This window comes from Armigeres subalbatus, chromosome 1, assembly GCF_024139115.2.
Source record: "Armigeres subalbatus isolate Guangzhou_Male chromosome 1, GZ_Asu_2, whole genome shotgun sequence".
Classification (NCBI taxonomy): domain Eukaryota; kingdom Metazoa; phylum Arthropoda; class Insecta; order Diptera; family Culicidae; genus Armigeres; species Armigeres subalbatus.
Genome location: NC_085139.1, coordinates 257,415,140 through 257,487,228, shown reverse-complemented (window position 1 = coordinate 257,487,228; position 72,089 = coordinate 257,415,140). Strand labels below are relative to the sequence as shown.

The 72,089-nt window shown below is 40.7% G+C and overlaps 1 protein-coding gene and 1 long non-coding RNA gene across 2 annotated transcripts; one reads left to right on the top strand and one right to left on the bottom strand.

Annotated features, from left to right (window-relative positions):
* Nucleotides 1–34,863: 34,863 nt before the first annotated feature.
* Nucleotides 34,864–70,438, bottom strand: LOC134213112 (uncharacterized). Its single transcript, XR_009979406.1, has 3 exons — nucleotides 70,389–70,438; nucleotides 69,571–70,230; nucleotides 34,864–35,252 (listed from the first exon to the last, which is right to left on the bottom strand). It is a non-coding gene; the product is annotated as an uncharacterized LOC134213112 (long non-coding RNA).
* Nucleotides 41,759–43,758, top strand: LOC134218905 (uncharacterized). Its single transcript, XM_062697737.1, is given in 2 exon segments — nucleotides 41,759–42,403; nucleotides 42,904–43,758. Coding segments are annotated over 2 exon segments (1,407 nt in total). The 5' UTR covers nucleotides 41,759–41,851.
* Nucleotides 70,439–72,089: the final 1,651 nt, after the last annotated feature.

Genomic DNA, 72,089 nt, shown 5'->3' with positions numbered 1-72,089 from the left:
CAGCCATGTTCTAGTCTCATCCGTGTCAAGTTTCCCATGCACTTACAATTTTTAAAATTAGCACAAAAACTGAGTGATACCAAAGATAACTCAATTTACTTCGCTCATCCGTCTGCGTCATCATCTCCTGATGGGACGGGCTGTGCAAAACCGAAGAAATGTTTCGGAGAAGCCGACAAACGACAACCGGCGAGAACGGGGCCGGATGTATTTGGTAATGGCACCGACGACGACTGATGCTGTGAGCGAGCAGCAAATCAATCAGAAAACTCTTTCACGTCCATCCGCTTGGCGCTGCTGCTGCTGATGCTACACGTCGTCCTATTCGTGAATAGAAAGCCGACGGAAACTGGATGGCGCTTCACTTCACTTTTTGCCCCATCATCCTCATCATCATCATAAGTGGTCGGAGTTATGGATTTATTTTTTTCCTGAAACTAGGCGTTGCTGTCGTCGCAGTTGGAGAACGGATGATAACATTAGAAAAAGTGCTACCCCGTTTTAACAAAAGCTTCCGGCGTCGCTGTTGCGCTCATTACAATGCATCCATGCTGATAGGGTTGCGTTGCAGTGTGTACTTTTTAGTGACTGAAATAATGAACCTTTTCAAACATGGATACGCTCTTTTCTGATGTTACGCGAGGAATTTCAACTGTATCGAAGCTATGTCTGTTATAAATTACTTACAAGAGCCAAGAGATTCAAAATGTCAAAACATCTTGCTATCGCAAGTCGTCTTTTGCCTTGTTCGTGTCGAACTTTACCAAGATTTATTTTCACCGGGTTGTTTTCTATTCTGGCTACATTTTTGGCCGCCATAATTGCTCAACGTTTAATAAACGTCGTTTGGTGTTCCAACGCAAATAGTAGGATAAGTTATCCGAATACTAAACCAGTTAAGGGCAACAGGGTCTATGTCCATGACGATCCCTCCGCAGGAAGGCCCTGCGTGGGATGTGGCGGAGTATGGGAGTGTGGGCTCTGTTAAACTTCTACAAAAAAGCTACATGTAGGGGAAGGTGGGTAGACTAGATCCCCGGGGAGACTTGATCACCCCCTGTTTTATCGAGAACTAAAGTATTTTTGTTCTAGCGTATTTTTTAATATAGATCCTCTAAACAAATGACCTTTATGTGGTGTGTTATTTTTTGGATTGACAACCTTATTTATTCTGCAGGGCGATTTGTATGTTTTGACCTTCCCAAAGATTTTTTTATTGGCCACGCAAAATTTGAACTACTTTTCATAACAATGACCGAATGCTTTCGTTTTTTCACAGCACAAAGCCATAAATATGCTTAATGATCTGTACTGATGAAAATGTCAAAATTCCATCAAAGTTTTAGGATATTTGGATTTGAAGTTATTGCCTCAATATGGGGACACTTGATCCCCCATTAGTCACCCATACAAAAATTTGTCGAAAAAATTCAAAAAAAATTAAATCTGTATTCAGGCTTCTAATTTTTTGTAGATTTGACAGATGTGATGAAGTTTTGGCAGGAAAAAATATTTATTGCATAGATATCGTAAAAAGGGGATCAAGTCTCCCCAAATTTTAAAATTGCATGTGCTGCCGAATTCAATAAAAAAAATAGTTCATGTATACGCACAGCAATTCGAAAATTCTGTATATTTTGAAGGAAAAATATTTAAAAAATCTGAGGACACCTTTCTAATTTTATCAAAGCAAGTTCTTGAAGAGGGATCAATTTCCCCCGAAAATTCAAAAAGTCGATTTTTGACAGCACTCCAAAAAAACGATTGTGTATCAATAACAACAATAATTTAAGAACTGTCATACATCAGTAAAGTTAAATACTATATTTCTTAGAGAGTTTGTGTGGAAATCGCGAAAGTTTATTTATTTTTGGCTGTGGTATATCGGAAATCAGAAAAGCGGATCAAGTCTAGCCAGTCTCCCCTATGTATTCGCAAGCCGGCCTCGTCAAAGCGACCGTGCGCCGTTCATAGTGCACAAGCTGAAGTCCTGGTATAAGGTGGGGCACACTAAACCTGACCTGAAACGACGACCAAACCAACAAAGCCCCTGGGTTGCCCAACTACCAGGAGAGTTATTTAAATACGGTGGTGATGCACTGGCTAGAGCGCTGCACTGGGTAATTATCAAGATTTGCGGGGAGGTTTTTCCGCAGGAGTGGATGGAAGGTGTCGAATGTCCCATCTACAAAAAGGGCGATAAGCTGGATTGCAGAAACTACCGCGCAATCACATTGCAAAACGCCGCCTACAAGGTACTCTCCCATATTTTATGCCGTTGTCTAACACTAATTCCAAGAGAGTGATCGTGGGGCAGTACCAGGCGGGATTTATGGGTGAACGCTCTACCACAGACCAGGTGTTCGTTGTACGTCAGGTATTGCAGAAATGCCGCGAATACAACGTCTCCAAACATCATCTATTCATTGATTTCAAGGCCGCATATGATACAATCGATCGTAATCTGGTATGGCAACTAGTGCACGAACACGGATTTCCGGATAAACTGATACGGTTGATCATGGCAGCAATGGATCGAGGATGTGCGTTGTTCGAGTTTCAGGGGAATTCAAGAGTCCCTTTGAAAAAACTAGAGGATTATGGCAAGGTGATGTTCTGCAGACCATCTGCAGAGACCATCTGCAGACAGTACGAACAAAACTTGTAAATTTCCGTTCAAGTAGATGTAACAAATCTGCTCCGTGTTAAACAACAGAAAGTTATAGGTTGTTTTAATTTACGCGTGCTGAAATTTTACAGTTCTTATTTTCATTTGAAAACAAAAAAGGAGCAGAGCATGGAAATCGAACATTGGTCTGCAGAGTGAAAGCCGAACATGCTATCGTCTCGGATATTTCCGCTTCTTGATATCGAGTTGATCGAGGTGTAACAGGTTAAACGTTTTGGTGATTCGTTAATTCTTCATTAGGCTAAACGATAGCTTAAATTTACATGACACGGAAACTCCATCGAGACGGAATCATTTGAGACTCAGTTTGCTGAATGCATCAGAGATTTCTCGCCGAAAGAAGCATAAAACAAAGAGTTGCAGCGATGAAATGCAGCGCCATAAAGGCTGCTTTATTTTCATATGCGGAGATATCCGTTTAGGTTGATTCTTATATGAGTAAAATAGATGCCAGCTGCGGTTTGCATGAAATGCAGTGAAGTTTGTTTTGATTTGTTTTGACAGCCACGTGCTCGCTCATCAAGGTTTCCGGTAGAGTCATGTAAAATTAAGATATATTCAATTTAAATTTCAATGGTTTTATCATTTACATCACAGAAACTTAAAATTATGATCTGGTACACATTCTGTTTCCGAATTTTACATTCAATTAAGAATTCCGTCGTGGCTAATTTTCATAATATTTTACTGTATAATATTTTACTTCATAATATTCAACATCGCATTGGAGGGAGTAAGGGAGTAATATGGACTGTTAATGGCAGAATGGACAGTGCAAGATCTTTCGTCGGTGTTCTATCGAGTGCTAACGGAATTAAACCCAAACTACTACCAACTCGATCGAAAGAAGTGGTCCAGGCTTCGGAATTCCCTCCTCTGGAAGAATTATGACAGATGTTTGAATCGCGGCCAGAGAAGAGTCCGGTCAACCAGAATCATCCGCCATCATCCGTATCCGAGCTGTCGCACCAGGACCAAGTGAGATCCGATGAGGTGATTCCAGAAAACCAGCAGCATAACGTGGTAACCAACATTAGTGTAGATAAGAAAGGTAGGAGAGACTTCCACACATACTCTCTAAGAAATATAGTATTTAACTTTACTGATTTATGACAGTCCTTAAATTATTCTTGTTATTGATACACCATCGGTTTTTTGGAGTGCTGTCAAAAATAGACTTTTAAAATATTCGGGGGAAATTGATCGCTCTCCAAGAACTTGCTTTGATAAAATTAGAAAGGTGCCCTCAGATTTTTTAAATATTTTTTCTTCAAAATACGCGGAATTTTCGAATTGCTGTGCGTATACATGAACGATTTTTGTTATTGAATTCGACAACACATACAATTTTAAAATTTGTGGAGACTTGATCCCCTTTCTATGATATCTACGCAATAAATAATTCTTCATGCCAACCCTTCAATCAAATTTGTCAAATCTGCAAAAAATTAGATTTATATTTTTTTTTAATTTTTTAATTTAATTATGGGTGTCCCCATATTAAGGCAATAACTTCAAATCCAAATATCCAAAAACTTTGATGGAATGTTGACATTTTTATCAGTACAGATCATTAAGCATATTTATGTACTTGTTGAAGCATTTAAGCTTAAATATGTTGCTCAAGCTCTCAACTGTGATAAATTTACGTTTTAAAGAGGGGATTCTGCAAGTAGACTCGATCATTTGTATGGGCTACAAATATTTCTAAACAATATCCGTGAAGTGAAAACAGTAGCATTAGCATTTTCAGATCTACATGTTTTACTTGTAAAGTATGCAGTTAACCATAACGAAATAGTGCCTCGTGGAAGAAGTTATTGGAAAATTGATCCATTAATATAGCGGTTCTCAACCTTTTTCTTGATAGGTACCCCTTGGAGCTATTATTTATTTATTCAGACTAAGGCCGAAGTGGCCTGTGCGGTATATAAGAGTCTTCTCCATTCGGCTCGGTCCATGGCTACACGTCGCCAACCACGCAGTCTACAGAGGGTCCGCAAGTCATCTTCCACCTGATCGATCCACCTTGCCCGCTGCGCACCTCGCCTTCTTGTGCCCGTCGGATCGTTGTCGAGAACCATTTTCACCGGTTTACTGTCCGACATTCTGGCTACGTGCCCGGCCCATCGCAGTCGTCCGATTTTCGCGGTGTGAACGATGGATGGTTCTCCCAACAGCTGATGCAACTCGTGGTTCATTCGCCTTCTCCACGTACCGTCCGCCATCTGCACCCCACCATAGATGGTACGCAGCACTTTCCTTTCGAAAACTCCAAGTGCGCGTTGGTCCTCCACGAGCATCGTCCAGGTCTCGTGTCCGTAGAGAACTACCGGTCTTATAAGCGTTTTGTAGATTGTCAGTTTGGTACGGCGGCGAACTCTATTCGATCGGAGCGTCTTGCGGAGTCCAAAGTACGTACGATTTCCAGCCACTATGCGTCTCCGAATTTCTCTGCTGGTATCGTTATCGGCGGTCACCAGTGAGCCCAAGTACACAAATTCTTCTACCACCTCGATTTCGTCACCACCGATGCAAACTCGCGGTGGGTGGCTCACATTGTCTTCTCTTGAACCTCTTCCTATCATGTACTTCGTCTTCGACGTGTTGATGACTAGTCCGATCCGCTTAGCTTCCCTCTTCAGTCTGATGTAGGCTTCCTCCATCTTCTCAAAGTTACGTGCCATAATATCTATGTCGTCGGCGAAACCAAAGAGCTGGACGGACTTATTGAAAATTGTACCACACGTGTTAATCCCTGCTCTTCGTATTACCCCTTCCAAAGCGATGTTGAATAGCAAACACGAAAGACCATCACCTTGCCGTAACCCTCTGCGGGTTTCGAAGGGACTCGAGAATGCCCCTGAAACTCGAACTACGCACATCACCCGATCCATCGTCGTTTTGATCAACCGTGTCAGTTTATCCGGAAAACCGTGTTCGTGCATTAGCTGCCATAGCTGGTCCCGATCGATTGTATCATATGCGGCTTTGAAGTCGATGAATAGATGATTTTGTGGGCACGTTGTATTCGCGGAGTTTCTGCAGTACTTGGCGAATGGCGAACACCTGGTCCGTGGTGGAGCGTTCGCCCATAAAACCCGCCCGGTACTGCCCACGAACTCCCTTGCAGTTGGTGCTAGTCGACGGCATACAATTTGGGAGAGTACCTTGTAGGCAGCGTTCAGCAATGTGATTGCGCGGTAGTTGCTACAATCCAGCTCATCGCCCTTTTTGTAGATGGGACACACGACACCTTCCATCCACTCCTGCGGCAAAACTTCCTCCTCCCAAATCTTGGTAATGACCCAGTGCAGCGCTCTAGCCAGTGCCTCACCACCGTGTTTAAATAGCTCTCCTGGTAGTTGGTCAACCCCAGGGGCTTTGTTGTTCTTCAGCCGGCCAATCTCCTCCTGGATTTCCTGGAGATCCGGAGCCGGTAGAATTATGTCCTGCGCGCGTTCTCCCAGGTCCATCACCATACCGTCATCTTCGTCTGCCACATCACCATTCAGGTGTTCTTCGTAGTGCTGCCGCCACCTTTGGATCACCTCACGCTCGTTCGTAAGAAGGTTCCCGTTTATGTCCTTACACATATCAGGCTGTGGCACGTGGCCCTTACGTGAAAGGTTTAACTTCTCATAGAACTTTCGTGTGTTTTTAGCGCGGTACAGTTTTTCCGTTTCTTCACGGTCTCTATCTTCCTGCTGGCACTTTTTCCTCCGGAAAATCGAGTTTGTCTGTTCCGCGCCTGTTTATATCGTGCCTCGTTCGCCCTCGTGCGGTGTTGCAGCAATCTCGCCCATGCTGCATTCTTCTCTTCCACTAACTGCTCACATTCGCCGTCATACCAGTCGTTTCTCTGATCCGGGGGCACCGTGCCAAGTGCAGCGGTTGCGGTGCTACCAATGGCGGATCGAATATCTCTCCAGCCATCTTCAAGAGACGCTGCGCCTAGCTGCTCTTCCGTTGGAAGTGCCACTTCCAGCTGCTGCGCGTATTCTTGGGCTAGTCTACCGTCTTGTAGCCGCCCAATGTTAAGCCGCGGCGTCCGACTTCGACGCGTGTTGTACACCGTCGAGAGTTTTGAACGCAGGCATACTGCAACGAGGTAGTGGTCGGATTCAATATTCGCACTGCGGTAGGTGCGGACGTTCGTGATGTCGGAGAAGAATTTACCGTCGATTAGAACGTGGTCGATTTGGTTTTCCGTTTCTTGGTTAGGTGATCTCCATGTGGCCTTGTGGATATTTTTGCGGGGAAAGAAGGTGCTTCGGACTACCATTCCGCGGGATGCTGCGAAGTTTATGCATCGTTGGCCGTTGTCATTCAATACGGTGTGCAGACTATCCGGTCCGATGACCGGTCTATACATTTCCTCCCTTCCTACCTGTGCGTTCATATCACCGATGACGATTTTGACGTCCCGCAGTGGGCATCCATCGTATGTCTGCTCCAGCTGTGCGTAGATCGCTTCTTTCTCGTCGTCGGGTCCCCCTTCGTGTGGACAGTGCATGTTGATGATGCTATAGTTGAAGAAACGGCCTTTAATCCTGAGCTTGCACATCCTTGCGTTGATTGGCTGCCACCCAATCACGCGTTGGCGCATCTTACCCAGCACTATGAAGCCGGTTCCCAGCTCGTTGGTGATGCCACAGCTTTGGTAGAAGGTAGCCGCTCGATGCCCGCTTTTCCACACTTTCTGTCCTGTCCAGCAAATCTCCTGCAGCGCCACGACGTCGAAGTTGCGGGGATGTAATTCATCGTAGATCATCCTGTCGCAACCTGCGAAACCTAGCGACTTGCAATACCATGTTCCAAGCTTCCAATCGTGATCCTGTATTCGTCGCCTAGGTCTTTGCCGATTATATCGAGTAGTCTTTTCTCCTATATTGTTCGTAATTATTGGTTTTCCATGAGGCTTATTGGGCGTGCGTAAACCTCCTGTTTCGTCAGAGGGCCGTCGTGTCAGGGCTGTTTAGCGTCCCACCTAACACCAGGACTTGGGCTTGTGCGCTTTGAGCGGCACACGGTCGCTTTGGTGGGGCCTACTTGCAGATACATGCAGCTTTTTATAGAGGTTCAACAGGGCTCACTGTCAAACCCCACCACATCCTAGGCAAGCCCCACAACTCGCAGATGGCTTGGGGAGGGATCGTCAGGCCCTTGGAGCTATATGGATGAATATAAACATTGAAGTACCCCCTATTTTTTCACTGTAAATGAAAATAAGCATAACGCATAAGTATAAACACGGACCATAAAACTGATGACATTTCGAAAAACTATTTGAAACTTGCGCTGTTCCGCGAAGCTTTCCAATTCAAATTAAGTCATCACACACCTTGAGGATTTTTGGAAGCTCCTGTCGAGAGGCTCCGAAGTGTTTTTCAAGAGACTCGGAAGCCTACTTCCAAGCAGCTAGTAAGCTTTTTTCAAGAGGCACGGAATTCTCCTCTCAATAGGCTCGGAAGCCTCCTTCCAAGCAGCCCACAGATTTACTCTCAAGGGACTCAACTCAAGTTGATGTCTCCATTTGAGAGGATGGATGATTTCGAGCCTCTTGGAAGGAGGCTTCCGAGCCTATTGGAAGGAGGCTTCCGAGCCTATTGGAAGGAGGCTTCCGAGCCTCTTGAAAGGAGGCTTCCTAGCCTCTTGAAAGGAGGCTTCCTAGCCTCTTGAAAGGAGGCTTCCTAGCCTCTTGAAAGGAGGCTTCCTAGCCTCTTGAAAGGAGGCTTCCTAGCCTCTTGAAAGAAGGCTTCCTAGCCTCTTGAAAGGAGGCTTCCTAGCCTCTTGAAAGGAGGCTTCCTAGCCTCTTGAAAGAGGCTTCTAGCCTCTTGAAAGGAGGCTTCCTAGCCTCTTGAAAGGAGGCTTCCTAGCCTATTGAAAGGAGGCTTCCTAGCCTCTTGAAAGGAGGCTTCCTAGCCTCTTGAAAGGAGGCTTCCTAGCCTCTTGAAAGGAGGCTTCCTAGCCTCTTGAAAGGAGGCTTCCTAGCCTCTTGAAAGGAGGCTTCCTAGCCTCTTGAAAGGAGGCTTCCTGGCCTCTTGAAAGGAGGCTTCCTAGCCTCTTGAAAGGAGGCTTCCTAGCCTCTTGAAAGGAGGCTTCCTAGCCTCTTGAAAGGAGGCTTCCTAGCTACTTCCTTGCTAAACTACACAAACATCAAAACTGTATCAAAACGCGTATTTTGAAATTGTCATGTATCCGCCATTACGCAGTTGTGTTCAAGGTACCCCCTGAGGCCAGCGAAGGTACCCCCAGGGGTAAATTTACCCCAGGTTGAGAACCGCTGCTTTAATACTTTCATCACCAGAAACATGTGACCGCCTATTAGCTGAAAATGAAGATTTGAAGCACCGCTTGAGTTACATGGACCACAGCTCTTCAGGTCCTCTTCAGGTCAGGTCAAAACATTCGTAATCAAACAAGTTATCTGTATTGCAAATAAGAAAATCTATCCGCCCGGAAGGCTAGTGGGGAGGTATTGAGTAACGATATCGGTAAAGTGAAATGCGCACTCATGAAACTTGAAAACATACGCCTAGATGAGTGACAGTTCTTCCTGGAGGAACTTACGAAGGAATTCCTGGAGGAACTTCCGGAGGAATTCTTGGAGGAACTTTCGGAGGAATTCCTGGAGGTACTTCCGGAGGAATTCCTGGAGGAACTTCCGGAGGAATTCTTGGAGGAACTTCTGAAGGAATTCCTGGAGGTACTTCCGGAGGAATTCCTGGAGGTACTTCCGGAGGAATTCCTGGAGGAACTTCCGGAGGAATTCCTGGAGGAACTACGGGAGGAATTCTTGGAGGATCTCCGGAGGAATTCCTGGAGGAACTTCCGGAGGAATTCCTGGAGGAACTTCCGGAGGAATTCCTGGAGGAACTTCCGGAGGAATTCCTGGAGGAACTTCCGGAGGAATTCCTGGAGGAACTTCCGGAGGAATTCCTGGAGGAACTTCGGAGGAATTCCTGGAGGAACTTCCGGAGGAATTCCTGGAGGAACTTCCGGAGGAATTCCTGGAGGAACTTCGGAGGAATTCCTGGAGGAACTTCCGGAGGAATTCCTGGAGGAACTTCCGGAGGAATTCCTGGAGGAACTCCGGAGGAATTCCTGGAGGAACTTCCGGAGGAATTCCTGGAGGAACTTCCGGAGGAATTCCTGGAGGAACTTCCGGAGGAATTCCTGGAGGAACTTCCGGAGGAATTCCTGGAGGAACTTCCGGAGGAATTCCGGGAGGAACTTCCGGAGGAATTCCTGGAGGAACTTCCGGAGGAATTCCTGGAGGAACTTCCGGAGGAATTCCTGGAGGAACTTCCGGAGGAATTCCTGGAGGAACTTCCGGAGGAATTCCTGGAGGAACTTCCGGAGGAATTCCTGGAGGAACTTCCGAGGCAATTCCTGGAGGATCGTCCGGATTGATTCCCGGAGGAACTTCCTGGAGGAACTTCCGGAGGAATTCCTGGAAGAACTTCCGGAGGAATTCCTGGAGGAACTTCCGGAGGAATTCCTGGAGGAACTTCCGGAGGAATTCCTGGAGGAACTTCCGGAGGAATTCCTGGAGGAACTTCCGGAGGAATTCCTGTAGGAACTTCCAGAGGAATTCTTGTCGAAACTTTTGGAGGAATTCCTGTCGGAACTTTTTGAGGAATTCCTGACGGAACTTCCGGAGGAAAATCTTGCTGGACTTCCAGAGGAATACCTGGCGGAATTTCCGAAGGAACACCTGGCGGAACTTTCGGAGGAATTCCTGGCGGAACTTCCGGAGGAATTCCTGGAGGAACTTCCGGAAGCATTCCTGGAGGAGCTGCTGGAGGAATTCCCGAAGGAACTTCCGGAGAAATTCCTGGCGAAACTTCCGGAGGAATTGCTGGCGGAACGTCCGGAGGAATTTCTGGCAGAACTTTCGCAGGAAATACTGGCTGAACTTCCGGAGAAATTCCTGAACATCCGAAGGAATTCCTGGCGGAACTTCCGGAGAAATTCCTGGAGGAACTTCCGGAGAAATTAAATGATGGCAAGACACATAAGGTTGATGTGGTTTGCTTAATTTGTCCGGAAAGATTTGCTACATTGAAGGAATAAAATCTGAATCCAAGCATTCTATGAATTATGATATTTAGTCCCAGGTAGGAAACAAAAGTTGATAGAATTTCAAAGGTTTCAATTTGAATTTACATTTATTGATTCAAATTATTGGTACAATGGATTATAGAAGCAGAAAACTCTTTTCACTCGAGCTAATACGAAGTCAGAAAATGCAGTACGGACCAATTCCGCTGTTAGTAAGATTTTGACAAAACGGATGATGTTTTTCCAGGACGGAGAACTTGTTGAGGAATGCATTTCAGTTGTTGTTGACATCGTGTCCTAAGGAAGCAGCCTCCTTGTGTAGCGTAGTTTGTGCGGATGACGGTGAAGAGTAAACGTTTTCGCCGAAGGTTTGAAAGCTACGTAACGTGAAAAAGCCGTCAGCTTCATATTGTACTCTCTCGCAAGCGATGAAAATATCGTCGTGACAAACGTGGCAAAGGTGGCTGTCTTCATGGTCATTTTTGAATGGCAGAGAAAATGACAGCTTTATTCCCAATGCAGGGATTAACTAACGGGGTAAAACCTGAGGGCTCCTCTTAGGTGACCTTATGATTGATAGAGTACCAGGTGGTACCAGCAATGACAGGAAAGAACAATGGTGTTGTGACAATTCTAAGCTATCGCATAGGTATGGCGATATTTCCCTGTCATTCCATATTCACCAAAAGAGTCAATATTCCAATGACGATCGTTATTACCCACCTTCCTTGATACTTTTTAGGCATAAAAAATGACTTTAAAAAATCATAACTCCTTTGATTCTTAACCGATTTTGAAGATTCTCCTTACAAACGAACCAGTTAGGTCTCTAGTTTTCAAATCTGGGAAGAAAATAAGCATTGGCAACCTGGTGCCGGAATAATTCCTGAGCTCGAGTGGGGTACCTTTGTTTTCTCGAATCGATCTTGACCTTGCTAAAAGTCTTAAATCTTATTTTTTGGTGTGTCCTACTTCATGAAATCACGAGACATGTTCTTAGTGCCTACTTCAAGGTTCCTTGGGAGGTTAGGACAGTTTCTGTGGCATTCCGGAAACCTGGTTCCCCCGGGGAAGTGGCCTCTATTCGTTTTGATCCGAAACCCATCTTGCGACGTCTCAAACATCATGAATTCGAAACGAGCTCAGGTTCCGTGGCATTCTGGGAACTTGGTTCCCTGGGGAAGTGGTTACTTTTGATGTGATCTAAAACCCATATTGCGGTGTCTCAAACTTCCTGATTTCGCGAAACGAGCTCTAAAGAGTCTAATTTGAGGTACCTGAGTGCTGCTGGTCAGGTTCCGTGGCATTTCGGGACCCTGGTTCTCCAGGGAAGTGCCCACTTTTTGAAATGATCATAAAACCATCTTGCGACGTGTCAAACTTCATGATTTCGCAAAACGAACTCAATATAGTCTAATTTAAGGTACCTAAGTGGTGTTGGTCAGGTTGCGTGGTATTCTGGGTGGAAACCATATTTTGCCCGGGGAAGTGGCACATTGCGATGCCTCAAACTTCATGATTTCGCGAAACGAGCGCAATAGAGTCGAAGTTGAGGTACCCGAATGGTGTTCGTCAGGTTCCGTGGTGTTCCGGGAACCTGGTTTCTCGGGGAAGTGACCACTATTCGATGTGATCTGAAATCCGTCTTGCAACCTCTTAAACTTCATGATATATGAAATCCATCTTACGACGTCTCAAATTTCATGGTTCCGCGAAACGAGCTCAATATAGTGTATTTAGATTTACCTGAGTGGTGTTGGTCGTAATCCATGGCATTCCGGGAATCAGGTTATCCCCGAGGAACTGACCACTTTTCGATGTGATCTGAAACCCATGTCGCGACGTCTCAAACTTCATGATTCCGCGAAACGAGCTCAATAGAGTCTAATTTGAGGCACCTGAGTTGTGCTGGTTAGTTTCAGTGGTATTCCGGGAACCTGGTTCCCCCGGGGAAGTGGCCACTTTTTGATGAGATCTGAACGCCATCTTGCAACGTCTCAAACTTCGCGAAACGAGCTCAGTAGAATCAATTTTGAAGTACATTGAGGTCAGGTTTAGTTATATTCCGGAAACCTGGTTCATCTGGGAAAGTTATCACCTTTTGATTTGTGGGCTTTCATTGACTAAGCCTTGGCACCATCCTTGATGGATTTTAATCTTTTCGAAAAGAAAATGGCACTATTTCTAAAAGATGAAGGAAAACCACTGCCCGAGCTGAATGATCCTGAATAGATGATTGACTTGGCTTTCCTAGCAGATACCGCCAAACATCACAATGACATTTGATTTCTCTCATCCTGCTGGATACAGTTCATGTAAATCTATTCAATATGCTGGTGAAGTAACGAAATTTCCATTTTTTTAACATCCGGTAAACGGTGTGAATAGATTAATTCAATGTTTCAATTTAAAAAAATATTTCGAAAGTTATGTACACCATATTTTCTGACCCGCCAGCAAGTGTGAATTTTTTTGGCCCGTGGCTTGAAAACCCTTCAACCGGATTTATGACACATGTTCTCTGTTCTAAGGGAACGATTAGAGGGAGTAGGAGTGTTGTTACAGTGAACTCTCCCTTACTCGATATTGAAGGGACCATCGAGTTAGGGAGGTATCGAGATAGGGAACACATTTATATTTGGCCGAATGACGTTTAGCCGAACAGGTTAAATTTGTTTCCTTATTAAGTGAAGTAAGAAGAGAGACTTTCGAAGTGAATGTTGAACGGCGAGAACTGAGAAGTGAGAAATGAGATTTTCGAAATGAATACAGAGTAGTAAGAAGTGAGTTCTGAGAAACGGAAGTGAGTATTGAGTAGTGAGATGTGTGCGGTAACATGAGGGTAATGGAAAGTGAGAAATGAGAAGTGAGAAGAAAGTGGTGAGAAGTGAGTTGTGATAGTTGCAAAGTTAGAAGAATGATGTGAGTAGTGAGACAAACAGAAGCAAGGGGTGAGAAGGAGACAAGGGGTGTCTCACATAGAATAAATTGAATTTATCTGCCGAAAATTAACCAAGCAACCGAATCGACTCTAATTCGATTTAAATTGAAACTTATTGAAAACCCAATTGTTGATTTTAGCAACACAACGAATCATTTGACATATTTTTGCAAATCGAACAGTGAGTTGTAAACACGTTGCATTTCGTTGCAAGGTGTTCGTCGCAGATCAGGAATTACAAAATTAGTTTTTTTCAAATACCAGAATCTTGACCAGAATGCATCTCTTAGAAGCGCAAATAACAGCTTGCGTTCATCCCTTCCTTTCAAAGGAACATATTGATCACATTTTTTGAAACCCGGAAAACACTTCGTGCTGCTTAGAACATTTCCCTTCGGCGATCAGCCCTGACCCTTCTTTAATCCGACATATTTCGCCTGTTGGATAGATCATAAACCCCGCATATACCATCATCTAATACTAATCATTTTTAGTGAAAAATATCTGAAGAATAATTGCTATAATTCTGTTTAGATCGATTCTATATTTCCAGTTACTTGCTAGCAAAAGTTAAGGATTGCCAATCCGGAGATGGTGATATCTCGGCCTGGTCAAGGATGTTTTCGAATACCGTCGTTCGGGGTGACATTGGGCCTAGGGGGTAAGATTGGGCCAAAAACGAAAAATGTTTCAACTCCTAATATCTCAGAAACTGTTACGAATTTTGATCAAAACTTAAAACGGTTCGAAATTATAGTAAAATTCACGTCTAGGAAATCACAAAACAAATTCCAAGAACTAATTGTGCTCGTACCATAATGCTTGGGATTTAAATGTAAAACTATTGATCGAATAAACCCGTATTAAAATAGTGACAGTAATGCCCCACAAATCTATTACATAACTAGTTTTTAGATCGATTGATACCTGGTTATCATGTTACGATAATCTGTTGTTGTTTTATCGAATTTTATGAATAATTATTTAGCGGTTCTGGTTTTTCGTAGCAACGAGCAATGCACGCTGAAAAGGGGTGAGATTTTGCCAAGCCTTTGGTTGATTTGCCATACATAGTTGGTAAGAGCCGTAATGTAGGCAATTATTTTTAATGAACGATTGAATCGTTGCATCGTCACCGCTGAACTTTATTGTAGGGGAGATCGGTCCAAAATGCACCCCTGGGGCAAAATGGCCTCATCCATAAAATCAGTCATATAATCTGTTGGAGTACATTTATGAACGAATATTACCATTACAATTCATAATTAGTTATCCATCATTGAGCTCCATTGGATAAGATTAGCAAAATCCATTCATATTCACTAAAATCTAACGATTTGCTATTCTTCCACCATATCCGTAAGATTGTAGTTCAATCCAATAAGAAATAACAAACAACCATGCGTTCACCATCATTTTACATGCAATTGAGTCATTTTAAACCACCATTCGGGCGTTTTGCCCCAGGCCTATTTTTAAAACATTTTTTAAATGCGTTAGAAAGTCATGAAAACCTTATTGTTTTGAATAGGAGATCATTGTGAAATGTAGCTGGGTTTGTAAATTTTGCACCTATACGTTAAAATGGTTGAGTATTTTTGTTTATATGGGCGAAAACATCGAAAAAGCTTAGGGGGTGCATTTTGGACTGTTCTCCCCTACTTGGCCCAATGTCACCCCCTGTGAGGGGTGAGAATGGGCCAATTTTAAACAACATATAACTTTGAAGACAACGTCGGGTATATGGGTCGAAGTCGACGGAACGATTGGTTCGACGAAGAGTGCAGACAGATTCTGGAGGAGAAGGACGCAGCGCGGGCGGTTGCGCTGCAGCAAGGTACCCGGCAGAACGTGGAACGTTATAGACGGAAGCGGAGACAGCAGACCCGCCTTTTTCAGGAGAAGAAACGCCGCCTGGAAGAAGCGGAGTGCGAGGAGATGGAACAGCTGTGCTGTTCTCAAGATACACGCAAGTTCTATCAGAAGCTCAACGCATCCCGCAAAGGCTTCGTGCCGCGAGCCGAAATGTGCCGGGATAAGGATGGGAGCATCTTGACGGACGAACGTGTGGTGATCGAAAGGTGGAAGCAGCACTACGAGGAACATCTGAATGGCGCTGAGAGTACAGGCAGTGAAAGTCAAGGCAGCGGAGGAGATGACTACGTCAGTTCAGCGGACGATGGAAGCCAACCAGCCCCCACCTTGAGGGAAGTTAAGGATGCCATTCAACAGCTAAAGACCAATAAAGCAGCTGGTAAGGATGGTATCGGAGCTGAGCTCATCAAGATGGGCCCGGAAAAGCTGGCCACTTGCCTGCACAAACTGATAGTCAGAATCTGGGAAACCGAACAGCTACCGGAGGAGTGGAAGGAAGGGTTATATGCCCCATCTACAAGAAAGGCGACAAACTGGAGTGTGAGAACTTTCGAGCGATCACCATCCTTAATGCCGCCTACAAAGTGATATCCCAGATCATCTTCCGTCGTCTGTCACCATTAGTGAACGAATTCGTGGGAAGTTATCAAGCCGGCTTCGTTGACGGCCGCTCGACAACGGACCAGATCTTTATTGTACGGCAAATCCTTCAAAAATGCCGTGAATACCAGGTCCCAACGCACCATCTGTTCGTTGATTTCAAGGCGGCATACGACAGTATAGACCGCGTAGAGCTATGGAAAATTATGGACGAGAACAGCTTCCCTGGGAAGCTTACCAGACTGATCAAAGCAACGGTGGATGGTGTGCAAAACTGTGTGAAGATTTCGGGCGAACACTCCAGTTCGTTCGAATCGCGCCGGGGACTAAGACAAGGTGATGGACTTTCGTGCCTGTTGTTCAACATTGCGCTAGAAGGTGTCATGCGGAGAGCCGGGTGTAACAGGGTACGATTTTCAATAGATCCAGTCAATTTATTTGCTTCGCGGATGACATGGACATTGTCGGCCGAACATTTGCAAAGGTGGCAGAACTGTACACCCGCCTGAAACGTGAAGCAACAAAAGTTGGACTGGTGGTGAATGCGTCAAAGACAAAGTACATGCTTGTGGGCGGAACCGAGCGCGACAGGGCCCGCCTGGGAAGCAGTGTTACGATAGACGGGGATACCTTCGAGGTGGTCGAGGAATTCGTCTACCTCGGATCCTTGCTAACGGCTGACAACAACGTTAGTCGTGAAATACGAAGGCGCATCATCTGTGGAAGTCGGGCGTACTACGGGCTCCAGAAGGAACTGCGGGCGAAAAGATTCGCCACCGCACCAAATGTGTCATGTACAAGACGTTAATAAGACCGGTAGTCCTCTACGGACATGAAACATGGACAATGCTCGAGGAGGACTTGCAAGCACTCGGAGTATTCGAGAGACGGGTGCTTAGGACCATCTTTGGCGGTGTGCAAGAAGACGGTGTGGCGGCGAAGAATGAACCATGAGCTCGCCCAACTCTACGGCGAACCCAGTATCCAGAAGGTAGCTAAAGCCGGAAGGGTACGATGGGCAGGACATGTTGCAAGAATGCCGGACAGCAACCCTGCAAAGATGGTGTTCGCTTCCGATCCGGCAGGTACGAGACGGCGTGGAGCGCAGCGAGCGAGATGGGCAGACCAGGTGCAGAACGACTTGGCGAGCGTGGGACGTATCCGAGGATGGAGAGATGCGGCCTCGAACCGTGCATTGTGGCGTCAAATTGTTGATTCAGTGTTATCTGTTTAGATGTTAACTAAATAAATGAATGAACTTTGAAGAATTTCCCTCATTTATTATTTTTTCCCCACACAGTGATAAATTCGTTGTTCAAGCTTGTACCAAACTAATTAAAACTTGATTCCAATGTTAACTACTAAGGCTTTGTAACATTTATTTGTAGCATACCACATTTTGGCCCAATGACACCCCCGTTGGCGGTACTACGTTGTCCACCTCCTGGGAATGGTTCCGTTCCAATTTGCTTACCATACAAGCTACAAATTCATGCAATGGCAGGCATAGAAAAGGTGAAAGAGCTTTCAATTGTTAATAAATTGAAAATTGAGCCAAGTTCTAGTTGGAATCTAGAAATGAAGTTAAAGGAACGCCTAACAAAAAGTAATCGATAAGTTTAAAGCGATCGTTTCGTTCAGTTGGTCCTAAAGCGTCTGGTTACTAACAAAAATTGATTTGAGAAAAGCTCTAGCAAGACAAGACATTTTTCTAGTATTAAATATTAATAAAATTCTCGATGCAAAAGACAAAATTCAACGGACGTGTTTATCGATGTTTTTAGATTTAATTAGTGGACGATTCCAAATATACGTTTATTTTTAAACACAATGGAATTCCCGAAGCACTTAAATGCTGCTTTCTTCAAAAGTGCTTTGTACCGCAAATCCTTTCTATTTCAATTTGTTTGCCACCCTTGTATATACATTTCATTCAATTAGAGCATTCAAACACCTACAGCTACAGGCACAAACGCTGCATCCTGCAGTCCAGAATATGTAGCCTAAAATATGGAAACATTATATTAATAAATGAAGTTATAGATTGGAATCAAAGATCCTGAAATTTCGCAAAATTTTGTTTTGTTGGTGAAAAAACTTGAGTGGAGTCTTTGACACGTGAAAAATCCACGATTGCTTTGTCAAAAATTACAGTTCAATGGAAAGAAACTGTTCTGTCAAAACGAAAATGGTACGTTGCAATATTGATCAAACAGTATCGTATCAGGAATCAATGCCATTCGCTTTGAATCGACTTTATCTCGATTGATATTCGCTATGTTAAGTAGTGAGAAGTGAGTGGAGAGATATAAGGCAGGAGAAGGAAAACAAAAGAAGGAAGAGAAAAAAAGAAAGAAGAAAACGAAAGAATATCGTTTCTCACTTCTTGTTCCTCGGTCCTCACTTCTCACTTTTGACTACTCCCTTCTCTGAACTTACTTTTCACTCCTCATTTCTCACTTTTTACTCTTCACTACTTATTTCATACTTCTCTCTTCGCACATTTCGCTTCTCATCTCCATTTTCCCACTATTCACTTTTCACTATTAATTTCTCACCTCTCACTTCGCACATCTTATTTCTCACTTCTCACTTATAACTTCTTATACCTCACTTCTGACTTCTCATTTCTCACTCATCACTTTTCATTTCTAACTTTTCACTTCTTACATTTCGCTTCGATCTTTGTACTTTTAACTTCTCACTTCTCACCTCTCATTTCTCACTTCCCACTACTCACCTCTCACTTCTTACTTCTCATTTCTCACTCTACACTTCTCACTTTTCATTTCTCACTTTTCACTTCTCACATATAGCTTCCTATATCTCACTTCTGACTTCTCATTTCCACTCATTTCACTTCTAACTTCTTACTTTTAACTTCTCACTTCTCCTTTCATACTTTTCACTTCTCATAACTCTTCTAACACTCCGAATTTCTCACTTCTCACTTTGTATTCTTCACTTCCTATTACTTATTTCTCACTTCTTATTTCACAATACTCACTTCTCATTTTCCACTTCTCACTTTTCATTTCTCACTTCTTACTTTCCTCTCTCACTTCTCATATCTCACGTCTCATATATCACTTCTCATTCTTCACTTATAACTTTTTAAGTTTCATATCTCATTTCTCACTTCTCGCTTATCACTTTTCACTTCTAACTTCTAACTATGTCGTGCATGTACTGTTTCTGACAACATCTAGTTAGCGAGGTGAAAATGCTTTGGAAAATTACATCGACTTAGAGAATATTGAGTAAGGGAGATATCGACTTACGGAAGGAACGCAGTAGATTCAAGGGACTTTGAATTCCATCGAGTTAGAGAAAATATCGAGTTAGGGAGAGTTCACATTTAAATGAAATATTTTTCAGGAAACGAGTACATATTAGAAACGACACTTGTTTCCAATCCCGAGCAAATCCGGGTACAAAAAGCAAGTAATAAAATAAATGTCTCACCAAATTACCTGGATTTTTTTAAATGTCAAGGAATGTCAAGGCAAAATCCAAACGTTTTGCCAATTCTAAAAGTAAACAACTTTTTTGGAAGGAAAACAAAGCGAGCCGCAGAAACAAATATTCTCTGTAGTTTCCTATCTCTTCTATTGGTACCATAACTGTCCAACAGCATTTTAGTTCAACTAAAATGACGTAAATTTGACCCATCATCAATATTTAGCCATGGTTCGTATTTATTATCTTTTCCATTATGCGTCACATTTAATTTGCGCCATAATTTTCTACACGTTGTGACATTGATTGAACCAGATTGATTCAATTTCATACTGCTATCTTCTTATCCAAGGTCGGAATCCAATCCTCATGAGACTTAGTCCAATCTTCCACCAATGTCGCATCGTTACACGTTTATACGTCGGCCCGAGGAGCAACAGAATGCTCTTCCAATGTACTCGGTACTGTATACACTGACTGGTGTCACTTTTTACGCGGTTTGCTTTTGCTTGTTTCTAGATTTTGGATTAAACAAAACTCAATTATCCCACGAAAAAATCAACTTCACTCATCTGCCCAATGCAGTTTTATTGTAATTTTTAGAGCCAAGCAAACCATGGCTTCACAGCAAGCAATGAACATGAATTCGGCTGCTGCTGTTGATAAACGACTACATCATCTGGCAATGTCGATCTTTATGTGTTTCTGGCTTCGATTAGATCTCAGTATCGACAAAATTAACTCAATTTAATCCGGCTGACAGCTACATTATTGCGCCAAAGATCGTAATCGCATTCGACTGGTGGTGGTGGTGGCAGAGAATGCGGTTAAAAGCCAAATTTGTCTTCGCCACTGGTTCCAAAACTACGCGGGTCGCATCAGACAAGCAGATTCCCTTAGTAAGGATTAAAAAGTGCCGAAAAACGATTTATAATAACAGGCCGTTTCACTTGATTATCTGATGACGCTCCATTCTAATGCGCCATTGGTAACTGTCAATTCCAATCTCACATCGCACCAAACCAGCGTTTTGGAACCCCTGGTGGACGCGACCAGAAATCAGATGCGTGCGTTTCCAATTTGAGCATGAAAGAAGAAAGAGACCGACGCCACAATCTACCGGACCGGGCGGACTCGCAGACAGTGATCGATTTGAGCGGTCCGTTGTCGTTGCTTGGTTGGGCTGCTGTCATAATCGTGAACCTTCTAATTCGAGTCATGATTAAGGAACTGTGCCGGGGCTGCCACGCCACGCGCCTTGGTCCATAAATAGAGAAAAACGTGCGGTGGGGAATAGGTGGGACAGAAAGTGCGGCAGCAAACGTGTAAATTTGTTCACCGTGTTTACATTCCATTGCCCGAAAGGTCCATATTATCATGATGTATGCGCGCGGCGGATGATGACGACGAAGACGGTGTTTACCGGTTTGGTCTCGCCAGACTTGAGATCTGTGTTGACTAATGCTGGAAGCTTGTTAATAATTATGCTCACCCGAAGCCGAGTTCCTTTTATGGGAAACGCACAACATGACAGTCAGTGTGTACACGATTATATGGGGGAAACATGGGTTCAAATGTAGCAGGGTTTGGGTTGGATTCGGAATAGTGCGACATGGCAATTTATCTTAGCCAAGGAGCTGCCTTGCTTCGGCAAGGAACGACACAGTGCTTAATATTTTGATTGCAAAAAGGTCGCCATACTAGTTTGGAGACAGTTTCGACAGATTTTTTAGAGACAAAACAAATCCTCTTTGTGTCATCTATTTATTCCATTATCTATGCGGTGAACTAGCAAATGACATGTACCAAAAAAGCCCATTTCCATTTTCCATTTCACCGAATATTGGGATTGATACAGAATTCTTGAAATAATTATCTGGTATCCCTATTTTACTATGTCATTTGTGAACAGACTCATTCTGTGGGACAGTGCTGGCAGCAACACTAAGTTTCATAGCTAATCTGACAACACTGGTCGACAGTGAGATTGTATTCGTGATGCTCATGTGTTACAAATAGGCCAACCAGGGGAAACGATAAGTTTAGATATGGAAAACTTTTCAACAGCATAGAAGCATAAACGCATTAGTATGGAGACGCATGGTACATTTGTGCAATGATTGATCTGATGACTAAACTTTTTATGCACATTTCATCACATCCGATCAATTAAATAAATGAACAAGTGTGCAAACATTTGTATGCCAACTTATATTAAGGGAAACCTGAACCTGATTGCATGTTGGGAAGAACATGTTCTTGGTTAACATCTCGATCAAGAAACCTTTGGTTTTATTTAAAACAGCAAGTATACCCCGTTAGGCATAAAGACGTTAGGCATAAGTATGTTAGGCATATTGGACTTCAGGCATAAAATGACCCAAAAAGCAGCCTATGATATAAAGAAGGCAGAATTATGCCTAACGTCCGGTATGCCTAACGTCCATAATGCCTAACGTACTTATGCTTAACATCCTTATGCCTAACGTCCCGGGAATTTCCAGGGCGTCTACTAAGCGACATTCACAATTCATTCACGGTTGTCTTATTCATATCATCTAGTTTCCTGTAGTTTATTATGTATCTAATGATGTGAATTTTTCGTGCGAGATTCGCTGAAGAACGGATGCAGTCAATCAGAATGAAGAAAATTTCGATTTACCAACTTCAATATGAGTAAAATGTACAGATTAGAAATTCAGTATGAAAATAACCCCGCATGTCTTTCCATCACATAAAGTGCGTACGGAATATATGTAGTTTAAAATCAGTTTCATGCAGATGTTCTAGATTCTCCAAAATGCCCTAGAGCTCAGATCTATTGGTCTACTAGGTAAACTATGCCTGTCGCTAGAGCCCTTGCGTATCATGTGCAATAAAAATTAGTTTGATGCAGATATGCTAGGATATCAAAATTTCTCTGGAGTTCAGATTAATTAGTTTCTCCAAAAAAAAAAATACCAAAAGTTCCTTCAGGAATTCCCCCGGAAGACATGATGGGTTGATTTCGATTGAATACCAAGCGTAATTGACATTGGTAGACCATTCTATTCGAATTCCACGAGTTTGGAGAAGTAGACCAATTTGTCTGAACTCCAGTGCAATTTGGAGAACATCTGCACTAAACTGACTTTTAACTGCATATATTTCGCAAGGGGTTTAGGGGGTGAATGAACATTTTGGGTTGATTTCTGTTATGAAGCTCTTCCGAATCTGAAAATTTTACTCATATTGGAGTTGGTAAGTCAAAATTGTCTGTATTAGGAATGACAGCATACGTAATCCAGCCGATCCTGCAAAAAAAAAAATGAGCGTCACTAGAAACATAACAAACTAGCAAACTACATAAAATAATCGTGAAAGGATTATGAGAATCGTTCAGAAGATGCCTGGGAAACTGCTGTTTGAAATCATGGTTCCAATCTAATGATTTCTTGACCGACAACATCACGAACGAATTGGATGATTTTTGCAGTTGATAAGTTTATGGTCACTGGTGAAACGAAGTTGGATCACAGGGCAAGTGCACTGGCCAGGCTGGAAACCGCAATCTGAACTGATAAACAATGACAAGTAATGACGATATATCAAATTTTAGAATTTAGGATTTCACCTCGATCATTCTGAATTCTCCCACGAATGCGTTCTAAATTCCCCCAGGAATGCTCACTGAGTTCAACCAGAAATTCATTTGAATTCTCCCAGGAATTTATTCCTCGTTGAGTTAATTCAGGAATTCCTTGTTAGAGATTTTTCAGGAGTTCGTCCAAGATTTCTCCAAAAAATCTTCTTTAAACTCCACCAGAAATTTTTCCTGGAGGTCCGCCAGTATTTCCTCCTGAAGTTCCTCCAAGAATTCCGTTTACTGTCCCACAATAAATTTCTCTTAGAGTTTCATCGAGAACTTCTCCAGGAATTCCTCCTGGCGTATATTCGGTACTTCTACTTAGAGTTTCTTCGGTAGTTCATCCAGGAATTCCTTCTGGAGTAGTTACCGGAATTCTACATGGTTTTCATCCATCCAGGATATCATATTGGAGTTCCTTTAAGATTTCTTCCTCCAGAAGTTTTGCAGGGATTCCTCCTGGAGTTCCTCCACGAATTTGTTAATGAATTCCTCCAAACGTCTCTTCAAAAATTCTTCTTAGATTTCCTCTGGGAATGCATCCTGAAGTTCCTCAAAGAATGCTTTCTGGGGTTCCTTCAGGATATCTTTTTTAAGTTCCTACAGGAATCCTTCCTATAGTTTAGATATCTTCATATATATCTTCTATATATCAGATATCTTCCAGATATTATCCAGTAATTCTTCCTGGAGCTCCTCATGGAGTATCTTCAAAACTTCTTCTTTGAGTCTCTCCAGAAACTAATCTTGAAATAGGAGTACATCCAGGAATTCTTGAAAAACTCACGGGGAAATGTTCGGGATTAATATCTAAAGGAATTCCTGGTTGAATTCAGAATAAATTTCTGGGTGAATTTAGAATAATTTTTTTTATGTCTTTATTAAGCAGACTTTCAGCCCGAGGCAGGCTCGTCTCCGGAGATTTAGAATAAATTCCTGAAGGAATACAGAATAAATACCAGGAGGAATTCAGAATGAATTCCAGAAGGAATTCAGAATGAATTCCAGAAGGAATTCAGAATGAATTCCAGAAGGAATTCAGAATTAATTCCAGAAGGAATTCAGAATGAATTCCTGGGGGAATTCAGAATGAATTCCAGGAGGAATTCAGAATGAATTCCAGGAGGAATTCAGAATGAATTCCAGGAGGAATTCAGAATGAATTCCAGGAGGAATTCAGAATGAATTCCAGGAGGAATTCAGAATGAATTCCAGGAGGAATTCAGATTGAATTCCAGGAGGAATTCAGAATGAATTCCAGAAAAAAATTTAAAATGAATTCCAGGAGGAATTCAAAATGAATTACAAGAGGAATTCAGAATGAATTCCTGGAGGAATTCAGAATGAATTCCAGGAGGACTTCAAAATGAATTCCAGTGGAAATTCAGAATGAATTCCTGAGAGAAATCAAAATGAATTTCTGGAGGAATTCAAAATGAATTCCCGGAGGAATTCAAAATGAATTCCCGGAGGAATTCAAAATGAATTCCCGGAGGAATTCAAAATGAATTCCCGGTGGAATTCAAAATGAATTCCCGGTGGAATTCAAAATGAATTCCCGGTGGAATTCAAACTGAATTCCCCGTGGAATTCAGAATGAATTCCCGGTGGAATTCAAAATAAATTTCCGGAGGAATTCAAAATGAATTCCCGGAGGAATTTAAAAATGAATTCCCGGAGGAATTCAAAATAAATTCCCGGAGGAATTCAAAATGAATTCGCGGAGGAATTCAAAATGAATTCCCGGAGGAATTCAAAATGAATTCCAGGAGGAATTTAAAATGAATTCCAGGAGGAATTGAAAATGAATTCCCGGAGGAATTGAAAATGAATTCCCTGCGGAATTCAAAATGAATTCCCGGAGAAATTCAAAATGAATTCCCGGAGGAATTCAAAATGAATTCCCGGAGGAATTCAAAATGAATTCCCTGCGGATTTCAAAATGAATTCCCTGCGGAATTCAAAATGAATTCCCTGCGGAATTCAAAATGAATTCCCTGAGAAATTCAAAATGAATTCCCGGAGGAATTCAAAATGAATTCCCGGAGGAATTCAAAATGAATTCGGAGGAATTCAAAATGAATACGGAGGAATTCAAAATGAATTCCAGAGGAATTCAAATGAATTTCGAGGAATTCAAAATGAATTCCCTGAGAAATTCAAAATGAATTCCCTGAGAAATTCAAAATGAATTCCCGGAGGAATTCAAAATGAATTCCCTGCGGATTTCAAAATGAATTCCCTGCGGAATTCAAAATGAATTCCAGAAGGAATTCAAAATGAATTCCCGGAGAAATTCAAAATGAATTCCCGGAGGAATTCAAAATGAATTCCCGGAGGAATTCAAAATGAATTCGGAGGAATTCAAAATGAATTCCCGGAGGAATTCAAAATGAATTCCCGGAGGAATTCAAAATGAATTCCCGGCGGAATTCAAAATGAATTCCCGGAGGAATTCAAAATGAATTCCCTGCGGAATTCAAAATGAATTCCCGGAGAAATTCAAAATGAATTCCCGGAGGAATTTAAAATGAATTCGGAGGAATTCAAAATAAATTCAGAGAAATTCAAAATGAATTCCCGGAGGAATTCAAATGAATTCCCGGAGGAATTCAAAATGAATTTCGGAGGAATTCAAAATGAATTTCGAGGAATTCAAAATGAATTCAGGAGGAATTCAAATGAATTCAGAGGAATTCAAAATGAATTCCGGAGGAATTCAAAATGAATTCGGAGGAATTCAAAATGAATTCGGAGGAATTCAAATGAATTCGGAGGAATTCAAAATGAATTTTGGAGGAATTCAAAATGAATTCGGAGGAATTCAAAATGAATTCCCGGAGGAATTCAAAATGAATTCCCGAGGAATTTAAAATGAACTCTTGGGGAATTCCAAATGAATTCCGGGGGAATTCAAAATGAATTCCGGGGGAATTCAAAATGAATTCCGGGGGAATTCAAAATGAATTCCGGGGGGAATTCAAAATGAATTCCGGGGGGAATTCAAAATGAATTCCAGGGGGTATTCAAAATGAATTCCCTGCGGAATTCAAAATGAATTCCCGGAGGAATCCAAAATGAATTCCCGGAGGACTTCAAAATGAATTCCCGGAGGATTCAAAATGAATTCCCGGAGGAATTCAAAATGAATTCCCGGAGGAATTCAAAATGAATTCCCGGAGGATTCAAAATGAACTCCCGGAGGAATTCAAAATGAATTCCTGGAGAAATTCAAAATGAATTCCTGGGGAGAATTGGAGAATTGAGAATGAATTCCTTGGGAAATTCAGAATGAATTCCTGGGGAAATTCAAAATGAATTCCTGTGGGAATTCATAATGGATTCTTGGGCAAATTTATAAATGAATTCCTGGGAGAATTCAGAAAGAATTTCTGGGAGAATTCAGAAAGAATTCATGGAAGAATTCAGAATGAATTCCTTGGAGAATTCAGAATGAATTTCTGAGGGAATTATGCAAGCGGTGCAAGTTAGACTAAACATCCCTAGTAACATTTTGCTTTTATGCTGGTTTTATAACACTCTTGTAGAGTAAATTATAGTCTTCAAGAGCGTTATAAAACTTAAAATGTTACTTGGGATACGACGACAAACAACAAAAATATTTTCCCCTTGAAAAAGACACAATCCCCGTGTCGAAACGTCGGGTAAATAAAAAACTCGTTGTAATAATTGCAAGACTGAGTAGCCGTTCAATAAATAAAATTAAAACGTACAGTCGGGGGGAATCTGTGTCTAAAGGTCGAAGGTCAAAAGGTCGAAGGTCAAAAGATCGAAAGGACAAAAGGTCGAAGGGTCAATAGGTCGAAAGTACAAAAGGTCAAATGGACTAAAGGTCGAAGGGTCAAAAGGTCGAATATGTGTCAAAGTCGAAAATCAAAAGCTCAAAGGACAAAAGGTCGAAAGAACAAAAATACAAGAAATTAGATGGGAGTTGTAAGTGGGATGCAAGGTAGAAGTAGTGAGCATAGATAAATGAGTAGTGAGAAGTGAAAAGAGAAAAGTGAGAAGTGGAAAGGAAGAAATAAGAAGTACAAAGTGGCAAGTGAAAAATGTGATGTGAGAAGTGAGGAGAAGTAAGAAGTGAGAGGTAAATAAGAAGTGAAAAGGAAAAAAGAAGAAAGGAGGAAACATATATAGTAACCAAAAGAAAGGAAGAAAGAAAAAGAACAGAAGAGGAAAAAAGAACAAAGAAAGAAAGAAGAAGGAAGATGGAAGAAGGAAAAAAGAAGGAAGAAAAAGGTAAAATAAAAGAAGGAAGAAAGAAGGAGAGAAGACACAATCAAGCAAAACAAAAGAAAGAAGGTGGAAGAAGTAACAGGAAAAGGGAAAAAAATTGAAGAAATGAGTAAGGAAGAAGAGAGAAATTAGGAAGAAAGAAGGAAGAAAGAAGGAAGTAAGAAGAAATAAAGAAGAAAGAAGGAAGAAATAAGGAATAAAGAAGAGATAAATAAGGAAGAAAGAAAAAAGAAAGAAGGAAAAAAGAAAGATAGTAGAAGGAAGAAAGAAAAAAGAAAGAAAGAAGGAAGGAAGAAGGATGAAAGAAGGAAGAGAGAAGAAAAGAAGGAAGAAAGAAAAAGAAAGTAGGAAGAAAGTAGGAAGAAAGGCAGGAAGAAAGGGAGCATGAAGGAAGAAGAAATAAAGGAGGGCAAAAGAAGGAAAAAAGAGATAAGAAATAAAGAAGAAAGGAGGAAAAAAGAAGAAAGAAAGTAGAAAGAAAGAAGGAGAAAAGAAAGAAAAAGGGATGAAGAAAGAAGGTGGAAAGAAGTAATAAAGACGGAAAAAAGAAAGAAGAAACAAGGAAGAAAGGAAGATGGAAGAACGAAGAAAGAAAGAAGAAAAAGAAAAGGAAGGAAGGAAGAGGAAAGAACAAAGGAAAAAGGTAGGAAAAAAGGAAAAAGAAATACGGGAAAGGAAGAAAGTAGAATCAAAGAAGAAAGAAAAAAGACAAAAAAGGGAGAGAGAAGCAAAAAAAGAAGAGTAAAGAAGGAAAAAGGAAAAAAGTAAAAAGAAAGAAGGAAGAACAGGAAACAAAATTGAAGAAAAAAAGGGGGAAGAGAGAAAGAATAAAAAGAAGAAATAAGGAGAAGGAAGAAAGGAGGAAAATAAAAAAAAAACAAGTAGAAAGAAAGAAGGGAAAAATAAGTTAGAAATAAGGTAGAAAAAGTAAGAAAGGTGAAGGAAGGAAGGAAGAAAAAAGAAAAAAAAGAAAGAAGTTAGAAATAAAAAAGATGAAATATGGAAGGAAGAACGAAGAAAGAAGGAAGGAAACATATGAAGTGGTAGGAAAAAGGAAGAAGAGAATAGAAGGAAAAAGGAAGAAGAAATAAGAAAGAAGGAATAAAAAAGAAAGACCTTTCGTCCTTTTGTCCTTCGACCTTTTGACGCAGTTTTTTTGTTTCGACCTTTTGTTCCTTTGACCTTTTGACCCTTCGACCTTTTGTTCTTTCGACCTTTTGGCCTTCGACTTTTTGACCTTCGACCTTTTGTCGTACAAACCCTGTGGGAATTCAGAATGCATTCCTAAGCGAATTCCGAATGAATTCCTGAGGAAGCTCAAAATGAATTCCTGGGGAAGTTCAGAATGAATTCCTAAGGAAGTTCTGAATGAATTTCCGGGGGAATTCAGATTGAATTCCTGGGGGAATTCAGATTGAATTCCTGGGGGAATTCAGAATGAATTCCTGAGGGAATTCAGAATGCATTCATGAGGGAATTCGAAATGAATTCCTGGGGAAGTTCAGAATAAAATCCGGGGGAAATTCAGAATAAATTCCTGGGGGAATTCAAAATGAATTCCTGGAGGAATTCAAAATGAATTCCTGGAGGAATTCAAAATGAATTCCTGGAGGAATTCCTGGAGGAATTCAAAATGAATTCCTGGAGGAATTCAAAATGAATTCATGGAGGAATTCAAAATAAATTCATGGAGGAATTCAAAATGAATTCCTGGGGGAATTCAAAATAAATTCCTGGGAGAATTCCTAATGAATTCCTGGGAGCATTCCTAATGAATTCCTGGGGGAATTCCTAATGAATTCCTGATGAAATTGAGGATGAATTCCTGGGGGAATTCCTGTTGAGTTTGTGGGAGAATTCCGAATGAATTCATAGAGGAATTCTGAATGAATTCCTGGGGGAATTCCGAATAAATCCCTGGGGGAATCCCGAATGAATTTCTGGGGGAATTCTGAATGAATTCCTGGAAGGATTTCGAATGAATTCCTGGGTGAATTTCGAATGAATTCCTGGGAGAATTCCGAATGAATCCCTGGGGGAATTCCGAATGAGGTCCTGGGGGAATTCCGAATGAATTCCTGGGGGAATTCCGAATGAATTCCTGGGGCAATTCCGGATGAATTCCTGGAGGAATTCCGAATGAATTCCTGGAGGAATTCCGAATGAATTCCTGGCGGAATTTCAAATAAATTCCTGGGGGAATTGAAAATGAATTTTCTGGAGGAATTCCAAATGAGTTCCTGGGAGAATTCCGAATAAATTCCTGGGGAATTCCGAATAAAATTCTGGGGGAATTCTGAATAAATTCCTGGGGGAATTCAGAATGAATTCCTGGGAGAATTCAGAATGAATTCCTGGGAAAATTCAGGGAGGGAGAATTCAGAGGGAGGAGGAGGAGGGAGGGAGAGGGAGGGAGAATTCAGAATGAATTCCTGGGAGAATTCAGAATGAATTCCTGGGAGAATTCAGAATGCATTCCTGGGAGAATTCAGAATGAATTCCTGGGGGAATTCAGAAGGAATTCCTGGGGGAATTCAGAATGAATGGGGAATGAATTCCTTGGAATGGGAATGAATTCCTGGGGGAATTCAGAATGAATTTCTGGGGGAATTCAGAATGAATTCCTGGGGGAATTCCGAATGAATTGCTGGGGGAATTCCGAATTATTTCGTCGGGGAATTCCGAATAAATTCCTGGAGGAATTCCGAATAAATTCCTGGGGGTACTCCAAATAAATTCCTGGGGAAATTCCAAATAAATTCCTGAGGGAATTCAGAATGAATTCCTGGGAGAGTTCAGAATGAATTCCTGGGAAAATTCAGAGGGAGGTTGAGGAGGGAGGGAGAGGGAGGGAAAATTCAGAATGAATTCCTGGGAGAATTCAGAATGAATTCATGGGGGAATTCAGAATGAATGGGGAATGAATTCCTGGGAATGGGAATGAATTCCTGGAGGAATTCAGAATGAATTCCTGGGGGAATTCAGAATGAATTCCTGGGGGATGATGAATTATAAGTACGCTCCACAAAAGACCCGTACAAAAGTGATTATTGTTAAGAACAATTAAACTAGCTATATTAGGAAAAGGTGCATATCTGGGCCATTTTTTTCCGTTTTTCCTTCGGCGTGAAATCCCGGAGGTATTATTCTCTGCATCCACAGCTTCTTGGACCAGCCAAGCCGTGAAGATGGTCAGCGCGGTAGTGAAACCTACCCCCCCCCCCCAAAAAAGGTAAAATAAAAAAAGGAAGAAAGAATGAGAGGAGACACAATCAAGCAAAACAAAAGAAAGAAGGTGGAAGAAGTAACAGGAAAAGAGAAAAAATTGAAGAAATGAGTAAGGAAGAAGAGAGAAATTAGGAAGAAAGAAGGAAGTAAGAAGAAATAAAGAAGGAAGAAATAAGGAACAAAGAAGAGATAAATAAGGAAGAAAGAAAAAAGAAAGAAGGAAGAAAGAAGGATAGTAGAAGGAAGAAAGAAAGAAGAAAGAAAGAAGGAAGGAAGAAGGATGAAAGAAGGAAGAGAGAAGAAAAGAAGGAAGAAAGAAAAAGAAAGTAGGAAGAAAGAGAGCATGAAGGAAGAAGAAATAAAGGAGGCAAAAGAATGAAAAACGAGATAAGAAATAAAGAAGAAAGGAGGAAAAAGAAGAAAGAAAGTAGAAAGAAAGAAGGAGAAAAGAAAGAAAAAGGGAGGAAGAAAGAAGGTGGAAAGAAGTAATAAAGACGGAAAAAAGAAAGAAGAAAAAAGGAAGAAAGGAAGATGGAAGAACGAAGAAAGAAAGAAGAAAAAGAAAAGGAAGGGAGGAAGAGGAAAGAACAAAGGAAAAAGGTAGGAAAAAAGGAAAAAGAAATACGGGAAAGGAAGAAAGTAGAATCAAAGGAGAAAGAAAAAAGAAAAAAAAGGGAGAGAGAAGCAAAAAAAGAAGAGTAAAGAAGGAAAAAGGAAAAAAGTAAAAAGAAAGAAGGAAGAAGAACAGGAAACAAAATTGAAGAAAAAAAGGGGGAAGAGAGAAAGAATAAAAAGAAGAAATAAGGAGAAGGAAGAAAGGAGGAAAAAAAAAGCAAGTAGAAAGAAAGAAGGGAAAAATAAATTAGAAATAAGGTAGAAAAAAGGTAGAAAGGAAGAAAGGTGAAGGAACGAAGGAAGAAAAAAGAAAAAAAGAAAGAAGTTAGAAATGAAAAAGATGAAATATGGAAGGAAGAACGAAGAAAGAAGGAAGGAATCATATGAAGTGGGTAGGAAAAAGGAAGAAGAGAATAGAAGGAAAAATGAAGAAGAAATAAGAAAGAAGAAATAAAAAAGAAAGACCTTTCGTCCTTTTGTCCTTCGACCTTTTGACGCAGTATTTTTGTTTCGACCTTTTGTTCCTTTTGACCTTTTGACCCCTCGACCTTCCCTCCTGAGGGAATTCATAATGAATTCCTGGGGAAATTCATAATGAATTCCTGGAGAAATTCATAATGAATTCCTGGGGGAATTCAGAATGAATTCCTGGGGGAATTCAGAATGAATTCCTGGGGGAATTCAGAATGAATTCCTGGGGGAATTCAGAATGAATTCCTGGGGGAATTCAGAATGAATTCCTGGGAGAATTCAGAATGAATTCTGGGGAATTCAGAATGAATTCCTGGGGAATTCAGAATGAATTCCTGAAATTCAGAATGAATTCCTGGGGAATTCAGAATGAATTCCTGGGAATTCAGAATGAATTCCTGGGAATTCAGAATGAATTCCTGGGAATTCAGAATGAATTCTGGGAATTCAGAATGAATTCCTGGGGAATTCAGAATGAATTCCTGGGGAATTCAGAATGAATTCTGGGAATTCAGAATGAATTCTGGGGAATTCAGAATGAATTCCTGGGGGAATTCAGAATGAATTCCTGGGGGAATTCAGAATGAATTCCTGGGGGAATTCAGAATGAATTCCTGGGGGAATTCAGAATGAATTCCTGGGGGAATTCAGAATGAATTCCTGGGGGAATTCAGAATGACAGAAGCTGGATTCCTCTATAGATTCTTCTGGAATTCTTTCGAAAGTTTCTCCTGAAATTCATCCTGAACTTCTTTCTGACTATCCTCCAGGTGTACTTCTTCAAATTTCTCTGAGAGTTCCTCCAGGAACTCCTTTAGGAATTATTCTTGAACTTTCTCCAAATATTACTACTGGAATTCCTGACGAAATTTCTAGTGGAAACCTTCCTGGAACTACTTTTGGAATTTCTGCAGGAATTCACATCTTTTTCCTGGAATTCCTTCAGATATTCATAAACTATGCTAAATATTAATAAACTATGCTAAATATGGACCTCTGAATCAGATGATGCTGATTTTTAATAAAATCGTGACAATATCGACCAAACGATACCATAAAAGCAGCAAATATTACAATATTTCTAACCAAGAATATTATAATACAAAGAACTATTGTTAACTATTATGAGTAAAGGCTACAGATGTAGTAACTAGGTCTACAAAATTGATTGACGACACAGTAAATAAATAAATAAATAAATAAATAAAAGATTTTATTCACTTTTTAGTCTGCTGTTTGCTATCATATTGTACTCATTGAAAAATTGTTCTGTTCTGCGAAAGAATACATATATAACATATATTACGCAAAAATTTCCAATATTTAAACCACCGCGGCGACTGCCGTCTGCCATCGTCACGATCTTTTCATTGAACATCTAAACTCGTCATACTTCAAGAAACTCGTCAGGTTTTGTTTTTCATGGATACCGGATTAAATTCTTTGAAATCACAAAATAATTCTTAGATTTCTTTTCTAAGCTATGATTCATCCAAATGTTTCTGCTGTGTGGTACGACTTGCATGCAACATGCTGGATAGACTGCAAAAACGTGGAACGGAACTATCCGGCTGGTTCTCAGTGGCCGATACATGAAAATGTAATCGGCCTTCAACAGCCGATTTTCGACATCCCACAGAATATTCTGTGAAAAAATCAAGAGATTTGGTTGAAAACACGGTTGAGCTCTGGATGCTGAAGGTTGTCGTTCCACGTTTTTTAGCGACCTTGGTACTTCACGTAAAAATTTTGGATAGGTACTTGTAGTGTTGTAGGGTAGCCAGTTTGTCGAATTAAGACTTTACCCCATCCGCTCGACACCAATCAAAAGAGTGGGGTTTTACGATACCATGCGTCTCCATATGCTTTTATTGCTGTTGAAAAGTTTCCGATATCCAAACCTATCGTTACGCTAAACTGGTGCTTTTAACCGACTAAGCTACGAAAGACCTCCGTTAGCCTTCGCAGCTTAGCGGCTACTTTTTTTTCCTGTTCGGGTGTACCACTGCGACCAATTATTAGATCTATTGTAGTGTTACCCGTATCCTTAGTGTTTAAGTGCATGTCGAATTACTCCAGTGCTATTGAGAAGCAATGCAGTATCGGTTTCGATACAGTTCTTGTTTTCTCAAGAGCACCATGACAAGGTGCTATAGACCCTTCACAGAGAGTAATCCCATTGAAGGCGCGCCCATTATCAATAGGAAATCAATCCTTTCTTAAGAAAACAGAACAGTAATACTGTTTTTGGCCATGCATCGGAGCCCTAGCCACATCCTTGTCTTGCTTCTAGAATATCACCAGAAAAACTCTTAAAACCCGGGATTTAGCTCTGTCTACAAGACCATTTCAAGCAAGAGAATTTGTTCAGTAATAAGAACTCCCGTGTGTTCCTCTCACTACCACTCTTCACCAGTTCAAGAAGAGTTAGTACGTATTTAAACCCCTGACTCGATTTTTCCAGCAGTCAGTTCAGCCTAGGACCGGGTACCGAGGTTTTTTAACTAATTGCTTGAAAAGTTGTTTCCGCTGCATACAGTCTAGCCTCAAAATTCGAGTCTTTCAACTGTCTGCAAGGTGACATTAGTTATGTTTTATTTCTGAGACTGCTGTTGGTAGCGGGGACTAAATACGATGAATCCTTAATTACCACAACTTATTGCCCTAGCTAGAAAAATGGATTAAGCCAGGGCTCTGTTTGGTAGATCTTACACCGCAACACACTACGTCAAAGTGATCTACCGTGCTACGGGAACTCTAGGAATAATTCTTGGACTTTCTCCAAATATAACTATTGGAATTCCTGAAAAAACTTCTCATGGAAATCTTCCTGGAACTACATTGAAACCAAGAATATTATTTTACAAAAAAAAAACTATTGTTATGTTCTGCTCAAGAAGGAACCATAAAGATTGGCAATATTTAAATCGTCATTTCCCTTCGTCACGATTTGTTTTTGATGGATCATGGATTAATATTTCACTATTCTTTGAAATCACAAATTAATCCTTAGATTTTCATGTCTGAACCATTTGTTTTTATTCCTTACTTTATTTGGTATAGGCACTCTGTGTTACTTAACCGCTACTGTGGCGAGATCTACTATGGTATTCTGCAGCCAGAATTCACACAGAATCTATTTTTATATTTTTCCATTATTAATTGTTGTTGTCGTTGCTGGTCTATCTTCCCGTGAGTCCATTGTGTCCATTTGTCCGAGTCGTGAATCCAATGATCGTTGCATTGTTCGATTGCCATTTATCCGGGTCCCCTGTCTTAACTATGATTCATCCAAATGTTTCTGCTGTGTGATACGACTTGCATGCAACATGCTGGATAGCCACAAACAAGACTGTTCTCGGTGGCCGATACATGAAAATGTAATCGGCCTTCAGCATCCGATTTTCGACATCCCAAAGATTGTCCTGTGAAAAAATCAAGAGGTTTGGTTGAGAAAACGGTTGAGCTCTGGATGCTGAAGTACTTAACGTTAAAAATCTTGGATCGGTACTTGTAGTGTTAATTCATTCCACGATCACTCGGCACTTTATCGAATTGAAAAATGTTGGAGCACGTGCTCTGCTGTCGATTGCGCTCGAACCGAACCAACACTTTCTTATCAGACGCGAAACGCATCATACAACACAATGGGAAAACTAAAACACCTGCATTATTAATCCAGCCTAGTTAGAAAGAACCAAAACAAAAAAGCAAATAGAAAGTGTAGGGTAGCCAGTTTGTCTAATTAAGACTTTACCCCGTTCGCTTCACCCCATCACTATCGAAAGAGCAGGGTTTTACGGTACCATGCGTCTCCATATGCTTTTATACTTACAATCAGGGTTTGAATCCAGAGGAGAATGAGAAAAATCTCTCACTTAGGGGTCGTACACTTATTACATAAGCAATTTTTCTGGGATTTTCGACCGCCCTCCCCCCATGTAAGATTTTTTTCACACAAATGATTTTTTATTTATTTGGAACGTAAGAAAACGACAGACCCCCCTTCCTCCATAAGTGCTTACGTTATATGTGTACGACCCCTTATCATGTCTGTATACACTCTCGATAGGTAGTATACCGTGAGAGACGTTTTTCGGTAACTGTAACGATAATGAACTGATTCGGGGGGCTACAACCCATGATAAGTTTCTTTTGGTAAGCCCCAATTGCGGGGGCACCAGTTCTGATGGTGCATTTCAACTTGTTTTACACGTTTTACAGCTGCGCGAAAAAATATGATCCTCAACATGAAATGAGCGAGAACAAAGCGTTTTATCAAACCTCATCGGTGGAAGCCACCTATTCGAATCAGTTTATTTTTCAACTTGTATACAAGTGCTGTAGTTTTGTTTTCATGGCTTGTTACGATTCGCAGAGGTTTTAGCCTCTCTTTTATCGTTGTTCGTTATCTATTAAGAGCGAATTCTGCAAACCCTGCTAACAATGATGTTGAAAAGTTTCCGATATCCAAACTTATCGTTACGCTAGACTGGTGCTTTGAACCAAGGATGTTATCGATCATTTAGTAATCTGCGTTCGATCACTTAGTAGTTTGTCAATAACTCATTCCAGAGGCTAAATTTCAAAATGTGTTGTATGGTGGACTTTTACTGCGAAAGTTTTTCTACAACTCTCCTTAACAGGTCGATGTTCGAATTCCACTGCTATAGGAGTTACGGTGCCAGTTGCTATACTTATACTAAATGATAACAAAATATGCAATCATTTAGTCTAAGTTACTGCTACTAGCACTATAGCTCCGTTGTTAGTGAAATTCAAACAACGAACTGTTAGGCAGAGTTGTAGATAAACCTTTGCACTAGAAGTCCACCATACAACACATTTTGAAAATTAGCCTCTGAAATGAGTTATTGGAAAACTACTAAATGATCGAACGCAGATTATTAAATGATCGATAACATCCTTGCTTTGAACCAACTAAGCTACGGATCACCTCCATCAGGACGTGACACAGACAATACACTCTTTGAATACTCACTCAAGCTTGTTGAGCTAAATGTTGTCATGTAACTATTGTTCTAATGCTGGTTTTTCATTATAGCACTCAAATGAGACCCACTCGTGCAACCTGTTTGAGTTGCATAATGTTCATTAAAGCACCAATTTCATTGGAATGGAAAAGTAGGCCGGTTTATCACCCAAGCCCCAACTGTAAACCAGGTATTACGATCAGGAATTTTAAAAAAGTCATTTACAATTTCAAAGCCATAATCACGTGGAATCTGCATGATAGTCATTCAGAGCAAAATATACATCTCCTGTTAGTAAAGCATTTCGAAGGTGAGCCTAAATAAGTCATGGTGAAATTTAATAAGAAACATTGAAAGATCACTTTTTATCATTGCAATTTGAATTAAGCCATAAATAATAAATAATTATAAAGACGTTTTATCGAAAGCGTCATAAAACATTCGTAATCCTAAGCAAACTGAATATCGCTACGGCAAATTTTCCACTTGCAACCCTGAGCAATAAAATTTTACTGCAGTTAGCCTCCCTCGCCGAGCTGCACTTCCTTCAAAGAGTCAGGCGGTGTGTGCGAGCAAATAAACGATAGCTTCCCGAAGATAATGGCCTGCTGAAATCACACTCGCACCTTGCAGCACCTTTGGCAGTTGAATCGTTAAATCGCGATCCTGCACTGATCAAGAAATTCTTCGCATTCTACGCACGTGCCCGGTCGCACACTTCCGAAACCGGTCATCAGCTACTATTAGTTAGATTAGAGCTCTGTTGTGCTGAGTTTCTACGAACGGCGGTTAATCATCGCCTCCTACGATAATGGGCGAGTTGTATTCCGTCACCGCTGCAGCGGCGTTGCGCTGCCATCGGTGAAACGAAGAAAAATGATACCGCGCGGTGTTCCTTTGTTGTTTATGTTGGAACGAAAAACAAAAACATAATCAGTAGAGACAAACAGAAGCGCGGTTCTGACTCGACTCGACAACGTTTAGTCTTGTGGTGTCAGCAACGCGGCAATAAAAACCGATCACAAGAATTTGTTTTCATTTATCATACCGTCGTCGCCGCCGCCGCGTCCTCGACTCCCGTTTCACGACCGCATCGCATCCGTTATCATCATCTCGCGTGAGTTGCAACAAAATGGGTCTGTTGTGGAAGAATATTTCTGAATAAATTCTTCATTAATAATTTCAATTGTTTCAGCGGGGAATTCACATGCACACACACATTCGTATTTGTTGATAGATCGCCACGGATAGAAACGAAAAGAATAGCAGGCATTGTTTATGTGCGGGCATTTAGCACAGTGAGGACGTGGCCGGCGACGACTGGCGAATAATTTCCATAGAATGTGGCAAGGACACGGCAGTCGTCGCCGTTGTCGCCGTCTTCGTGGTTGATATGCAAATCCAAATTGAATCGTGACGCATACGGCGGCTTCTACCGAACCAGTTGAAGACTCGGAATGAGTTCATAACCCCGCACAAAGCCAACGCGGCTAAATTATTTTTAAAACTTGAATGAAATTACGCTCGTTCTTCCGTGGAAAACTTGCGCTGCTGGCTGCTGCAACACAGTGCACATAAATTACCGAGTCTTGGTGGACTAATTGGTCACGGATTCGTGGTGAGTACCTCAATTTGGAGCCCTGCAGGAAAAAAGTGCATTTTTTGCGGAGCAAAAATTACCATGCCAGTCAGTCAGAGCACTCGAACGAACGGTCGGTCACGCATGAGGAAGCTCAGCGGAATTCACCCTCAAGGGCGAAAACAGAAACGTGCCTTGCCGTCGACGTCGTCGAGTCGATCCGCTTCGACATCGACTCTCCCACTGAGTTGAGAATGCAATTTCCGCCGAATCGAAACATAAAATTTAATCTTTCGTGGGCGTTATCGTCTTGGCGAAAAACAAAAAAAAACTTTGCGACTCGGTAATTAGCATTCCGAAATTGAAAGACCGCCGAAAATCCATCAAACCGAGTAATCAGCAACGGTCAACGGTCGTCGAACGTACAGTTATTGAAGCAAACCCCGCCAGCCATGCTTACAATCGGACAGTTAAAACGATCGGTCGGTCACATAAAATTTTTGGTCTGCAATCGATAACGGTGCGCCGCCAGTTTCGATCGGTGTCGTCGTTGTCACCACCCGAACCTCAAAGTTTGAACTCGAACTCGCATATGACATTCATCATCAATCGTCGGTGGTCTGATGGCCACCGATGACAGTAAACATTCGGGCAATATGGATTCAAAACAAACCCAGCGGTTATTGGAATGAAAATATTTATCCAGCCGCTAGTGCGTGGGCCAGTGTTACCACATTCACAGATTTATCTTTATTTCCAAGATTTTTCACCTTTTTTTTTCAAAGATATCTTTGAAAAAGATCAAAGATTTTAGAAATTTCACAGATTTCAAAGATTTTTAAAAATATCAAAATCTATGAAGATTTTTTTTACTTTCCGTGTTTGTTAAAAGCAGACGTGCCCTAATTTGGCCAATGAGGCATTTATTGCAATCTGTCAAATTTTTCGTTCGGTTTCCAGCTGTTTCCAGTACTCGTTCGTTGAAAAAATAATCATCTACTTTCCTCCTTTGCTTTCCACTTTTGAATTTGAATACGCACACTACTACTCAGTAGAATCAGTCTTCGTGTCGTTTGAAATCCATGAAACGCAGCGGTTTGCAACGTGTGGTTCGAGTAGAATCAGAACCATTAAATTCTCGATTAAATTACTGTTTACCTTGTTCGCGTTTAGTGAAAATTTTAAAATAATAGTGATCCATTATCTTTTTTGATGTAAGTAAATCCGTTTGAAATGTTAAGCGCGTAAAATCTACTGGGTTGAAATAATGGTTTGCTTATACTTTTTGGCCTCCTGGAAACCTAGATCTAGGTTATGTAATGTTAAAAAAGTGCGTTTTCGGCGTGAAATAATAGCCTTTTGGTACTACTTTGTTGTACTAGAATGACAAAAAGATGAAACAATTTAAAGTGTAAAACCTATGCAGCCAATTCTCTAATGGAATGATTTGTTTAGCTAGAACTGTCTATAAGGTGTTCATTTCTTATGGCCGATTTCTTCTCCGCTTAGTGCTTAAACCAAGTTTAAGCGTATGGGTATCTTAAGCAGTGCTTTCCCATACGTTTAAACCTGGTTTAGCGCCTAAGCGGAGGTGAAGAAATTGGCCATTAGTCTATTCGCTACAAATGTATCAGTGCTTAGTTAATTTTTTATTGTTATCTTAAAAGAGTCTGGTGCTCCTGGTGGTGATTGATATTTGTTTATCTCTCTTGTTTATTTTTAGTTACCCTCATACTAAAAGCAGAACCGCCAAAGAAAATGTACGGGAAAACAACGTCGAAGAACAAAGGCCGCAGCAGCAATACAATGGATAAATATTAGTCCAAGCTGTTCTCGCGGAGTTCCTTTCCTAATGCAGTTTCGGTTACGGAGCCAGGTAAATATTATTCAGTACAAATTTACGGCATTTTCGGTTTTAAAAATATTAAAACGGTGAAGACCATTGGCAGAAAATATGTTTTCCTGATATAAGGTCGCGATGATGTCAATAAAATTTTGCTTGCAGCGATTATGCGACAGAGTCGACAGTCTCTTATTTATGTTACCTTCAACTGTAAGTTCTGTGGTCTAATGAGGAGAACTGAAGCAAGTTCCGTGATAATTTGTCTTGTAGCAACTTTACCTGCTGCAGATAAAACTACCTGCTGTATTCAAGTGGGCAAAACAAAATGATTTTATAAGCTACATACATTTATTGATTGATTGATTTCACAAAACCTGAACCTTGTAAGGCAATGATCATTTTCTATGCATATGGCAATATATTCGGAATAGCGGCGATGTTTAAATAACATTTTAAAACAGAAAACAATCACTGATTTATAGATTTTCAGTCTCGAATTCAATACCAAATTTTCAAAACGATTTATCTGCTTTTGTAAACAAAGATTCAAACGTCAATTTGATGATTTGAAAAGATCTCGTTCATCTTTGTTTTTTTTGCATTTTACAGAGACAATATCATTTCTTTAAAATTTAAAATGAACATTTAGTCCTTCTGAACTTTAACATTTCTCTCTTTCTCGCAATTAGAATCGAAAAGGCGTTGCTGTATTGGTCGATTACTTTTAATCGATTTTATATTTTGTTAATAAGTCAATTGGTTTGTATATTAGCTACAACCGTGATTGATGACTGCAACAAGGAACCATTCTTTATCACACCAAACCATCAAATCTTCGCAAACTACTGCAGCGAGACTTTCACATATTTTATTCCATATTTACATATTCGTTAATTCTAGCAGGCAATGCACTATCCGAAAATACTGGTGTGACATTAGCATAATGTAAACAGGAATTTTCATCTGCTATAAAGTGTTTAAAGTGTTTACATTATGCTGATGGCACGATAGTATAGTCGGATAGTGCATTGTCCGCTAGAACTAGGGTTCTGGATTTTACCGTTCCACATATCAGTCAAACTACCTGCATGAATTGTGATGTGTAACTATGTATATAAGTATGAGCAAAAAAAAAATTCCCAGGAATTCGGTCCGATTGTTCGCTAATGAGAAATAGTGTGCGGCCAGATTAGACGCACAGTACGAATCGGATCGAATCCATACGATTTGACAGCTCCGTATTATTGATTGTTATTCTTTTACGTGCATTTTTCGCGCGACGTCACGTAGACCCGTCTAATCTGACATCAACCTTTAATCTGACATCAATACTTTGGGATCTTTTTGCTTTACATTTGACGTCGCATCGCACATCGTTTTTACTCTGGCACGCACCTAAAGCTGTGTTTGTGCTTTTGTAAACATAATAATGTAATTTGTTCACATAAGCTTATTTACGACTAATTTGCACATGCGTGTATTTTAATTTGTGCAGATGTAGCTGTCACTGCATTGTGTGATACCGAAGCCCCAACACATATCCAAGGTGATCGCGATCCTGTTTCAGAACCCGAACGGCGAATAACGAAATCGGAGAAAAAAGTATTTATGCAGAAGTTTAAAAAGGAATGGTTGAATACATCCGGCTTTCAATGTTTTGAGCAGTATGAAAATGATACCAACTATGTTTGGTGCAAAATTTGCCTTGAGAAGCTCAATATTGCAAAGGGAGGCAAATCGAACCTTAGTTCCCATTTGGGCACCAAGCGCCATAAAGAAGCTTCAACAAAAATTGTTACCGACAATCCAAAAATCAGTAAACTAACTTCAAACTCAAGCACGGTTTCCGAAGCGGAATTGAAAATAAGTGGATGGGCTGTCGAGAATAATATTTCATTCGCAGCGGTTGATAAGCTCACTGACATGTTGAAAACTCTTGATCCTGATTCGAAGCTATTTTCGAAGATATCGTTGGGCAGAACGAAGGCCACCGCAATAGTAAATGGAGTGATTGCCGAGGTTCAACACGACGAGCTGGTGAAAATGATGCAAACTTCACGTTTCTCGCTTATAATCGATGAGTCAACCGACATTGGGGCTGTAAAAACACTGGTGATGGTTATCAGGATGGTAGAAGATGATAGTGATGAGTTATACAGGGTAATTTATTTTCTATAGTACTGTTCAATGGGAGATCAAAGTAAATTACAATTGCTTTCGGGTTTGTTTTCTCTTTTATTCGACCTTTTTAATCTCGATGCAAAAATTAGTTTGAAGTATCTTGAAGTACAGTAGCCGTTCGATAACTGCAAAATGTTTACTTTTCAGTTAACGAATGCCGTTCGATAACTGCAACGCATTCTAGACGTCAAACGGTTGTCAATCGACGTCAGATGCAATAAAAGTGCATCTAAATGTGCAGCGCAATGCAGCTGTCATTGAGTCTGACATCAGTTTGAAGGTTAGCGGTCCGATAACTGCAAAACTGTTGCAACTATCGAATTGCAGTTAAAAAGCATTGTAGTTAAATGACTTACAGCTATCGAACGTCTACTGTAAAAACAAACTCGAATAAGGTAAATTCAAATAAGTTCGAACTGCCTAATTGAACAGGGTTCTAATTAACGTTTTTTCTTCAACTTAATATTTCAACATTACAGGTCAGAGATTTTCTCTACAAAGCAGCTGAGCTTCACCTTGCTGATCACAAAACCATCTACGACACTATCATCAAACAGTTTCAAATCGACGGTATTTACTATAAAAAGAATCTGGTTGCTTTCGGGTCCGATGGAGCATAAGTCATGATGGGGTTGGAAAGATCAGTTATGAAGCTTTTGAAAAATGATTGTCCAAACTTAATTATCATAAAATGCACCTGTCACTCGTTGGCTCTTTGTGCAAGCTACGCTTGCGAAAAGCTTCCAATGTATTTGGAACAGCTTATGCGAGACATCTACAGCTATCTCTCATGCAGTCCAAAGCGTTCCAAAGAGTTTGAACTTGTCCAAAGCATACTGGAAGTAAAGCCGTTGAAAGTGTTGCATCCTTCTGCCACCAGGTGGCTTTCATTGGAATCCGTCGTTAAAAGGAATATTGAACGATTCTCAGAGTTGGTCATGTTTTTTTCTCTTCAGTACAATTGCGATAAGAATCAAACGGCGAATCGGATTTTATGCCATCGTAAAGATCCAATGACAATGGCACTTCTTTATTTTTTTAAATATGTGCCTCCAATCATTAACAAATCAAACCGGCTCTTTCAGTCTGAAACTCCTGAGGTCTGCAACATGCATAACGAGCTGAAATCTCTGTTGATGATTCTGCTCGCAAACGTTTGCACCGAAAACTACTTAAAAAACTTCGACAATGTTAAGATGAATGATTTCGAGAAGCATCTGCGGAAGAAATCGGACATCTATGTCGGCATAAAGGCAGAAGAACACCTTAAATCCAGTTCAACAGACGAATCAACGAAGGATGCTTTTTACACAATAGCCTCTACGTCGAACTGATTCGAAACATCTCCAAGCAATTTGATTTTGATGACCCAGTACTAAAAATAGCATCGATGATTGATCCCAAAATTCTGGATGAAATTAAAATGAAAGCTTCAATTAAATTCTCAAGATGTTCTCATACTTCTGTGACAGTGATGACAATCAATCAATCGAAAACTAGTTCCGCGAACTAAGGACAATGATGTTATGCAAAACTATTCAACTGAACGAGTCGGACGATACGGAAACATCCTGGAGAAAATTGCTCTGCTATAAACGAGCAAACGGCAAGCTAGCTTTTCCATTGTTAAGGAAGTTTATTTCATGCTTCTTACTTATACCACATTCATCAGCAGCGGTTGAAAGGGTTTCTTTAGCAATATAATCTTAACAAAACTGAAATTTGAAAACGCTTGAGTACAGACTCAATGAATGTCATATTCCGGTCCAAATGTTTTATAAAGGGGAAAGAGGGAATTAAAAACATTTCATTAACTTCCGAGCTAAAATCAAAATTTAACAAATCAATGTATGCACATCACACGCGAGATCACACCCACACGTAAACCCAATTGTTATTGTTATTCATCGAAAAATTGAATAGAAAATGAAATTTCTAATTTTATGTTGCCATACATCTATTACTTAATGAATCCGAAACTATGCTGTATAAAATATCAAAAACCATCAGAAAAGCTCGTACACTAGCCGTTCTATTTCTGAAACGTGTTTACTTTTCAATTTACGAATGATAAGAAAATTATTTTGAGCTTTTTAGTGGAATGTTTTCTACTGTACCTCTGGTTGGGAAAATTTTAAATCAACTTTTATTTGGACAAATCTTAATTTTGATGATAGCTTGTTAAATATTTATGTTTTGAAATAAGTGATGAACATTCTAATGAAAAAAAAAAACAATCTTATAACTCAATTAAAAAAATCATGCCATAAACAAGTAAAATTGCACTTCGAATCGAAACATGGATTTCATTTCTGATTTTAATAAGGTTTCACAGATTAAATCAAAGATTTTTTATGCTAATCACAGATAATTAAGATTTTTTAGCAAGCAAACACAGATGGCTTTGGAAAAAAATGTGGCAACACTGGCGTGGGCAACATCGGCAGCAGTAGCGTCTTTTGATGCGCACACATCAGCAATATGCGATACGATTACAGTTATGGTGATTGGTTTGTTTACAATCAAGAAAAAAACAGAGACCAAGGTGTAAACTTTCGTTGGAAGCACATTATTTATCTATTGTCGATGGCCGTTGAAAGACATGTGGGTCTGTGTCTTTATCGCTGCCATGGGTGCAGCGCTTAGAACGGGACATGGTCGGGTGTTTAATTAAGCGATATCGGCGAACAATAACAAACATTCGGAATTAAGTCATGTTCTAGGAGCTCCGTGACAGTGGTGTGTTTTTTTGCTTTGTAAATTTAGCCCAAAAACTGTTAGCTTAGCATGTCTCTGATGAACTGGCAACGAGGACCACTTCCGATTAGATTCAAACCGAAAAAACAAAGAAAACTTGCAGTACTGCACGGGGTTATCGACACAGCAACTTAAAAACATATGCAGATATTTTTTATCTAAATTTGAAGAGTAAAGTCAAATGATTCATTTAGTGATGGCACTCTTTAGTTTCAAGCATAACATGAACAGTAGACCTGTTCACCATTTTCAAAAGTATTCGAGGTTCAAAGTGTCATCCCTCTAGTTCAATGAGTATCTCGAATGGAGTCTACTGACCAAATTTCAGCCAAATCCATGGAGATTTAGAGGTGCATCAAACGAGATTTGTGATTTTTTAGTCCTTTTCATAGAAATGACGCCTGAATGCATCAATTTTACTCCACGTAATAGGAGCACTAGTGGTTAATAGCTTCTTTAGACTATTATCTACCACTTTGTCATTGATACTAGGATCTTTAGAGTTCTTATTCAGTAGATTTAGGTGAATAAAATGCCTAAAAACCAGAAAATTAATTTTGGGTGCTTCTGGGGGTAGTATAAATTTTCAATATGTGCCCAATTTAATTTTCCGTTCATTTTCTTGAGTGTTGCGGAAGTTTCGTCCATACATCACTTTATTCTGAAAAATAATCTTCAGCATGTAAAAAAATAATGCAGTTTTTATGAAATACTCAACATTTGAATAGAGTAGTCAAGCAAGACCATTCTCCCCATGCTAAATCAATGTTGACTATGATTTATGAGCAATGTCATCCAGTATGCTCAACCCACTGGTATGTATCTAGAGTGGGCTATGTGGTAGTGGCAGGGCCTACAGATCAAGAGGTCTGCGGTTCGAGGCACCTAACAGATTTTTTTATCAATCCAGGTGGCTAATTCCATGTTGTCGATGATCTGTCGCAGTCGGAGACTTATTTCAAATAGAGCGTGATAAAAAACCTTAAAGTTAAAAAACACCCCCTGATTTGTTTGTTACCCTCTCCTTTGTTATTATACCACACTCATGTCACAGACAAAACCGGATCGATCCCTCCCAATATCAAACCATAACCCCAAAATTAGTGGACATAAACTTATTATAAACTCAATAATTGAAGGTTGTTTGAAATTAGTCAGTAATGTACTAACTAGGAGGAGGGTATAGAATCAATCACATTCAAATGTAGTTAACGAGCACGAAAGGTCATTGGAAACATGACATTTTCCATTAGACTTGACAAGAAAAAATGTTTATCTACTCGGCACCTTGAACCGTGGACCTCTTGATCTGCAGGCCCTGACACTACCACCTAGCCCGTTCTAGATTCATACCAGTGGGTTGAGCATACTGGATGACATCGGATGACATAAATCATAGTCGTGTAATAAACAAGCCGAAGATTATTTTTCAGAATAAAGTGATGTATGGATAAACCAACGATTAATACATCGATGGGAGCTTAGCTTATATTGTGTATTGTGTCCAAAAATCTCAGGTGTATGTTTTTCTATCAAAAGTTATGTACGATTTACCAAATTATGTTTGAAGGCGAACATTATTTTTATGGTTAATATGATACCTCGACGTCAGTTTCTTGATTTCATACACTATTCTAAGCCAAATATGTTTCGAAAATTAAAAGCATATCTACAACAGTATTTTATTTGAAGGGCGTTTTGAGCATAACGGAGCCGTATTCAAGTTATTGTATTAAATAATTCAAGAATTTTGGTATTGGTAAATCGTACATAACTTTTGATAAAAAAAAACATACACCTGATATTTTTGGACATAATGCACAATATAAGGATACTCCATTCGGCGTAGATTCATCGAAGAGCTGTAGCCCATCAAGTATCAAGTAGTATCACAATATAAGCTAAGTTTTACATCGATGTATCAATATTTAAAAATCGGTGGTTGCGACCTTGCGGAAAAATAGTTTTCAAAAAGACATCCAAGATGGCGATCAAATTCAATATGGCTGATTCTATTTTTATTATTGCAAATTGAGGATACACTCTTCCTCTCTCCAACGATATGCTGATCTCTAAGATCGGTTGAGGAATGTTGGAGTTATGACAGTTTTGGTGAGTCAAGAATTGACAAAAATCGAGGGGTCTATTAAAATGATATCGTGTATAACTAACGAGGGGTTCATCTTTCTGAAGAATTTTACTCGGATACTTAATATACTCGCCAAAAGCACCTAATCTATCATCTGCAACATTTTTGAGAAAATACTTGATACTGCCAAGTTGATTTCTTTAAAATATCCGCCACCATCGACGTGGTTGGGCAGTACTATATCTGAACTTCACGTCGATCACATAAGTCTCGCACAAATGCAAACTGCTATACTTTAGGATTTTGATGAACAGGCACTGGTCCGTTGAACTCCTGCTAAATCCAAGCTCCGTCAAGACTTCCGTAAGTTACTCAAACCATCATCGAGTAGACTATTTCAAACCATTGATACTTCCTATCAGCCTGCGAGCCCAGTCGTCCGTATCAGGGACTTCATAACGTGGAGGTTGCTTCATAAATATCTCCTCTTCGATGTTCCCATAAAGATACGCAGACTTTGCAACAATCACCAATGAATTTCGCATAGTCGTTCGACTTACAACCGCCGCGTAGTCTTGATCGAAGTCTACACCTTTTTTTTGGTTATAACTTACTGATTATGGTTCGACTGTACGTTTTAATTATGTTTATTGAACGGCTCCTCAGTCTTACAATTATTACAACGAGTTTATTATTCATCCGACGTTTCGACTCGGGGATTGTGTCTTTCTTAAGGGGAAAAACAACACAGGGTGTCGACTACCTGGAAAAACCAGGAACGTCAGGGAAAGTCAGGGAATTTCATTTTGGACCTGGAATGTCAGGGAAAGTCAGGGAATTTTGATTGAGGTCAGGGAAAAAAATCACAAACCCAATATTGATATTTATTTATAGTGTTTTTTTTTATTTCTAGCAATGTATACTAAACTAAGGACACTTATGACAATGAAACTCTGAACCAATTTTAATCCATTGAAAAGGGACCGATAAAAGTACTGAAACGTCGGATCCGGATCAGAATTAATATTGCGCTTTAGCTGGTCATCAGACTGCATAACCGATAAACAATACTCTGAGGCAGTTATATTCGACAACCGCCTCCACTATCAAGCTGTAAAGATTTTTTTGTGGCTGTTGGCAGTCTCTAGACTAAAAGTCTACTACGAGGCCTTTTCATGTTCCCCATTGTGATCGAGTTTGTTTCTATTAATCTCTAAGCAATAACAGAGGTTAAAAGCCACGTTGCTCAAATGGTCACTGTTGAGACCTGATAGAATTTTTTTAACTCCCCTTTTATTTTTTAGATTATTTAGTTTGAGTGATTTTGTGTCGGAGTCGTTTTGAATTGTTTGCAGTTTCCTTATTACTAGCGTTTGAGTCATGTTCCCATCAAGCAAAATAAGTTCTGCAAATTTGTTCAAATACCGACAATGGGTCAAATGGGGGTGAGAATGGGTCACTGTTTCAGCTACTTAGAATGCTTGTAGAATAGATTGAATGTATCTGAGGGCAAGAAGACTAAAATATAAGAGACCTTTTTGAACGATTTTGCTGTACGACCTCCAGACTGCCGGTGAGAGCGTTGACTCATTCTCACCCCCCCAGACCCATTGTCACCCCCGATGGCGGTACTTAATCATCAATCGGGAGAGTCATTCCTTATAAAATTATGTTGATGTACTTATGATATAGGAACATTTCATATAATGCGATCTATCCTGATGAATTTTAATTGCTGACTAGTAACCAACTCTAATTAAAAACCTAATATATCACATTACTTTCTGATGAAAATGTAACGCCCAAATGTTTGAAAACTATCTCGTGAAAGCAGGCCAAACTGAATCAAATGACTGAAATAGGCTTTTATTCAGAACCGTTCAACATACAATCAACTAGGAAGATTGTTAAAAAATAAAACGATGAATATTATCTCTAAACAAGATTCTGTAGGTAATGTTTTAAAAACATTTCGGGAACGTCCATTTGATGATGGGCTTGCAGTCATTGGTCGATCCTCACGTCCTTAGGTGGTCAAAATAATGGTCTTGCAGAGAGAATGACAGTGGATAAAAGAGCATCATAATATATTACGGTCTACCTCACATACGTAGGTGGCGAAGGTCTCAATTAAACGTCACACGATACTCCATAATTATGATAGGACGCAAGAGGCGGAATGTTGTTATCAACAATAATGTTTCAGTTTTACATTCGCTGCTGACGTTTTTTAAACAACTTGATCGGGAAATATTCTGCTTGATCTATGATAATTTTGTACAGAAATTACCTCAGAATTCTCACTGATAAGTAAAAATCACAAAAATCTCCTCTATAGATGTTCAGTAGATTTTTTTCAAAAGCTCTACTCCAAAAACTTGGTAGATTGTATAGTATTTACTCAAATTTAAATTGAATATCTTCGTGAAAGAATCTATAAATTGAAGACGGTGTTCAAATTAATAATACAGACCAAATTATTTAAAGTATTGCAGTGGCTAAAGTGTTTTGCTGGGCTTACTGTCATACATACTTGAGAGCCAATGGAGGTTTCTCGATGTTCTCGAAAATACCTAATCCGTACGATTTTTTACGGCATTAGAAGGATTTCTAGAAGCTTCTCCGACTGTTTGGAAGTTCAAAAGTCGTGTCAAAAGATACAAGAGTTCACACAAATTTCCAGAAAGATAATGAATACTTCAATGATTTGAAGAAGTCCATCAGTTGTCTTGGATGTCTATATTGCGACTCCAGGGAGTCCGTGAGAATTCCTAATGGTGGATGAAGGCACCAGAAAACTTATAACATTGATTGGAGCCAATTTTAGAAACCTGTAAAATCTTATTTTAGGCTGTTACGCTTTTTTTAAATGTTGGTCTAGAAATATGAAAATCTTTCAGGAGTTATGCGCATTTACTTGAATCTTTGTGAACGACCAGAATTACCTATATACAAATCCTTAATGTTCTGTTTCTAGAAGTGATAAGGTTTCTAGTAGCTCAGGAACTCATATGGACTTACATGATTTCACACATGCAGAGATTTTATTACGTTTCTAGGAATTAAAAAAAACATTTTTCATATCTGGAATTTTTTGAGGAATGGTCTGGAAAGTCAGGGAAAGTCAGGGAATTTTATTTTCAAATTTGAGTCGACACCCTGCACCAAAATATTTCCCTTTGAAAAAGACACAATCCCTGTGTCGAAACGTCGGGTAAATAATAAACTCGTTGTAATAATTGTAAGACTGAGTAGTCGTTCAATAAACAATTTGGTTATAACCTTGGGCTTCAACCCTATTCTTAAACTTGACGATTTCACCAGTTTCGTTTTCTTTAAATTTGAAAATCCATCGGCTACCAATGATTTCTCGGTCACATGGCTTTTGTACCAGCTCTCAAGTCCTTGGCATGGGACAGCATCTTGTCGTCCATGGCATGCATTCACATTTTTTTCTCAGGAGACTCCATAACTTCACTAACTGTCGTCGGCTCTTGATGTGAACACTTTGCAATACCTACTACATTTATTTATTTATTTCTTCGTCTTGAATTATAAAAAAAAACTCCTCAGACTGCTTCTTATCTAATATTTCGTATTCTATTCTTAAAAACTAGTTTAGACACATTAAAATCAAAAACAGCACTTGCACTATTAAACGACCGAAAACAGTTTTCCAGAGGGTTGTTAAAACCATATGACGTCCTGTGACGCTGAATCATAATAAGATCGCGTTCACGCAGACGCCGAGAAGGAGCGTAAAACGTAACGTTTTGCAATAAATATGGACACTGCACGACATTTTTTAAAATATCAAAAACAAACGGCCTTTGCAGATTAGTCCGACGAAGCGCAAGTGTCTCCAGGCCTATAAGTTTGCAGCGGCTGGAATAGTCCGGGAGGTTTACAGAATCATTCCAGGGAAGCCGACGCAGGGCGTATCTGATGAAACATCGTTGAACCTTTTCAATCCTGATAGATTGTGTCACGTGGTATGGGGACCACACACATACTGCATACTCCAAGATACTTCGCACCGTTGAACAGTACAGTGCTTTGAGTGCATAGATGTCCGTGAAGTTCTTTTGTATTTCGACGAATGAAACCCAATGCAGCAAATGCTTTCGCGGTAGTCATGCTGATGTGCTCATTAAAACGAAGCTTGGTATCAATGGTCACCCCCAAATCGCGGATCAAATCTACACGTTCTAATTGAGTGGAACCTATCGTATACCCATTTTCGATACGTGTATTTCGGCGAGAAAAACGATATAGCTTTGCATCTGGTTATGTTGAGCGCCATTCCATTTTCCGAACACCACAGTTGGAGTTCGTCTATATCGACTTGAAGCGAACAACAATCGAGATGTGATGAAATTGCTTTTTAGGTCGTCAGCATACAGTAACTGGCCTGATTTTAGCCGACTACATAGGTCGTTTATAAACAGTACAAAGATTAAAGGTCCAAGTACACTTCCTTGCGGGACACCGGACGTAATGGTAAACGCGCGTGAACGAGAGCTATTCAATCTGACGAAGGCCTTTCTTCCACTTAAATATGAGTGCAGCCATTGCGTTATCCAGTCGGGAAAACCCAGATATTTGAATTTCTTGATAGTGAGCTCGTGGGGAACTTTGTCGAAGGCCTTCACAGTAAAAAATAAAAAGTAATATCACATCAGATTTGATGCACATCATCGCCGTCGTAAATATAATGTTATATTACATTATGTTGACGTAACCAAAAGTTGACGTACTTGATAATTCTTTTTCAAATTAAAGCCGTGTAATTCATTTGCGACGTAATATTTGTGATGTAACTGAAAAACGACGTAAAAACAGGTCAGGATGAATCCCGGTATTCGGATAGTTTTCTTTCATGTTCGAAAATACATTTTCAGATGCAACAATTTCGAATTTTATTTATTCAAATCGAATTTTATTGTATGCACAAAAACTTGAACTTTTAATTTTAAAAAATGTAATATTTTTTTATAAATATTTTTTTAGTCAATTATTTTTAATTTTTAATTATTAATATTCAATTTCAAAGTTAAATTTTAATTGTTTTAAAGATATATATATTTCATTCAACTAATTTAATTCACTAAATATTTTAGCATTATTTATGTATTATATTTCATCGGCGGTGACGTGGCGGCGTCACCTTGTTGGTTATCGGCAAAGTAGGCGGGGGAATTTACTCGAAAGTTTTTTCAGGAAGTCCTCCGGAAATCGCTTAGGAAATTCCTCCAAAAATTTCTTTAGAAGATTTTCCTAAAATACTTCAGAAAGTTCCTCTAGGAAATCGTCCGGAAGTTTGTCTGGAAATTCCTCCAGATACTTCTTTGCAAATACCTCCACGAATTCCATTGGAAACTCTCCCAGAAATTCCACTGAAAATTCTTATAGCAATACTCCAGAATTCCTCCGGAAGCTCCTCCAGGAATTCCTCCAGAAGCTACTCCAAGAATTCCTCCAGAAGCTCCTCCAGGAATTGCTCCAGAAGCTCCTCCAAGAATTTCTTCGGATGTTCCTTTAGCAATTCCTGCCGTTAATCCTCAGGAAATTCCTCCAGGAATTCATCAGGAACTTCCTTCAGGAATTCCTCAGGAACTTCCTCAGGGTATTTTTCTCCGGGAGTTCCTTCAGGAATTCCTCCGGAAGTTCCTCCGGAAGTTCCTCCAGCAATTCCTTCGGAAGCTCATCCAGAAATAAATTCGGAAGTTCCTTCTGGAATTCTTCCGGAAATTCCTACGAAATTCTTCCACGACATCCTAGGTCAGTTCCTCCAGGAATTCCTCCGGAAGTTCCTCCAGGAATTCCTCCGGAAGTTCCTCCAGGAATTCCTCCGGAAGTTCCTCCAGGAATTCCTCCGGAAGTTCCTCCAGGAATTCCTCCGGAAGTTCCTCCAGGAATTCCTCCGGAAGTTCCTCCAGGAATTCCTCCGGAAGTTCCTCCAGGAATTCCTCCGGAAGTTCCTCCAGGAATTCCTCCGGAAGTTCCTCCAGGAATTCCTCCGAAGTTCCTCCAGGAATTCCTCCGAAGTTCCTCCAGGAATTCCTCCGAAGTTCCTCCAGGAATTCCTCCGGAAGTTCCTCCGGAAGTTCCTCCAGGAATGCCTCCGGGAGTTCCTCCAGGAGTTCCTCCGTCAGTGCCGCCAGGAATTCCTCCGAAAGTTCCTCCAGGAATTCCTCCGGAAGTTCCTCCAGGAATTCCTCCGGAAGTTCCTCCAGGAATTCCTCCGGAAGTTCCTCCAGGAATTCCTCCGGAAGTTCCTCCAGGAATTCCTCCGGAAGTTCCTCCAGGAATTCCTCCGAAAGTTCCTCCAGGAATTCCTCCGGAAGTACCTCCAGGAATTCCTCCGGAGTTCCTCCAGGAATTCCTCCGGAAGTTCCTCCAGAAATTCCTCCGGAGTTCCTCCAGGAATTCCTCCGCAAATTCTTCCAGGAACTCCTCCGGAAGTTCCTCCAGGGATTCCTCCGGGAGTTCCTCCAGGAATTCCCCCGGAAAGTTCCTCCAGGAATTCCTCCGAAAGTTCCTCCAGGAATTCCTCCGGATCTTCCTCCAGGAATTCCTCCGGAAGCTCCTCCAGGAATTCCTCCGGAAGCTCCTCCAGGAATTCCTCCGGAAATTCCTCCAGGAATTCCTCCGGAAGTTCCTCCACGAATTCCTCCGGAAGCTCCTCCAGGAATTCCTCCGGAAGTTCCTCCAGGAATTCCTCCGGAATTCCTCCGAAAGGCTCCGTAAATTCTTTCAGGAAATCCTTTGGAAGTTCCTCCAGGAATTCCTCCGGAAGTTCCTCCAGGAATTCCTCCGGAAGTTCCTCCAGGAATTCCTCCGGAAGTTCCTCCAGGAATTCCTCCGGAAGTTCCTCCAGGAATTCCTCCGGAAGTTCCTCCAGGAATTCCTCCGGAAGTTTCTCCAGGAATTCCTCAGGAAGTTCCTCCAGGAATTCCTCAGGAAGTTCCGCCAGGAATTCCTCAGGAAGTTCCGCCAGGAATTCCTCCAGAAATTCCTCCGGAAGTTACTCCAGGAATTCCTCCGGAAGTTCCTCAAGGAATTCCTCCGAAAGTTCCTCCAGGAATTCATCCAAAACCTCCTCCAAAAGTTCCTCCAACAAAAGTTTTTCCAGGAATTCCTCAAGGAAATACACCGGAAGCTCCTTCGGAGAAACTTCCAGAGGAATTCCTTGTGAAACTTCCGGAGGAATTTTTGGTGTAGCTTCCGCAGGAATTATTGGTGGACCTTCCAGAGGAATTCCGGGTGGAACTTCTGGAGGAATTCTGAGAGGAACTTCCGGAGGAATTCCTGGTGGAACTTCCGGAGAAATCCCTGGACGAACTTCCGGAGGAATTCCTGGAGGAACTTTCGGAAGTATTTCTGAAGGAACTTCCGGAGGGATTCCTGATGGAACTTCCGGAGGAATTGCTGGTGGAACTTCCGGAGGAATTCCTGGTAGAACTTCTGGAGGTATTCCTGGTGGAACTTCTGGAGGAATTCCTGGTGGAACATCTGAAGGAATTCCTGGTGGAAATTCCGGAGAAATTCCTTGAGAAACTTCCATAAGAGTTCCTGGAGGAACTTCCTGTGGCATTCCTTAAGGATTTTCCCGAGGAATTCCGTGATGAACTTCCGTGAGAATTCCACGAGGAGCATCGTGAGGAATTCCTGGAGGAACTTCCGGAGGAATTCCTTGAAGAACTTCCGGAGGAATTCCTTGAGGAACTTCCGGAGGAATTCCTTGAGGAACTTCCGGGGGAATTCCTTGAGAAACTTCCGGAGAAATTCTTTGAGGAACTTCCGGAGGAATTCCTTGAGGAACTTCCGGAGGTATTCTTTGAGGAACTTCCGGAGGAATTCCTGGCGGAACTTCCGGAGGAATTCCTGGAGGAAATTCCGGAGGGATATCTGGAGGAGTACTTGGAGGAACTTCCGGAGAAATGCCTGGAGGAACTTCTGAAGGAATACTTGGAGGAATTCGTGTTGGAACTTCCGGAGGAATTCCTGGAGCAACTACTGGGGGAATACCTGGAGGAATTTCCGGGGGAATTCCTCGAGGAACTTCCGGGGGAATTCCTCGAAGAACTTCCGAGAGAATTCCTTGAGGAACTTCCAGGGGAATTCCATGAAGAACTTCCGGAGGAATTCCAGGAGGAACTTCCGGAGGAACTCTCGGAGCAATACTTTGAGGAACTTGTGGAAGCTTACTTGGAGGAATTTCCGGAGGATTTCGTGTAGGAACTACCAGAGGAATTCGTGGAGGAACTATCGGAGGAATACCTGGAGGAACTTTCGGAGGAACTCGTGGAGGAACTTCTGGAGGATCTTCTAGAGGATTTTCCTTAGGAATTCCTGGAGGAACTTTCGGAGGAATTCCTGCAGAATCTTCCGGAGCAATTCCTGGAGGAACTTCCGAAAAAAATATTATAGGCGTTCCTGAAGGAGCTTTCGAATGAATTGCTGGATGAACTTGCGGAGGAATTCCTGAGTTAAGTTTCTCTTGGAATTAATAGATGAACTTCGTTGAAATTCCTTGAGGAATTTGCTGACGATTTCCTGGAGCAATTTGCGGAGGAATTTCTGGAGAAACTTGTGGAGGAATTCCTGGAGGAACTTGCGGATTAATTTCCAAAAGAACCTCCGGAGAAACTTCTAGAGTAATTGCTGAAGGTATTTTTGAAGCAGATTTTGGAGTCAATTCCAAATGAACTCCAAGAGGAATATCCTATGAAACTGGAGGAATACCAGGAGGAACTTGTGGAGAAACTTCCAAAAGAACCTCCGGAGAAACTTCTAGAGTAATTGCAGAAGGTATTTTTGAAGCAGATTTTGGAGTAAATTCCAATGAACTCCAAGAGGAATATCCTATGAAGCTCCTAGAGAAATTTCCAAAGGAACTCTAGGAGGAATTTCTGAAGTAACTTTTGGTAGACTTTTCAGAGTAACTTTTGAAGGAATTTCCGGAGATATTTTTAAAGGAATTTCCGAAGGAACACGTGGAAGAATTTCGGAAAGAACTCCTGAAGGAATCTCCAAAGGAATTTCCGTAGAAACTGGATTAAAATTTTTCAAATTATATTTTTTTTTATGAATGATTTGTTTATCGGCTTTATCATTCAGTTCTACTTAAAGTATGAAGGAGTAGATAATCGAAAGATAATTGAAAATCATCAGATTGAAAGCCGTTCGCTAGGGCGCGAAAAAGAAACGATAGAGGGTGAAAGGGAGAAAGGCAGACCATCTATTGAACAGCACAATGTTTCAATTATGAAAATATAATTTTATAATCATTATTTTTTTCAAGTTTTCATTTTTAGCTCTTGTTTTTTTTTTATTGTTTTTAATTTTAGAATTTAAATTTTTTTCAGATCTTCAAATTGCAAAATATTTTGAATTTTTAGTTCATACTTTTATAATTGACGGAAAACTTCAGTTCCGGCATAGCACTTCACTATAGAAATAGCCTACTAGACATCACTATTATTTTCAATCATTTGGTAAAAATCCGTAGAGCGTTTACAACAAGTAGGGAAACTGCTCCTGGATTTCATCTCATAGCACCGATGTTCATCTCATTAAAAACAAAGCAATGGTAAGGAACTTGATTTTTTCCTTAAATTTGTTTATTATTTTTCTCATGTTTACAAGAAGAAGCGACGAATTTGGTGCCGTATTTCTTTGTTTCGCGTTGAGATGAATATATGTTCAGTGAGATGGAGATCGAGACAAAAACTATGTTCGTTTACTGTCTGAAAAGCTGCTGAGATTCCGCATGATCATTCGATCAGCAACAAAGCAAAAATGAGTTAAAAACCCAGATTAATCCACCTAGCGGTGATGATGCCTTTCTCGTGCATCGTAAAATGTACTGAAAAAATCACATAGGAAAGGTCAAAAAAGCACTTTAGGGGGATAGATCGCATATTTTCTATCATTTTGCATGTTTTTGCATTAATTACTATGCATTTCCACCATTCTTGAAAAAAAAATTTTTTCTCCGATTTTGAATTTTTTTTTTCCAAGGGGGGACCCTTGGGAAAAAACAATGATTTTTCAATAATTCCGAAATGCAATGTCCGATCAGGCCAATTTTCAATAGCAAACAATGGGACCGCATTCCCCGTCGAATGCAACTTGTTGCGAGTAAATCGGGTAATGCTAAGTTCCAAAAAGTGTGTCTACAAAATTTGTACACATACACACATACACACACACATACATACATACACACAAACAGACATCACCTCAATTCGTCGAGCTGAGTTGATTGGTATATAACACTATGGGTCGCTGAGCCTTCTATCAAAAGTTTGGTTTTGGAGTGAAATTATAGCCTTTACGTATACTTAGTATACGAGAAAGGCAAAAAGCTAATATCATATTGATTCCACTTCAGTTTGAATTATTTTCGTGCTTTGAATATGTTACCCGTTAGATTTATCTGCTTCGTCTTCGTTTCCTTTAAACGTACTCAGTACGTATCCAACAATGCGGTTTAATTTAATTTTGCTTCCTTCCTGGGTAAGTGCACTCGTTTGTTGATGAATGAACTATCATGATTCCGCCGGATCGTTGTCCTGCAAGGGAAATGGAACCAGTTTGAAAATAACAAATTGAAAGTTTGCTGCAGCTTTCGTGCATCGGAGATTGTCTTACCTGGTGGATTCCATTGTACCAGTCGAATGCCGATTCCTTGCTGAAGATGGCGATCGATTGTCCGTGAGAAACAATCTTCTCAAAGATTTAAGTTTACCGCAAAATATGTTTTGCTTTAGACGAACGAAACACCAAAATTCAAAGTGAGAACTTATCGCTTGACTGACTGACAGTTCTGATTCGGTTACGTAATATTACATATATTTTTCGTAATATATCACTTTTAAATGTAATATTTTGTTTGATTCTAAGCAAAAATGATATGTACCATTCTTACTGTAATATATTCTCTAATTAAGCAAGTAATATTACACTACTTTAGCGCACTCACAGAAACATTTTCATCAATTAAAATTTACGTTGCGCGATGTACAAAATGGATCAATTTGACGTAAAAATACGTAAAAACTAGTTTTACATAGAAATATTAGGTAGAGTAGAGTGGGGCAAGAGTGCGCGTGGGGTAAGAGTACGTTTTCGATTTTTTGGAGTAATGAAAATATATAAACTAGCAGCACTGCCTCAGTTTGACAGGTATTCTGGCCAACTATTATCATGTGTAATTGTGAACGATTTGAATAAACAACAAGAGAGATATGGAGTTAGATAACTTTTTGGTCATTTTGCTAAAAATAATTGGATTTCCGCAACTAGTATTTCATTACCATATATACGTTGAATCAGGTGAACATTATACCATTTCGATAACCTACTGTATAGAGTACTTTATGGTACAGAACATCAATTCGGTTAGTTTTCCAAGAAGTCAAAACCATTACTTGAATAATTTTTGGGACTGTGGGGTAAAAGTACGCAGGAACCGGTGGGGCAAGAGTACGCATATGAATCTTCAAGTTATGATGTCAAACCCGTATCTCCGGCCGAAATAAGACTTCTTCCAAAGCGTAAAGATCCACAACTAAGAAAAAAGGGACAGAATTCGAAATTATCACAAGTTTTTAGGATAAGTTGAAAATATTCGGTGTTAGAAAGGACTTAGCGAACAAAGCACTGAAGCGAAATAATGAAATTGTATTAGGACTTGTTGTACACCTAAACATAGTACGAAAACACAATTTCATCTAAATGATAATATCATTTAATCAAAAGAAACATTCATAAATTACGCAACGTTTAGCTGGGAGGGGTTGCGAGATGTGTGACAATCCATATATTTTTTAGAGGATTCATACAAATAGTGTAAGATAGGGGGGAGGGGTGATGAAATAGCCAAATTTTACGTTACGTGATTGGTGGACTTTCTTTAAGGAAAATGCCTTTGTATACGCCACGCGAAACCTGATATATATTTTTATTTCTGTAGTTTTTTGTATATATAAAAAATCAATGTTTTTTTGTATGAAAGTGCACTTTTTTTGGACCCCCTCCCCCTTTACGTAATCCCCCTCCCTCCTCCTCCCCCTTAGTTACGTAATCTTTAAACATTCCCTAATATATGCTCATCAAACATCAATTAAATGTTATTAACTCTTATTTGTGTTAATATATACTTAAAGCACGTGATTGGATAAATGCGTACTCTTACCCCACCCGATGCGCACTTTTACCCCACCGGTGGGGTAAGAGTGCGTTTTTCACTTGTCTTGTAATAAGGGTTCTACTAAAACGAATCTCAATAATTTCAATATTTTTTCCACTGGGTAACATAAAGGAAGAGTATATGAATCATCGACACTGATTTGAAATGCAGAAGCTTGCTTCATAAGGGCCACATGATCGATTGAAAACTAAGTGCGTACTCTTGCCCCACTCTACTCTACGTCTCGTGAAGTTACGTCACGGCATTTTAATATTTTTTTTGCTGTGTAGAGAAGTCGAAATATATTGCATCTACTTGATGTCGAGCCTCGATCTCTTTCGAAATATAATTCACATACGACATTAGGTTCGATGTGGTCGATCGCTTCTTCACAAAACCGTGTTGAAAATCGGATAGCAGTGGCTGGGATGCGGCGTACAATACGTTATGGACAAGCTCTTCGAAGACTTTTCCCAAGCAGCATCATCGAAATGAAGAACGTTTCGTAGAGTTTCGGGAGCAAAATTCGGCGAAGAAGAACTATGCACTCCATCAAAAAAATCGGCGAAAAGGTTTGCAGAATCATCCGGTGTATCAGCTGAACGTCAAGTTGGTAGGAATGGCATTTGATTGCCTACGATTGCGTATGAACGACCAAAACGAGGACGGATTGTGTTTAGCAGTTTCTCCCAGGCGAGCGACATAGTCACGGAATACGGCTTCTTGACGTTCGGTGTAGCTTGATTCTATTGAGCGGGGGCTGTTCCAGTTGTCTACAGAACGTGTGCGAGCTTTCCGTAGTGCGTTCCGGAGCTGTTGCAGCTCTGATGTCCACCAGGGATGTTTGAAGGGAATTGGCTTTCGTCTCCGCGGGACGTACTCGTTTAAGATACCATATAGTTTGTCATAGAAAACGCATACGGTTTCATCAGTGTTCTTGCCATTGAAGGAGTCTGTCCAGTCGATAGACAAAATGGCGTTGTTAAGATCAGCAAAGTTGCAGTGTCGGAAGTCAAATCCGTCGTCGTGATTCGGAACATCGGTATTTCTGTTGTTGTCATTCACACTGATCCGAAGAACAAACGGTTTATGATGGTTGTCGATACAAAGTAGGGAAGTAGGTGGTTCAAGAAATTCAATTATGTTGGGCTCGTTAACGAATGCCAGGTCAAGAATACGGCCATTTGAAATATGCAGGGAGTTGATCTGATGCAATCCATAGGCAACCATCGATTCGACATCGCCTCTTGCTCCGATGAGGCGTTGATTAAAAGTAAAGTACTTATGTCTTCGTCGAATGACCACGTCAACGGTCGCTGAGTGAGATAAATAAAGAGCCGGACTGGAATTTGGTCGGAGATAAATACTACAGACGAAGATCGAAGAGGAGGGTAGTTTGATGCGTGCGGCAACTTGTTCAAGATGGTCACTGTCGATCTGTTTAACGGGTGTGCTGTGCATTTTAACGTTTCCATCCTCTGACGCATCACTCGATGGTCTGGCAATGGTTGCAAGTCAATCAAAGCACAACGATTTCGGTATGGAGGTTTGATGGATCGTTCCATGGCCGCGCAAGGCGTAGTTGGTGAAGCGTTTCTGTATTCTCTCGATGCGTTCAATGTGAACGGAATGATACGGAGCCCAGATTTGCACTCTGTACTCTAGTATGCTCTGAAGTAATGCACAATATAATGATTTGAGAGTATGAACATCATCGAACTGTGCTGTGTTACGCGTTGGCCTTAGCGATGGTAACTGATAAATGCTCCGTAAAACGAAGCTTATTGTCGAGAACGATTCCAAGGTCTTTGATCGATGAAACCCTCTGAAGCAGTGTGTGACTCAGACAATAGTCGTAAGTTTTAGAAGAAGATCGGCAACGAGTGAATGTTATGGCTTTGCATTTAGTCGGGTTCATCTGCATACCATTGATCTTGCACCAATTTGCAACATTTACAATATCAGTATGTAAAGCACAACAGTCTACGAGCAATTTTGTGGCACGGTATATTTCCAAATCGTCCACACAAAGCTGTTTTCCGGAGCTCAGGTTGTTACACAGATCATTGACGAAAAGAATAAAGATGAGTGGACCTAGAATACTGCCCTGCGGTACTCCAGAGGGAATGTCATAGGAATCAGACTTAACGCCATGTACTTTGACGAAAGCCTTGCGAGAGGATAAGTACGATTTTAACCACCGAATGATCCAAGTAGGTAAGCCAAGTTGTCCAAGTTTTTCTATCGCTAGTGCATGGGGCGCTATCTATCGCTAGTTATTGTATGCATTTCCCCACATAAATGCCTTAAGTGCTCAAAAAAACTAACACTTACGAGCACTGTTCGGGTGCTCAGAAAAATTACACACGGATATCGCGAATGAATGATTTTATTGCTGTTTTTTCTTAGAAATGTACCCAAAACTATTTCAGTGATGACGAATCATGAATGCAGACAATATTTCTACAGATGTTCTAGGTTCTCCAAACCATTCTGGATTGTAGAGCCGTGGTCTACCAGGTCAATTACGCTCGGTACGAATTCAATAGTAACCTATGGTGCCCATGCAGGCCTTTGAATGCCATGCGCATAATTAATGATCAATATATGTTCCAACCGGATTTTCTAAGTTCTCCAAATCATTATGGAGCTCAGACGAATTGATCTACCAAGCTTACTGGGCTCGATATCAAGTCAATAACAACCCATACAAGCCCTTAGAGGCCATGCGCATGATTTACGGTCTAGATATATTCAAACTGTATGTTCTAAGTTCTCCAAATCATTCTGGAGTTCAGACCTAGTGGTCTATTGGGCTCAATACATAACCAATAGCAACCCATAGTATCCATACATGCCCTTAATGGCCATGCGCATTACAATCTAGATATGTCCAAACTAGATGTTTTTTTCTCTTTATTTTCGTGATTTTTTATTTACTTATAGTTGGCATTTATTAAGTCATCACGTAGAAACTCGATGTTATAAGTTCTCCAATTCATTCAGGCGTTCAGGCACATTGGTCTACCAAGACAACTGGGCTCGATACAAAGCCAACAGCAACTCATGGTGTCGAAACCGGCTCTTAGAGGTCATGCGCATAATTTACGATCTAGATATTTCCAACCCGGATGTTCTAAGTTCTCCAAATCATTCTGGAGTTCGGACAAATTGGTGTACCAGGTCAACTGGGCTTAAATCAATGCATTGCAACCCATGGGGTTCATATATGCCTTTAGAGCTCATGTGTATGATATAAGATTTGAATATGTCCAAATTGGATGTTTTAAGTTATTCAAATCATTTTGGAGCACAATTGAATTGTTCTATCACTTCAACTGCACACTGGGCCACGGGGCGGAGCTAGTCCGACAACATACCTTGGAGCTTAGGGATGCGTAATTTTGAGTTGGTGTCTTCGGAAGAGTGTCGTGTTTTGAAAAAATATAAAGCTCAGTGTCGAGCATTAGTTCAAATTTTCGCAGCATAGGTGGCGCTGCAATACAAACTTTTTTGTTTTACGTTTTAGAGCTTTGGTGTCTTCGGCAAAGTTGTAGAACGTAAAAATAACTGTAGTCGCCGAAGACACCTAAGCTCTATGTCTTCAAATTGCTGAGATATAGTTAAAATTGTAAAATTTCATTGATTTTTATATTTCTCGCACTATTTTACCCAAAATTGCAAAAAAAAACTAATCACACGCGGCAGAACTAACTGATTTACTCAACTGATTATGGTTATGGTCCATGCTTGAGTTGTTTTTACTGTAACTTGGTATAAAAGTATCATAGAGTTAGGTAAGTTATGGAATTCGAAACATTAAACTATCATATTAAGATAAAGGAACCGATCAGAGTAGTCCATATTTTTATCGAGTAACAAAACATACAGTACAAATCATCGGATAAAGATCGATTTCAATGAGTTAATGCAATCTAAACGCATAACATGATTGACATTTTTAGTCATATATATTTGTTTACGATAAATTCAGTCATACTACTAGGATGTTCAATTGGGTTGTTTAGCAAAGAAAAATATGAGATTTTTTATAGTCTAACATAAAAAGCATGCTTAGCTAATCTCGAACAAATTTTTATTTTGTTTGTAAACCTTTTATTTACATTTTTATACAGCAAACAATAAGCCATTTCAATCGATAGAATGACAATAACATTCATAGAATGACAGTTGGCCCATGAAGCATAAGAACATTTTTTTAATCCCATATAAATTTAAAATGCAAATTAAAAATAGTTCCGGGGCTAAAAAAATTCTGAAAAATTGGGGTTATGCTCAGTTTTTTATGCAGATTCAGAATATGTAAAAACATATATACCACTAAACAACCCAATTATAGTTGATACTAGTTGACCCGGCAGACGTTGTCCTGCACAGTAGGCGAGAATGTGCATTTCGAACTGCCCATGCAAAGTTCGCATAGGAATCACAATTTTAGTTATTCACGGTTTGCTCAACTTTACTCGTAATTTTCGCATTAGGAAATATCATATAAACCCGTCGGAAACTATAACGAATGTTTCTGCTGAAGAAATGAAAAAAATCCAGCCAGCCGTTTTCGAGTTATGCGGATACGAACACAGACCATTTCATTTTTATATATAAGATTGATAATCGATGCACGATAACGTGTTCTGCAAATATTTGCCACAACATATCGATTTAGAATCGTAGTAGGCAAAGCGTATGCTCTTGATCTTAGTATACATATTTACCGAGGGTTATGCAGGTGAGATTTCAAAATCAAAACATTTCATCTTCATTAATTATGGTTTTCTTGTTAAACATTATAGCGAATGTGTTTTTTTGCTTTTATCCGATAATCGATATGGCTCAAGGTAAGTTATTTTAATCAGTTTATACATATCATACATTAATTAGTATATCACCATACAAACAATTGTCGAGAAAACAGTTTCCTCAAACGGCCAGAGATTTCTTCCCAGAATCAGTGCAACAACTATTGAACTGTGCAAATAGAAGCATTTTCATAATTGTTTGTAGATTAGTCATTTTTTATTATTTTTTCCTTCATATGTCACGTTGTCCAATAAAAGTTGTAGTCTAGGAAAAATAATAGAAGCCAACTGAAGTGTATTGTGTTTGCAAACTTGTTTTCTTGGTTAGCCATGAATTGTTTGCTTTGACCCACTAATGTTACTTTTGTACCAAACTTTAAAACTATTTACACCCAATATTTTTTTTACACGGTTGGTATTATTTAATTTCCCGGTTAACCTGATTTTTTACAACTTTTGAAATACCACCTGAATTTTCTTTGATTTTTTGTGAATTTTTCCATGGGGTTAACTCATAGTTTCATCAACGCTGCAGGTCGTAATCAGCTAAAACCCACCCGTGTAAAAAAAGAACCGGGTGTACTATATTTGATACCAAAAAAACATGATATATTTCAATATTCAGGTTAATATTTCCTCTTCAACTTGATGAAATATCAAAAACTCTTGCATAAACCATGAGCACTATCAACTGTGACAGACTACTAGGTTTTAATATGTTATTTTTTACATTTTTCGTAAATAGTCCAAAAAAATCGAAAAAAAGATGAAAATTTACTATATCTCTGCAAATAGAAGGAATACAGCTTAGGTGTCTTCGGCAACTACAATTATTTTTCCACGTTCTACAACTTTGCCGAAGACACCAAAGCTCTAAGCCGTAAAACAAAAAAGTTTGTATTGCAGCGCCACCTATGCGGCGAAAATTTGAACTAATGCTCGACGCTGGGCTTCATATTTTTTCAAAACACGACACTCTTCCGAAGACACCAACTCAAAATTACGCATCCCCTAAGCTCCAAGGTATTTTGTCGGGCTAGCTCCGCTCCGTGGCCCAATGTGAACTGGGCTCAATTCGAAGACATTAGCTACCCATGGTGTCCATACAGGCCCTTAGATGCCATGTGCATGATTTACGATCTAAATATGTCCAAACTAGATGTTCTAAGTTCTCCAAATCATTCTGGAGTTCAGACGAATTGATCTACCATGTCAGCGTCGATTTTGTACCGAGCGTAGTTGAACTGCTAAACAAATTGGTCTGAACTACGGAATGATTTTGTTTACCAAGATCATTGTTTTTGCACATATTGAAATCGTAAATCGCAGGGCTGCTAAAGGCTTATATGAACACCATGGATTGTCTTTGATATTGTACTGAGCCTAATTGACTTAGTAGACCAATTGGTCTGAGCTCCAGACTGATTTGAACCTTAGAATATCTGATTCGTACATATCCAAAATGTAAACTATGGCCTCTAAGGGTCTATGGGGACAGCATGGTTTGCTACTGGTTTTAAACCGAGCCTAGTTGACTTAAAAGATCCATTGATTGCTATTTATTTTGTAGCGCGTCCAGTTGACTTGGTAGATCAATTGGTCTGAGCTCCACAGTGATTTGAAGAACTTAGATCATCCGGCTTGGACATTTTGTTACGATCTAAGATGACTTGGTAAATCAATTTGTCTGAACTCCAGAATGATTTGGAGATCCTAAGATATCCTGTTTGGCCATATCAAAATCGTTAGTCATGCGCATGACCTCCTAGGCACTGTATGGATACCACGAGTTGCTATTGGCTTTATATCGTCCCCAGTTGTCTTGGTAGACCAATTTGTCTGAACTCCAGAATTATTTGGAGAACTTAGAACACTCGGTTTGAATATATCATAATCGTAAAACATGCGGATGACCTCTAAGGGCCTGTATGGACACTATGGGTTGCTATTGGCTTTGTATGGAGCTCAGTTGACCTGGTAGACCAATTAGTCTGAACTCCAGGATGATTTGGAAAACTTAGACATCCAGTTTGGACATATCTAGACCGTAAATGATACAAATGGCCTCTAAGAGCCTGTATGGGTTGTAACTGGCTTGATATCGAGCCCAGCAATTTTGATAGATCAATTCGTCTGAACTTCAGAATGATTTGAATAACTTAGAACATCCGGTTGGAACATATCTAGATCATAAATTATGTGCACGGCCTTTACGGGCCTGCATGGGCGCCATGGGTTGCTAGCAGTTTCCTACCAAGCGTAATTGACCTACAACCCAGAATAGTTTGGAGAACCTAGAACATCTGTAGAAATAATGTTAGCAGGGAGCTAAGCTAAAGCTAAGCTAAAGCTAAGCTAAAGCTAAGCTAAAGCTAAGCTAAAGCTAAGCTAAAGCTAAGCTAAAGCTAAGCTAAAGCTAAGCTAAAGCTAAGCTTAAAGCTGCTGTTAAAGCTGCTTAAAGCTAAGCTAAAGCTAAGCCCCCCCAGCCTGCCCCAGTTGTGCCCAGCCCTGGCCCAGTCAGCCTGCCCCAGCCCAGCCCCCCAGCCTGCCCAGCTGCCCCAGCCTGCCAGCCCCAGCCCCAGCCCAGCTCAGCCCAGCCAGCCCCAGGCCCAGCCCAGCCCCAGCCCCAGCCCGCCCCAGCCTCAGCCTGCCCAGCTGGCTCCGCCTGCCCGCCCGCCTGCCCAAGCCTGGCTCCAAAGCCTGCCCGCCCAGCCTGCCTGCTCAGCCTGCCCAGCCTGCCAGCCCGCCCAGCCTCAGCCTGCCTGGCCTGCGCCCGCCCCAGCCTGCTCAGCCTCAGCCTGCTCAGCCTGCCTCAGCCACCAGCCTGCTCCAGCCTGCCTGCAGCCGTGCCCAGCCTGCCAGCCTGCCCCAGCCCCTCAGCCTGCCTCAAAGCCTGCTCAGCCTGCTCAGCCTGCTCAGCCTGCCCAGCCCCCCAGCCCAGCCGGCCCAGCCCTCAGCCCCAGCTCTGCCCAGCCCCAGCCTGGCCCCAGCCCGCCCCAGCCCAGCCCAGCCCGCCCAGCCTGGGCTCCAGCCCCAGCCCGCCCAGCCCCAGCCCCCGCCTGGGCCAGCCCAGCCCGCCCAGCCCCAGCCCAGTCCCAGCCAGCCCGCCTGGGCCCAGCCAGCCCAGCCCAGCCCAGCCTGGCTCAGCCTGCCCCAGCCTGGGCTCAGCCTGGCTCAGCCCGCCTGGCTCAGCCTGGCCCGCCTGCCTGCCTGCCAGCCCGCCCCAAAGCCCAGCCTGGCTCCAGCCTGCCCGCCCCGCCTGCCTGCCCAGCCTGGGCTCCAGCCTGCTCAGCCTCACCAGCCTCTCAGCCTGCTCAGCCCGCCCAGCCTGGGCTCAGCCTGCAAGCCTGCCTCACCAGCCTGCCTCAAAGCTGCTCAGTGCCTGCCTGCCCAAAGCTCAAAGCCTGCTGTGCTGCTTTAGGCAGCTCAAGCCTCAGCCTGCTGTTAAGCTAAAGCTAAGCTAAAGTCGAAGTTAAGCTAAAGTTGCCTGCAAAGCTGCTTGCTTGCTAAGCTGTGCTTAAAGCTAAAGTTGTTTAAGCTTAAAGCTTGCTTGCTTAAAGCTGTTAAAGCTGTTTAAAGCTGCTTAAAGCTAAGCTAAAGTTGCTTAAAGCTAAGCTAAAGCTAAGTTAAAGCTAAGCTAGTTGTTAAAGCTAAGCCAAAGCTAAAGTTTCAAAAGCCAAGCCAAAGTTAAAGCTTTAAAGCCAAACCAGAGCTTAGCTAATATCGGTAAATAATACAAAGCAAAGTTTTATTTTCGATATGAGAATGTTTTGAGTAATCATTATGCAAATTGTTGTCAAAAGACATGTAGTGGAAAATATGTGAACTAATATTTTGTTTGCAAAAAAAATTGTTTTTGCTGTCTCTTCAGACTATCGGAATGCGGTATAAAGAGAAAAGATTTATGGAAAGAGAAAGATGATTTATAAACCTCTATCTATAAAGATTTTTTTCATTTTTTTTCTTGAACCTTCGGAAATTAGCTGCTGATCCCTCCTGTGGCAGTCAGTTGTAGACAACGGTTCGACTGCACACGGACAAGTTATTTGCTCAGCATCAAATCTTCCTGGAGCATTGATAAAAGAATCCAGTGTTTGTTCCATCAATCTGATCCACTCTCAGACCCTTCCGGAAATGCTATGTGCATTACCTGTTTTATTTGGCCTCTTAGTGTTAGCCAGTGATTCAAATTGATTGCACCTTAAGCACCGTACATTACCTACATTCGACCACGGCCGGCGCTGGTATTGCTTAATTTTTCGTCACCATTAAGAATGATGTTAGTCCCCAACATAATCTGTTGGTTCTCAGTGTAACCACTGTTGTCCTGGCAGCTACGGAACAGCGACCGTGGGCGGTCATCAACATTTTACGTTTAGTCGCAAATAACAAATAAGTGTTGATGTTTGACGCCAAAACCAACAACTATTAGTCGCATTACCGTGTCCAACTAGTAACATCAGCAATAAATGTTAAACAGTAGGCCAATCTCATTATTCGCAGAAGGTGAAACTAAATACTCAAAATTTACAGACCATTAATCCGGTGACTAATTAAAAACGAATAAATCTGTCCGAGAAATGACCAACCCCCGGCGGGTGGTGACATAACCCATTCCTGTCGCCGTTTCGTTTCCATGAATTCAACGAGAACGGCCGGCCATCGGTGTCATAAATAACGTGTTGTGCTGTTGCTACTCGACGCATAACAGCGCTCGTTTAGCGCACATTTGCCCATGACAGTGTTTTGAAAACATCGTTTTGGTGCGGACGACACAACGCGACGCAACGACTGACGGACGGTAAACGCACTAACCCGAACCCGAAAGCAACCAAGCCAAAAGGTTTATAAATAACTCGGTGACACATTGACCGCCAAAATCGGAATCCAATATGTGTAGTATTTCAGCTTGTAGTGGCAATAAGAAAAGGGTTTTGAATAACGTGAGGAATTGCGATTGGTGATTGGTCTGCGCGGCATAGAACAGATTGTCAAGTTGGCCATGGGAGGTTTTACTTATTTTGAAATTTGAAATTTAGCACATCTGCTGATGGGGAACGGTTGGAATGTCGTCAGTGCATACTTTGATCATTTACTTTCTTTGTCATAAGAGACGTTTTCTATTCGAGATTTTATATCGAATAAAGTTTGAACCGGGTTTGTTTTTCTCACACTTCTGGGAATATTTACGATCGATACAGCTCGACCATCTGAAACATTTCTAAATGAATAATAAACCTCCGACCAGTAGACACCTTAATGTTAAATGAGAAACACTTACCGTCTAACAATCACCTCCTTGCGCTTTAACGAGAACAAATCAATCAATCCAACAGCAATTTTCCGTCTCCCAGCTGATTGCAAATCGTCTCCCCAACCACCAACGATTGTTGTTGTTGTTAGAACTCTTCTCGTCCGACTCAGAGAGAAGATCAAAAACAATCAAAATCAAAACATTTCTGTCGTCATAGACTCACTGCACTTTTACAGCCCTTTGCCAGATTTTCCACATTCCAGACGAAACACCTTCCCTTCTATTAGTGCTTCTTTTCTTTTCTCGCCCCTTGTAAAACCGATTTTAATCTTTTCGTAAACAACACGAAACAGGACACCACCTTTTTTCGTTGACTTGAACACACTTCAAAAGCATCACCGCAACAACTACGCTGCGCTTTCACATGACTTCTTAAACTCTCACCTCATTCATCGGCGTCACACACAGCAGCAGAAGACCCAGGCTTTGACACTTCTCGTCGTGAGGTCGTGATATGAACCTCCTTTTGTTGTCGTTATTTCACTTCTCCGATTTCCCCCCAATCAACGAGGCAACGAGAAAACAACGGTTCTGCTCCCGTCGTTCAACAGAAACAACACTTGGCGTCCTGACGTCGGTTGATTTCACTTCGAGTATGGATTTTCCTCTTTTCCTTTCAATTGTAATCTGGAATTGCAAGAAAAAAAAACACTTTTTTAGAAACATGGCACCGGGCTTCCGAACGCTGACATTGTCGCCGGATTTGTTCAAAAGTTTATTTTTTCCACGAGTTCGAAGAGCATTCCCCGATTCCCCCGGACTTCCCCAAAAGGACTGCAACAAACCACATCAAAGCAAGCGCCGCATCATCACCATTGTGTGCAATAAATGTCATAGTCTACTGCGGACGGCTTTTATTGCATTTTCACGTCGCCGCGCCGCCGTCATCACCGAGTTTCAACCGCCGCGCCCTTTTGTTGGCGACAGTTTTGTGCTCTGTTTTCGACAAACCACATCAAACCGAAATCGTCACACAGCGGAAAAAGGGTTTTCCGAAGCCGAAACTTTTCCGATTCAGACGACTGAAAAGAAAAACTTTCCGAAAACTCGCTCTTTGTGGGGGGGATTTGGATGTCGTCGTACCTTCAGAGGAATGACCTTGCTTTAGGAGGAAGTCAATCAAACTACTCGAGAACTAGAGAAGGATAACAATTTATTTCGTCCGTCTGGTTCCATCTCGCATACTGTTCAGGGGCGTTGCTTTTCGTGTCTGCTGGCAAGAATGTCATTTCACCCAATGACAATCACCCCCTTATAAATGCTTGGGTACGAGATGAAGGAATCGACAGGTGGAGAAAATGAAGGTACTTTCCCGGTAGAATTTTTTTTAAAAGTCATCAACTTTTCGAGAACTTCATCTTCAGTATCTTCTAATAAACAATTTTCATCTCAAGAATTTGATAATCCCAATATAGCCTGAAAGCCCAATCATTGAGAATTAAAAAGAAAACGACGAGCAATCCTTCGACAATTCCACAATCATCATCAATTCGATCCAAAGGAGCACGCGACCATCGCAGACGACGATGGCAACAAAGACGCTTTGTCGCAAACGATACCAACGATGAAGTATCCTCATTTAGGCTGTTAGCGCCGCCACTTCTATAGCAGCGAGAGAGATACAATTTATTAAGATGTTCAGCAGTTTACCTCTGCTGTGGTATAGACGACGATTCACTTTCAATTGGATCCAATTTTGCGGCAGCTGTCCTCCGTTTTTTTCTGTTTTGCATTTCGAATTTAGCTCGACAACCGACTCGACCCATTTCAAATATGGACCAAATCAACGCCAAAGACCGACCACCACCGCCTGCTGCCGTTTACCATTAGCGACGCGTAGTAGGCGGCGATGTCAAATCGAACCCGAGAGAGCGCACGAATGTTGCCTCAGAACTTCGACTGCGACTACGATGGTAGCGAATTTTGAGTGAGTCGTGGGCGTTGCGTAAATTTAAAGGTTGAATAAATTTGAAGGATTAATGATGCCTGTTCACGTTTCTTTCGCCATCATTTACTTTAGCAAGACAGAAAAATTGATAGACGTTCTTTTCTGGTTGCTATTTAATTTTTCGAGTAATCATTCAATCCTATCTGCTCGAATTCTAAACACAATTCCGTTTGAATTCAACAGGAATTACGTTTTTCGATTCGGAATCTGAAATTAGGACAGGATTTGGTTCTTATCTTGACGTAATATTGTTCGCGCTTTGAAACAACAACAGCATTACGCATTTCAACACAATAGCACTTTTGTAATTCAGTTTATATTGTCTAATGTCTGATTTTTGAAGATAAAAGAAAAATCATATTTAAAATTCGAACAGAATGCACACAACTCGAATTTGATTTTAAAATAATTTGTACTTTTGATAGGGTTCGAATCCTTCGAATCGAACTCTGAACAAAAATCGGTGTGAATTCGAGACGTCATTTAAAAACAATTGTAATGGTGCAATTTAAACAAAACCAAATCAAACTTCACTTTG